The 72,089-nt window shown below is 43.5% G+C and overlaps 1 protein-coding gene, 2 long non-coding RNA genes and 1 other non-coding gene across 5 annotated transcripts; 3 read left to right on the top strand and 1 right to left on the bottom strand.

The window, feature by feature from the left end:
- Positions 1-9,180: 9,180 nt before the first annotated feature.
- LOC119368008 lies at positions 9,181-10,782 on the top strand. 2 transcript variants are annotated; one of them, XR_005176494.1, is made up of 5 exons: positions 9,181-9,292; positions 9,375-9,449; positions 9,634-9,708; positions 10,164-10,261; positions 10,443-10,782. It is a non-coding gene; the product is annotated as an uncharacterized LOC119368008 (long non-coding RNA). The 2 variants fall into 2 exon arrangements; XR_005176493.1 differs by having other exon boundaries at positions 9,634-10,261.
- Positions 10,783-23,878: 13,096 nt separating this feature from the next.
- On the bottom strand, positions 23,879-23,959 carry TRNAL-CAA. The gene has a single exon. It is a non-coding gene; the product is annotated as a tRNA-Leu (tRNA).
- An 11,455-nt stretch (positions 23,960-35,414) lies between these two features.
- LOC119361005 (ATP-dependent DNA helicase PIF1-like) lies at positions 35,415-36,692 on the top strand. The gene has a single exon (XM_037626411.1). The coding sequence runs from the start codon at positions 35,415-35,417 to the stop codon at positions 36,690-36,692; it is 1,278 nt and encodes a 425-aa protein (XP_037482308.1).
- Positions 36,693-38,379: 1,687 nt separating this feature from the next.
- Positions 38,380-39,379, top strand: LOC119368007. Its single transcript, XR_005176492.1, has 3 exons — positions 38,380-38,676; positions 38,945-39,027; positions 39,107-39,379. It is a non-coding gene; the product is annotated as an uncharacterized LOC119368007 (long non-coding RNA).
- The last annotated feature ends 32,710 nt before the right edge of the window (positions 39,380-72,089 follow it).

The raw sequence follows: 72,089 nt of genomic DNA, 5'->3' as shown, positions 1-72,089 counted from the left end.
TACGTATCCAACGTATCTATAATTTTTGATTGCTCCATGCTACTTTATCTACTGTTTTAGACTATATTGGGCTTTATTTTCCACTTTTATATTATTTTTGGGACTAACCTATTAACCGGAGGCCCAGCCCAGAATTGCTGTTTTTTGCCTATTTCAGTGTTCGAAGAAACGGAATATCAAACGGAGTCCAAACGGAATGAAACCTTAGGGAACGTGATTTTCTCACCGAACGTGATCCAGGAGACTTGGATCCTACTCCAAGAAGTAACCGAGGAGGTCACGAGGGTGGGGGGCGCGCCCCCCCTAGGGCGCGCCCCCTACCTCGTGGGCCCCCTGTTGCTCCACCGACGTACTCCTTCCTCCTATATATACCTACGTACCCCCAACAGATCAAATACGGAGCCAAAAACCTAATTCCACCGCCGCAACTTTCTGTATCCACGAGATCCCATCTTGGGGCCTGTTCCGGAGCTCCGCCGGAGGGGGCATCTACCACGGAGGGCTTCTACATCAACACCATAGCCTCTCCGATGAAGTGTGAGTAGTTTACTTCAGACCTTCGGGTCCATAACTAGTAGCTAGATGGCTTCCTCTCTCTTTTTGGATCTCAATACAATGTTCTCCCCCTCTCTTGTGGATATCTATTCGATGTAATCTTCTTTTTGCGGTGTGTTTGTTGAGAACGATGAATTGTGGGTTTATGATCCAGATTATCTATGAATAATATTTGAATCTTCTCTGAATTCTTTTTATGTATGATTGAGTTATCTTTGCAAGTCTCTTCGAATTATCCGTTTGGTTTGGCCAACTAGATTGGTAGTTCTTGCAATGGGAGAAGTGTTTAGCTTTGGGTTCAATCTTGCGGTGTCCTTTCCCAGTGACAACAGGGGCAGCAAGGCACATATTGTATTGTTGCCATCGAGGATAACAAGATGGTTTTTTTATCATATTGCATGAATTTATCCCTCTACATCATGTCATCTTGCTTAAGGCGTTACTCTGTTTTAACTTAATACTCTAGATGCATGCTGGATAGCAGTCGATGAGTGGAGTAATAGTAGTAGATGCAGAATCGTTTCGATCTACTTGTCTCGGACGTGATGCCTATATACATGATCATACCTAGATATACTCATAATTATGCTCAATTCTGTCAATTGCTCAATAGTAATTTGTTCACCCACCGTAGAATACTTATGCTCTTGAGAGAAGCCACTAGTGAAACCTATGCCCCCGGGTCTATTCTCATCATATCAATCTCTATCACTTTATTATTTGCTTTGTTTTTACTTTGCCTTTTACTTTTAACTTTGCATCTTTATATCAAAAATACCAAAAATATTATTTATCATCTCTATCAGATCTCACCCTCGTAAGTGACTGTGAAGGGATTGACAACCCCTAATCGCGTTGGTTGCGAGTAGCTATCGTTTTGTGTAGGTACGAGGGACTTGTGCATGGTCTCCTACTGGATTGATACCTTGGTTCTCAAAAACTGAGGGAAATACTTACGCTACTTTACTGCATCATCCTCTCCTCTTCGGGGAAACGCAGTGCTCAAGAGGTAGCAAGAAGAATTTCTGGCGCCATTGCCGGGGAGGCTCACGCAAGAGCAAGTCAACCATACCAAGTACCCATCACAATCCCTATCTCTCGCATTACATTATTTGACATTTGCCTCTCGTTTTCCTCCCCCCACTTCACCCTTGCCGTTTTATTCGCCCTCTCTTTTTCGTTTGCCTTCTTCCCCTATGCATCTTTGTTTGTGTTTTCCTGTGCCTTCTATATGCTCGCATCTTTGCTTGCTAAAAATCTATTGATATGGATCCACTTAAAGTATTCTACTTGGATCATCTTCGATCCTTATGCGCTTGTGCTGAAACCCCAACTAGCCTAGTTGATGGGAAATCTTTAGATGAGCATGCTCATTTTGTGCGTCATTGTTTATCTGAAAAAGGGATACTCTTACGGTATCATATAAATAGTTTGCTATGCTATGCTTGGAATCTTTGTGAAATGTGTGATTTTACTTGTTGATCTAAGAACCCTAAAAAACACCTTCCCTACCTATGTGAGTGCAATGATAATGAAATCTTATCTTCTTATGCAAAGGGTGTTTATAGTTACTATGATATCGAACAAATTGAAGAATTTGTCATTTTTTAGGGTGCTCGTGAAGTTGCTTCTTTGATTGAAAAGTATGATTTTACTCTCAACAAATCTGAAAATTCCGTCATACTTAAAAATTGCAATGAAAACCTTGCTCATAATGTCTATGTCCAAGAATTTATTGAAAGAATGACCGTTGCTTTGGAAGAAAATAATGATATGCATGAATCTATAGATAATGATGATTCCGATGATTTGATTGAAATACCCCTTGATGAACATGATGCTTGCTATTCCTGTGGCCATGAAGCCAATATTTATGAAGACGAATTTTCTATAGTTCCTTATGTTAAAAATGAGATCGTTGCTATTGCACCCATGCTTGATAGCTCCCTCAACGAAAAGCATGATTTAAATGATTTTACTATAAATTCTCTTGATGTCAATTGTGCTAATAATATGCAAAACCCTAAGCTTGGGGATGCTAGTTTTGCTATGTCTACTACTTGTTGCAATGATCATGATTGGGGTGATTCTTCTTATGATCTTGAAAATTTATTTAATCCCCATGATGAATATGAGATTGATAATATTGTTTGCAATAATATTGAAAGTGGGTTTGGAAGAGTGTCAACTCTAGATCCCACATATTTGGAGAATATTCAATCTTATGAAATTTTTGATAAAAGTGGGTTTGGAGAGGTCATGACTTTAGTTAATGTTAATCCCACTATTTCGGAAGAGTGTCAACTTTGCATGCATGTGGATCGTGTTGAAAATATTTTATGTGATAGCTATTTTGTTGAATTTTCTTATGATCCCACGTGTAATTATTATGAGAGAGGAAAATATGGTCGTAGAAATTTTCATGATAATAAATTACCTCTCGTTATGTTGAGATTGCTATTGTTTCTTTCCGCCTCCTTGCATATGCTAGTTTTTGCTTGCCTTGATAATTTGTTTGCCTATAAGATGCCTATGCATAGGAAGTATGTCAGATTTAGATGTGTTTATCACGTGTCTTATGATGCTCTCTTTGTGCTTCAATTCTTGTCTTTCTTGTGAGCATCATTGAAATACCAATGCCAAGCTAGGGGTGTTAAACGATAGCGCTTGTTGGGAGGCAACCCAATTTTATTTTTGTTTTTTGTTTTTGTTTCTGTTTAGGAATAAATAATCCATCTAGCCTCTGTTTGGATGTGGTTTTATGTTTTAATTAGTGTTTGTGCCAAGTAGAACCTATAGGATAACCTACGATGATAGTTGATTTGATTCTGCTGAAAAACAGAAACTTTGCGCGCATGAATATAATTTTGTTAAATGACAGGAACATGCTTTTGCGTTGATTTTTTTGCTGCTATTCAATAGACAAATTTTCCAGGACTTCCTATTTTGGTAGAATTTTTAGATTTCCAGAAGTTTGCGTTAGTTACAGATTACTACAGACTGTTCTGTTTTTGACAGATTCTGTTTTGCGTGTGTTGTTTGCTTATTTTGATGAATCTATGGCTAGTAAAATAGTTTATAATCCATAGAGAAGTTGGAATACAGTAGGTTTAACACCAATATAAATAAAGAATGAGTTCATTACAGTACCTTGAAGTAGTCTTTTGTTTTCTTTCACTAACGGAGCTCACGAGATTTCTACTGAGTTTTGTGTTGTGAAGTTTTCAAGTTTTGGGTGAATTCTTTTGATGGATTATGGAACAAGGAGTGGAAAGAGCCTAAGCTTGGGGATGCCCATGGCACCCCCAAGATAATCCAAGGACACCAAAAAGTCAAAGCTTGGGGATGCCCCAGAAGGCATCCCCTCTTTCTTCTACTTCCATCGGTAATTTACTTGGAGCTATATTTTTATTCACCACATGTTATGTGTTTTGCTTGGAGCGTCTTGTATCATTTGCGTCTTTTCTTGTTAGTTTACCACAATCATCCTTGATGTACACACCTTTTGAGAGAGCCATACATGAATTAGAATTTGCTACAATACTCTATGTGCTTCACTTATATCTTTTGAGCTTGATAGTTTTGCTCATAGTGCTTCACTTATATCTTTTGAGCGTGATAATTTTTGCTCTAGTACTTCACTTAGATCTTTTAGAGCACGGTGGTGGATTTGTTTTAAAGAAACTATTGATCTCTCATGCTTTACTTAGATTATTTTGAGAATCGTTATTAGCATGGTAATTTGCTTAATGATAATATACTTGGTATTCAAGATATGTGAAACTTTCTTTTGAGTGCGTTGAATACTAAGATAAGTTTGATGATTGATAATTGTTTTGAGATATGGAGATGATAATATCAAAGTAATGCTAGTTGGGTGATTATGAATTTAAAGAATGCTTGTGTTGAAGTTTGTGATTCTCGTAGCATGCACGTATGGTGAACCGCTTTGTGATGAAGTTGGAGCATAATTTTATTTATTGATTGTTTTCCTTATGAGTGGCGATCGGGGACGAGCGATGGTCTTTTCCTGCCAATCTATCCCCCTAGGAGCATGCGCGTAGTGATTTGGTTTTTGATGACTTCTAAATTTTTGCAACAAGTGCATGAGTTCTTATGATTAATGTTGAGTCCATGGATTATACGCACTCTCACCCTTCCTCCTTTGCTAGCCTCTCTAATACCGTGCACTTTTCGCCGGTATCATACACCCACCATATACCTTCCTCAAAACAGCCACCATACCTACCTATTATGGCATTTCCATAACCATTCTGAGATATATTTCCATGCAACTTTCCACCGTTCCGTTTATTATGACACGCTCCATCATTGTCATATTGCTTTTTGCATGGACATGTAGTTGACATTGTATTTGTGGCAAGGCCATCTTCATAATTTTCATACATGTCGCTCTTGATTCACTGCATATCCCGGTACACCGCCGGAGGCATTCACATAGAGTCATATTTTGTTCTAAGTACCGAGTTGTAATTGTTGAGTTGTAAGAAAAATAAAAGTGTGATGATCATCATTATTAGAGCATTGTCCCAGTGAGGAAAGGATGATGGAGACTATGATTCCCCCATAAGTCGGGATGAGACTCCGGACGAAAAAAAAAGAGGCCATAAAAAAGAGAAAAGGCCCATACAAAAAAAATAAAAAGATGAGAGAAAAAGAGAGAAAGGAGAATGCTGCTATCCTTTTACCACACTTGTGCTTCAAAGTAGCACCATGATCTTCATAATAAGAGAGTCTCATATGTTGTCACTTTCATATACTAGTGGGAATTTTTCATTATAGAACTTGGCTTGTATATTCCAATGATGGGCTTCCTCAAAAGTGCCCTAGGTCTTCGTGAGCAAGCAAGTTGGATGCACACCCACTTAGTTTCTTTTGTTGAGCTTTCATATACTTATAACTCTAGTGCATCCGTTGCATGGCAATCCCTACTCACTCACATTGATATCTATTGATGGGCATCTCCATAGCCCGTTGATATGCCTAGTTGATGTGAGACTATCTTCTCCTTTTTGTCTTTTCCACAACCACCATTCTATTCCACCTATAGTGCTATGTCCATGGCTCACGCTCATGTATTGCGTGAAAGTTGAAAGAGTTTGAGATTGCTAAAGTATGAAACAATTGCTTGGCTTGTCATCGGGGTTGTGCATGATTAAATACTTTGTGTGATGAAGATAGAGCAACAGCCAGACTATATGATTTTGTAGGGATAACTTTCTTTAGCCTTGTTATTTTGAGAAGACATGATTGCTTTGATTAGTATGCTTGAAGTATTATTACTTTTATGTCAATATGAACTTTTGTCTTGAATCTTTTGGATCTGAATATTCATGCCACAATTAAGAATATTTACATTGAAATTATGCCAAAGTATCAATCCGCATCAAAAATTCTTTTTTATCATTTACCTACTCGAGGACGAGCAGGAATTAAGCTTGGGGATGCTTGATACGTCTCCAACGTATCTATAATTTTTGATTGCTCCATGCTACTTTATCTACTGTTTTGGACTATATTGGGCTTTATTTTCCACTTTTATATCATTTTTGGGACTAACCTATTAACCGGAGGCCCAACCCAGAATTGCTGTTTTTTTTGCCTATTTCAGTGTTTCGAAGAAACAGAATATCAAACGGAGTCCAGATGGAATGAAACCTTCGGGAACGTGATTTTCTCACCGAACGTGATCCAGGAGACTTGGACCCTACTCCAAGAAGTAACCAAGGAGGTCACGAGGGTGGGGGGCGCCCCCCCCTAGGGCGCGCCCCCTACCTCGTGGGCCCCCTGTTGCTCCACCGACGTACTCCTTCCTCCTATATATACCTACGTACCCCCGACAGATCAAATACGGAGCCAAAAACCTAATTCCACTGCTGCAACTTTCTGTATCCACGAGATCCCATCTTGGGGCCTGTTCCGGAGCTCCGCCGGAGGGGGCATCTACCATGGAGGGCTTCTACATCAACACCATAGCCTCTCCGATGAAGTGTGAGTAGTTTACTTCAGACCTTTGGGTCCATAGCTAGTAGCTAGATGGCTTCTTCTCTCTTTTCGGATCTCAATACAATGTTCTCCCCCTCTCTTGTGGAGATCTATTCGATGTAATCTTCTTTTTGCGGTGTGTTTGTTGAGACCGATGAATTGTGGGTTTATGATCCAGATTATCTATGAATAATATTTGAATCTTCTCTGAATTCTTTTATGTATGATTGAGTTATCTTTGAAAGTCTCTTCGAATTATCCGTTTGGTTTGGCCAACTAGATTGGTAGTTCTTGCAATGGGAGAAGTGTTTAGCTTTGGGTTCAATCTTGCGGTGTCCTTTCCCAGTGACAGCAGGGGCAGCAAGGCACGTATTGTATTGTTGCCATCGAGGATAACAAGATGGTTTTTTTTATCATATTGCATGAATTTATCCCTCTACATCATGTCATCTTGCTTAAGGCGTTACTCTGTTTTAACTTAATACTCTAGACGCATGCTGGATAGCGGTCGATGAGTGGAGTAATAGTAGTAGATGCAGAATCATTTCGATCTACTTGTCTCGGACGTGATGCCTATATACATGATCATACCTAGATATACTCATAATTATGCTCAATTCTGTCAATTGCTCAACAGTAATTTGTTTACCCACCGTAGAATACTTATGCTCTTGAGAGAAGCCACTAGTGAAACCTATGGCCCCCGGGTCTATTCTCATCATATCAATCTCTATCACTTTATTATTTGCTTTGTTTTTACTTTCCCTTTACTTTTAACTTTGCATCTTTATATCAAAAATACCAAAAATATTATTTATCATCTCTATCAGATCTCACCCTCATAAGTGACCGTGAAGGGATTGACAACCCCTAATCGCGTTGGTTGCGAGTAGCTATCATTTTGTGTAGGTACGAGTGACTTGTGCGTGGTCTCCTATTGGATTGATACCTTGGTTCTCAAAAAATGAGGGAAATACTTACGCTACTTTACTGCATCATCCTCTCCTCTTCGGGGAAAACCAACACAGTGCTCAAGAGGTAGCACAACCTCAGAGTATCGGTTGTCCGAGGTTGACTCCTTGTTGGTCGGGGAGACCAGATCTGAATCCAACGTCGGTTTCGAGTTTGGATTTGACTCAAGCTAAAGATCCGGTGAGATAGTCGTCAAGCTTCCATTTAAAATCGTCTCTGACGTGATGATAGACAAATTCGTGCCTTGGTCTGGTTCTAGCAAGAGATCCATTCCATGGACTGGATCAGCAGGTGGCTCCGTGGTCAAAACCACGGTGCCCGAAGAGCTCGCCAGTCGATCCGGCAGTCAGCGGGGGTGGGCGAGTTTGCCGCGAGAATTGGCAGTATACTCCAAGCCTCAAAACATGATGACCCGTCGGGTAATTTTTTTGACGCGGCCAAGATGTCCAGACAAATCGGCGTGTAGCACGAGGCGAAGAGTTGGTCAGGGACGAACATGTCACCACAACCGGTGTCGTAGTTGATCTGCATGTGAGCCATCAATATTTTTTCAATCGCGCAGTGGGGCTCTCAATGAAAGCACCAATATCGGTACTAAAATCGTCAGACCTCAGGTTGGGGGCCCCGAGCTATGGATCTCAGATCGATGGGTAATAGGAGACAAAGGGGACAATACTTACCTAGGTTCATGCCCTCTCGAAGAGGTAAAACCCCACGTCATGCTTGGATTATTAAGGATAGTAAAACTGAGACTAAACCGAGCCCTCTCATGCATCCCTACTTATGAGCCGTCCGATTTCGTTTTTGGGACATCCATGGTCGTCGATCTAAGTTCTGGTCACGAACTGGGCTGACAGTCATATGGGATGCTACTCTGGAAGCATTTTTGAAGGCATGTGGTTAATTTGGGCCCGGGGTGTACATAGGACCTAACAAATTGGGCCTGATGAGCCTGTGGCAACCTCTTGTATGTGCATCCTGAAGAGGACTATCGATAGCTAGCTAGGGCGTCGTTTCGTTCGCAAGGCCACCCCCTTCGACCTAGAACGATGCGCCGCCGCAGTCTTCATTGGTCACCGGAGAGTGAGAGGCAATGGAAATGACGTGCCGTATCAGGTCACCAAGCACTGCCCAGATTTCTGGTGTTCTAGAGTCAGCCGGTTGTTCCTTTTCCACCCTTCCACTTCCGACCCATCTCTTAGGGGCGATGGTGATGACTGCGTTCTCACTCAGGGGCGATGGGCGTGACAACATGTGATAATCACCATATCAGCATCCGGTCCTTCCTCGCCCACCGCATCTTTAGCCAGCGCCACTAGGTTGATTTGTGAGTGTTCGTTCAAATTTCAGCACATATTTCTCTTTTGTTTTCGCAATAAAATGTTATCGATTTTCGGGAGAATTGATTTTAACCCCCCCCCCCCTATTTGCTCCACTTCAATCTTTTACCCCTCTGTTCTCTTGCCTTCCTCTGAGCCCCCCACCCCCGTTCCTGTGTAATTCTCGTCGGCTGCTCAATTAGCTAATAATGAAACAAAGCTGGACTTCTTATGTACTTATTTGACTAAAATGCCCTCGTACTATTTCGGGTCCTCAACATGTGATACATCGAGGTGGGCTGGCCCGTTCGTTTTTACTTCTCGCCTCCCTCCCCACCCGCGACCTAGCGAGGCGACCAGCCGCTGCGTGCCAGCGTCCGTTGACCCTGCTGCTCTGCCGCATCTCCTCCCCCATTTGTCGCCCTCCATTGCTGCCCAAGGTAAGGCAACTTCTCCCCTTCTGTTTTCCATGGATTTAGTGTGGTTTCTCTTGTACATTTGTCTAAAATCTAGAAACCCTAGGTGCTGAGAGTGATTTACATGAGGATTTGAGTGGGAGGGATTGGATCCACAAAGGGATATGATGGATCTGAAAAGGTAACATCATATTCCCTTGTTTTAGTTTGATGCATCAACAAATCCTGTCATTCTTCATTTTGAGAATTTCTTTTTGTGGCTGGGATAACCGGACGAGGTACAGGGATGCCTTTTAAATCATATGGTACTTCTGTCCATTCTTATTTCCATTTGATGTTTATACACTAACAAACTTGTTAAACAGGTAAAAGGGAGGGATCAGCAACCACTGGACAGAAGTGGGGAGGGGGTGCTCAGAGCGAGGCGAACGAACAAAGGGGTAAAAGATCAAAGTGGGGCGAAAGGGGGGTGTAAAATCAATTCTCCCATGATTTCCCCCAGTACTGTCCATATATTTTAGAATATTAGATAGAGATTTGTTTACCAATACAGTCTACGTTCCTCTCTTCATGTATCTCTGGCTTCTATGAGTCTATGGTCTGGTGGTAGTTATTCCATTAGATGCATCTATGCTGAACATACAGGGTGAAATCACTGTTGTTAGTGATATTCTTTTTGCAAGGAGCACTTGCCTTGATTAGATGAATTTCATTTCTCTTGTCTCAGTTTTGCTCGACTAATAATAATTTGAGGGCGATTTCAGTGCGTGGATTACTAACCAGGGAATGGGGCTGCTAAGCTAGCACGTCCCAGTTAGCCATTGTCTGGATCTACTGTAGGATTATTTGAAAATGAGTGACCAATACTGATCACTCTTTTTGATCTTGTTTCCAGAGCGCTATCAAAGGTTGGATGGTTTTGACTCTCTAAAGCAGATTCGGATCGCAAGAGCGTGCCCATAATTGTTAGACTTGCTACTGATTGATAGAAAGGTTGGTCCAATAATATGTATTTACTTCATAGTACAATATGATTGATGGCATGAGGAATGAAAATCATATGCTTTTCTTCAGAAGGTTACCATTTAATGCTTATTGATGAGTTTTTTTTAAAGTCTTACACATAGTTATGTTCCTCTGCATTGCTCATAAAACTACTAAAATTTAATGGCAGGTTTTTTGAGGATGTTATTGGCAAGAAATAGTTCTCTGTGTACGAGTGATCTTATTGTTGCTTGCATGCCTGAAAAATGACCACATCCCACTTATAGGTTAGTATTATTCAGTATCCTCGCATACATAATCTGACACCTTGTTAAAGAACCAAAGGTTTGGCTAGTCACATTGCCTCACTTGATTTCACCCTTTGGGTGTTAAATAGAAAATCCAAGCTCCAGAGCTATGCTCCGAAGTTTGTTAGTTATAAGGGAATTTGTATGGAGTTACTCAAAAGTGCATTGGTCTGTAGCTAAATGATTATCTAATCTATTAATTCATGGTTAACTGATTATATACCCTTGAAGGAAATATGCCCTAGAGGCAATAATAAAGTTATTATTTATTTCCTTAATTCATGATAAATGTTTATTATTCATGCTAGAATTGTATTAACCGGAAACTTAGTACATGTGTGAATACATAGACAAAACCTATAGTCCCTAGTATGCCTCTACTTGACTAGCTCGTTAATCAAAGATGGTTATGTTTCCTAACCATAGACATGTGTTGTCATTTGATGAAGGGGATCACATCATTAGGAGAATGATGTGATGGACATGACCCATTCGTTAGCTTAGCATTATGATCGTTATAGTTTCATTGCTACTGCTTTCTTCATGACTTATACAAGTTTCTCAGACTATGAGATTATGGAACTCCCGAATACTGGAGGAACACTTTGTGTGCTACCAAACGTCACAATGTAAATGGGTGATTATAAAGGTTCTCTACAGGTGTCTCCGAAGGTGTTTCCTGGGTTGGCATAGATCGAGATTAGGATTTGTCACTCCATGTTTCGGAGAGTTATCTCTGGGCCCTCTCGGTAATACTCATCACTATAAGCCTTGCAAGCATTGTGACTAATGAGTTAGTTGCGGGATGAAGTATTACGGAACGAGTAAAGAGACTTGCGGTAACGAGATTGAACTAGGTATTGAGATACCGACGATCAAATTTCGGACAAGTAACATACTGATGACAAATGGAACAACATATGTTGTTATGCGGTTTGACCGATAAAGATCTTCGTAGAATATGTAGGAACCAATATGAGCATCCAGGTTACGCTATTGGTTATTGATCGGAGACGTGTCTCGGTCATGTCTACATAGTTCTCGAACCCGTAGGGTCCGCACGCTTAACGTTCGATGACGATTGGTATTATGAGTTTATGTGTTTTGATGTACCGAAGATTGTTCGGAGTCCCGGATGTGATCGTGGACATACGAGGAGTATCGAAATGGTCGAGACATAAAGATTGATATATTGGATGACTATATTCGGACATCAAAAGTGTTCCGGAGAAGTTTTGGATAAAACCGGAGTGCCGGGGGTTACCGGAACCCCCCGAGGAGTGTATGGGCCTTATTGGGCCTTAGTGGGAGAGAGGAGGAGGCGTCCAGGTGGAGGGCGCTCCCCCCCAAGCCCAATCCGAATTGGGTGGGCTGGGGGGGGGGCGCCCCCCCTTTCCTTCCCTCTCTCCCCCCTTCCTTCCTCTCCTACTCCAACTAGGGAAAGGGGAATCCTACTCCCACTAGGAGTAGGACTCCCCCCTTGGGCGCGCCATGAGAGGGCCGACCCTCCCCCTCCTCCACTCCTTTATATACGGGGGAGGGGGGCACCCCATAGACACACAAGTTGATTGTTTAGCCGTGTGCGGTGCCCCCCTCCACAGTTACACACCTCGGTCATATCGTCGTAGTGCTTAGGCGAAGCCCTGCGCCAGTAACTGCATCATCACCGTCACCACGCCGTCGTGCTGACAAAACTCTCCCTCGACCTCAACTGGATCTAGAGTTCACGAGACGTCACTGAGCTGAACGTGTGCAGATCACGGAGGTGCCGTACCTTTGGTGCTAGGATCGGTCGGATCGTGAAGATGTACGACTACATTAACCGTGTTGTCATAACGCTTCCGCTCTCGGTCTACAAGGGTACGTAGACAACACTCTCCCCACTCGTTGCTATGCATCACCTAGTGATAGATCTTGCGTGATCGTAGGATTTTTTTTTTGAAATTATCGCGTTCCCCAACAGTGGCATCCGAGCCAGGTCTATGCGTAGATGTTATATGCACGAGTAGAACACAAAGAGTTGTGGGCGATAATAGTCATACTGCTTACCAGCATGTCATACTTTGATTCGTCGATATTGTTGGATGAAGTGGCTTAGACCGACGTTACGCGTATGCTTACGCGAGACTCTTTCTACCGACGTGCTTTGCACATAGGTGGCTGGTGAGTGTCTGTTTCTCCAACTTTAGTTGAATTGAGTGTGGCTATGCCCAGTCCTTGTTGAAGGTTAAAAGAACACAAGTGAGTTGTGGGCGATATAAGTCATACTGCTTACCAGCATGTCATACTTTGGTTTGGCGGTGTTGTTGGATGAAGCGCCCCGGACCGACATTACGCGTACGCTTACGCGAGACTGGTTCTACCAATGCGCTTTGCACACAGGTGGCTTGCGGGTGTCAGTTTCTCCAACTTTAGTTGAACCGAGTGTGGCTAAGCCCGGTCCTTGCGAAGGTTAAAACAGCACCAACTTGACAAACTATCGTTGTGGTTTTGATGCGTAGGTAAGAACGATTCTTGCTAAAAGCCCGTAGCAGCCACGTAAAACTTGCAACAACAAAGTAGAGGATGTCTAACTTGTTTTTGCAGAGCTTGTTGTGATGTGATATGGTCAAGGCATGATGTGATATAAATTGTTGTATGAGATGATCATGTTATGTAACAAATTTATCGGCAACTAGCAGGAGCCATATGGTTGTCGCTTTATTGTATGCAATGCAATCGCCATGTAATTGTTTTACTTTATCACTAAGCGGTAGCGATAGTCGTAGTAACAATAGTTGGCAAGACAACAATGATGCTACGATGGAGATCAAGGTGTCACACCGGTGACGTTGGAGATCATGACGATGCTTCGGTGATGGAGATCATGAGCACAAGATAATGATGGCCATATCATGTCACATATTTTGATTGCATGTGATGTTTATCCTTTATGCATCTTATTTTGCTTAGAACGTCGGTAGCATTATAAGATGATCCCTTACTAAATTTCAAGATACAAGTGTTCTTCCTGAGTATGCACCGTTGCTACAGTTCGTCGTGCGGAGACACCACATGATGATCGGGTGTGATAAGCTCTACGTTCACATACAACGGGTGCAAGCCAGTTTTGCACACGCAGAATACTCGGGTTAAACTTGACGAGCCTAGCATATGCATATATGGCCTCGGAACACTGATACCGAAGGTCGAGCGTGAATCATATAGTAGATATGATCAAAATAGTGATGTTCACCATTGAAAACCACTCCATCTCTTGTGATGATCGGACATGGTTTAGTTGATTTGGATCACGTGATCACTTAGATGATTAGAGCGATGTCTATCTAAGTGGGAGTTCTTAAGTAATATGATTAATTGAACTTTAATTTATTATGAACTTAGTATCTGATAGTATTTTGCATGTCTATGTTATTGTAGATCAATGGCCCGTGCTACCATTCCTTTGAATTTTAATGTGTTCCTAGAGAAAGCTAAGTTGAAAGATGATGGCAGCAACTACACAGACTAGGTTCGTAACTTGAGGATTATCCTCATTGCTGCACAGAAGAATTACATCCTGGAAGCACCGTTGGGTGCCAGGCCTGCTGCAGATGCTACTGATGATGATAAGAACGTCTACCAGAGCAAAGCTGATAACTACTCGATAGTTCAGTGTGCCATGCTTTACGGCTTAGAATCGGGACTTCAAAGACGTTTTGAATGTCATGGAGCATATGAGATGTTCCAGGAGTTGAAGTTAATATTTCAAGCAAATGCCCGAGTTGAGAGATATGAAGTCTCCAACAAGTTCTATAGCTGCAAAATGGAGGAGAATAGTTCTATCAGTGAACACATACTCAAAATGTGTGGGTATCATAATCACTTGACTCAACTGGGAGTTGATCTTCCAGTTGATTGTGTCATTGACAGAGTTCTTCAATCACTGCCACCAAGCTATAAAGTCTTCATGATGAACTATAATATGCAAGGGATGAACAAGACTATTCCCGGGCTCTTCGCGATGCTAAAGGCCGCAGAGGTAGAAATCAAAAAGGATCATCAAGTGTTGATGGTCAATAAGACCACTAGTTTCAAGAAAAAGGGCAAAGGGAAGAAAGGGAACTTCAAGAAGAACGGCAAAATGGTTGCTGCTCAAGAGAAGAAACCCAAGCCTGGACCTAAGCCTGAAAGTGAGTGCTTCTACTGCAAAGGGACTGGTCACTGGAAGCGGAACTGCCCCAAGTATTTGGCAGATAAGAAGGATGGCAAAGTGAAAGGTATATTTGATATACATGTTATTGATGTGTAATTAACTAATACTCGCAGTAGCACCTGAGTATTCGATACTGGTTCTGTTGCTCATATTTGCAACTCGAAACAAGGGCTATGGATTAAGCGAAGATTGGCTAAGGACGAGGTGACGATGCGCGTGGGAAATGGTTCTAAAGTCGATGTGATCGCGGTCGGCACGCTACCTCTATATCTACCATCGGGATTAGTTTTAGACCTGAATAATTGTTATTTGGTGCCAGCGTTGAGCATGAACACTATATCTGGATCTTGTTTAATGCGAGACGATTATTCATTTAAATCACAGAATAATGGTTGTTCTATTTACATGAGTAATATCTTTTATGGTCATGCACCCCTGCTGAGTGGTCTACTTTTGTTGAATCTCGATAGTAGTGATACACATATTCATAGTGTTGAAGCCAAAAGGTTGAAGATTAATAATGATAGTGCAACTTATTTGTGGCACTGCTGTTTGGGTCATATCGGTATAAAGCGCATGAAGAAACATTTACCACGAATGGAACCATTTCCCACAAATCTGAACAATGGCAAGATGACTATAATTCCGTTCTTCGTAACAATGGAACGAGCTACTAAGTTGTTGAAAATAATACATACCGATGTATGCGGTCCAATGAGTATTGATGCTCGTGGTGGGTATCATTATTTTCTTACCTTCATAGATGATTTAAGCAGATATGGTTATATCTACTTAATGAAGCATAAGTATGAAACAAAATTAAAAAAGTTCAAAGAATTTCAGAGTGAAGTGGAAAATCATCGTAACAAGAAAATAAAGTTTCTACATCTGATCGTGGAGGAGAATATTTGAGTTACGAGTTTGGTCTTCATTTGAAACAACATGGGATAGTTTCATAATTAATGCCACCTAGAACACCACAGCGAAATGGTGTGTCCGAACGTCGTAACCGTACTTTATTAGATATGGTGTGATCTATGATGTCTCTTACTAATTTACCGCTATCATTTTGGGGTTATGCTTTAGAGACGGTTGCATTCACTTTAAATAGGGCACCATCAAAATCCGTTGAGACGACGCCTTATGAACTGTGGTTTGGCAAGAAACCAAAGTTGTCATTTCTTAAAGTTTGGGGCTGCAATGCTTATGTGAAAAAGCTTCAACCTGATAAGCTCGAACCCAAATCGGAGAAGTACGTCTTCATAGGATTCCCAAAGGAAACTGTTGGGTACACCTTCTATCACAGATCCGAAGGCAAAAACTTTGTTGCTAAGAATGGATCCTTTCTAGAGAAGGAGTTTCTCTCGAAAGAAGTGAGTGGGAGGAAAGTAGAACTTGATGAGGTAAATGTACATTCTCCCTTATTGGAAAGTAGTTCATCATAGAAATCAGTTCCAGTGATTCCTACACCAATTAGTGAGGAAGCTAATGATGATGATCATGAAGCTTCAGATCAAGTTACTATCGAACCTCGTAGGTCTTCTAGAGTAAGATCCGCACAAGAGTGGTACGGTAATCCTGTTCTGGAAGTCATGTTACTAGACCATGATGAACCTACGAACTATGAGGAAGCGATGATGAGCCCAGATTCTGCGAAATGGCCTGAGGCCACGAAATCTGAGATGGGATCCATGTATGAGAACAAAGTGTGGACTTTGGGAGACTTGCCCGATGATAGGCAAGCCATAGAAAATAAATGATCTTTAAGAAGAAGATCGACGCGGACGATAATGTTACTGTTTATAAAGCTCGACTTGTTGCAAAAGGTTTTCGACAAGTTCAAGGAGTTGACTACGATGAGACTTTCTCACCCGTAGCGATGCTTAAGTCTGTCCGAATCATGTTAGCAATTGCTGCATTTTATGATTATGAAATTTGGCAAATGGATGTTAAAACTGCATTCCTGAATGGATTTTTGGAAAAAGAGTTATATATGATGCAACCGGAAGGTTTTGTCGATCCAAAGGGTGCGAACAAATTGTGCAAGCTCCAACGATCCATTTATGGACTGGTGCAAGCCTCTCGGAGTTGGAATAAACGCTTTGATAGTGTGATCAAAGCATATGGTTTTATATAGACTTTTGGAGAAGCATGTATTTACAAGAAAGTGAGTGGGAGCTCTATAGCATTTCTAATCTTATGTGTAGACGACATATTGTTGATTGGAAATGAGGTAGAATTTCTGGATAGCATAAAGGGATACCTGAATAAGAGTTTTTCTATGAAAGACCTCGGAGAAGCTTCTTACATATTGGGCATCAAGATCTGTGGAGATAGATCAAGATGCTTAATTGGACTTTCACAAAGCACATACCTTGATAAAGTTCTCAAGAAGTTCAAAATGGATCAGTCAAAGAAAGGGTTCTTGCCTGTATTACAAGATGTGAAATTGAGTCAGACTCAATGCCCGACCACTGCAGAAGATAGATAGAAAATGAAAATCATTCCCTATGCTTCAGCCATAGGTTCTATCATGTATGCAATGTTGTGTACCAGACCTGATGTATGTCTTGCTATAAGCATAGTAGGGAGGTACCAAAGTAATCCCGGAGTGGAGCACTGGACAGCGGTCAAGAACATCCTGAAATACCTGAAAAGTACTAAGGATATGTTTCTCATTTATGGAGGTGAAAAAGAGCTCATCGTAAACGGTTACGTCGATGCAAGCTTTAACGCTGATCCGGATGACTCTAAGTCAAAAACCGGATACGTATTTTTATTGAATGGAGGAGCTGTCAGTTGGTGCAGTTCCAAGCAGAGCGTCATGGCGGAATCTATGTGTTAAGTGAAGTACATTGCTGCTTCGGAAGCAGCAAATGAAGGAGTTTGGATGAAGGAGTTCATATCCCATCTAGGTGTCATACCTAGTGCATCGGGTCCAATGAAAATCTTTTGTGACAATACTGGTGCAATTGCCTTGGCAAAGGAATCCAGATTTCACAATAAAACCAAGCACATCAAGAGACGCTTCAATTCCATCCGTCAACAAGTGTCGGAAGGGGACATAGAGATTTGCAAGATACACACGGATCTGAATGTTGTAGGCCCGTTGACTAAGCCTCTTCCACGAGCAAAACATGATCAGCACCAAAGCTCCATGGGTGTTAGAATCATTACTATGTAATCTAGATTATTGACTCTAGTGCAAGTGGGAGACTGAAGGAAATATGTCCTAGAGGCAATAATAAAGTTATTATTTATTTCCTTAATTCATGATAAATGTTTATTATTCATGCTAGAATTGTATTAACCGGAAACTTAGTACATGTGTGAATACATAGACAAAACCTATAGTCCCTAGTATGCCTCTACTTGACTAGCTCGTTAATCAAAGATGGTTATGTTTCCTAACCATAGACATGTGTTGTCATTTGATGAAGGGGATCACATCATTAGGAGAATGATGTGATGGACATGACCCATCCGTTAGCTTAGCATTATGATCGTGTCAGTTTCATTGCTACTCCTTTCTTCATGACTTATACAAGTTTCTTAGACTATGAGATTATGCAACTCCCGAATACCGGAGGAACACTTTGTGTGATACCAAACGTCACAACGTAAATAGGTGATTATAAAGGTGATCTACATGTGTCTTCCAAGGTGTTTGTTGGGTTGGCATAGATCGAGATTAGGATTTGTCACTCCGTGTTTCGGAGAGGTATCTTTGGGCCCTCTCGGTAATACTCATCACTATAAGCCTTGCAAGCATTGTGACTAATGAGTTAGTTGTAGGATGAAGTATTACGGAATGAGTAAAGAGATTTGCCGGTAACGAGATTGAACTAGGTATTGAGATACCGACGATCGAATCTCGGACAAGTAACGTACCGATGGCAAAGGGAACAACGTATGTTGTTATGTGGTTTGACTAATAAATCTTTGTAGAATATGTAGGAACCAATATGAGCATCCAGGTTCCGCTATTGGTTATTGACCGGAGACGTGTCTCGGTCATGTCTACATAGTTCTCGAACCCGTAGGGTCCGCACGCTTAACGTTCGATGACGATTGGTATTATGAGTTTATGTGTTTTGATGTACTGAAGATTGTTTGGAGTCCTTGATGTGATCACGGACATGACGAGGAGTCTCGAAATGGTCGAGACATAAAGATTGATATATTGGACGACTATATTCGGACACCAGAAGTGTTCCGAAGAAGTTTCGGATAAAACCGGAGTACCGGGGGTTACCGGAACCCCCCGGGGAGTGTATGGGCCTTATTGGGCCTTAGTGGGAGAGAGGAGGAGGCGACCAGGTGGAGGGAGCGCCCCCCCCCCCCCAAGCCCAACTCGAATTGGGTGGGCCGCCCCTTTCCTTCCCTCTCTCTCCCCCTTCCTTCCTCTCCTACTCCAACTAGGGAAAGGGGAATGCTACTCCCACTGGGAGTAGGACTCCCCCCTTGGGTGCGCCATGAGAGGGCCGACCCTTCCCCTCCTCCACTCCTTTATATACGGGGGAGGGGGCACCCCATAGACACACAAGTTGATTGTTTAGCCGTGTGCGGTGCTCCCCTCCACAGTTACACACCTCGGTCATATCGCCGTAGTGCTTAGGTGAAGCCCTGCGCCGGTAACTTCATCACCGTACCACGCCGTCATGCTGACGAAACTCTCCCTCGACCTCAGCTCGATCTAGAGTTCGCGGGACGTCACCGAGTTGAACGTGTGCAGATCACGAAGGTGCCATACCTTCGGTGCTAAGATCGGTCGGATCGTGAAGACGTACGACTACATCAACCGCGTTGTCATAACACTTCCGCTTTCGATCTACGAGGGTACATAGACAACACCCTCCCCTCTCGTTGCTATGCATCACCTAGTGATAGATCTTGCGTGATCGTAGGATTTTTTTTTGAAATTACCGCGTTCCCCAACAACCCTTCCATTGCAGGTCCAGATTGCAACACTTTTATGTCCGCACATATCAGTCTAGGCTCTACAGATTCAGGAGGTGCTCTCGTGCGACTTTTAGGGTTTATGCCCCCATTAGCTTGTATCTCTGTCAAATAATCCTCATCTATGGTTATGTTATGACCGGCGTTCACTATAGCCAAAGGAGGCCCAATGGCGCGGCCAGTTAGGGGGCTTGTCCCAACTTATCGTCATTTTTATTAGCACATAGGAGGATTATATAAACACTTGTAAGGACTCGTTTTGGAATTAAGCAATAAGTCAACTTTTTTGCTCGGCTCCCTTCAGGAGCCGAGAACCCTAAACCCTAGCCGCCCCTGCGCCTCCCTCTCCCTTGCGCGATCACGGCGCCACAACGCCACCGCTCACGCCCCTCGCCTCGCCAACTCCCCTTCCATCCCTACAACCTAAGGGCATGCCCGGGTAGGAACCTGGTTCCTATCAATCTGGTATCAGCTGACTCCGGATCGACCATGTCCACCCCTCCGTCCACCGCCACCCTCCCGCTGTCGACCACCACCATGCCGTCGGCGACCACCACGGCTGGCGCGCCGTCCTTGTCGGGCCGATGTCCTCCGCCTCCTGGACGCCGCCGATCGCCACCCCCGTCATCTTCACCCCAGAGGAGATGACGGCGGCACTCCGGGATCTCAGCCAGGCAGTTGCGGGCATCCGCACCTTCCTCTCGGGGCCCTATGGACCGCCACCACTCGTTCCCTTTGCCACCACCATGGCGCCGCCGCAGTCGCCATGGCAGCCGCCACCCCCGGCGACCTCCTTGACTCCCTTCGCCCCAACTATGGCGCCAAAGCAGCAACAGCTGCAGCTGGCGACCTCGGCCCCGGGCATCCCGATGACGGCTCTGGGAGTGCCCATCCACCAGGTCCGGTTTCCCCGGTCCTTCTCTATGAGATCGGTTGATGTAAGCTTGGACCATGGACTATGGGCCACCTAGGTTGGTACCCCTACTCCCCTAGTCCAAGACACCGTCAGCACGTTACTGTAGCATCATATATTCTATGATGTTTGAATGAATCAGTGTTTAATTAGTAGGAACAGTGCAATGTATATGTAGTTTGTGTGTATTGGCGTGATACAAATGTTCGTGTCTAACATCTGAAATGGTACATAGGCAATGCATATTCGGTGTAATGAATTGATTCCCAAAGTTTATTATATGAATCCTCGGAAAATTTGATGTTTGAATAGCAACTGATATTTGATCTGTATTAAAACCATTAAGCTAAATTATGCTCCTTGACCATTGAATTGGATAATTATTGGGGTTCCAATTTTTTACTCACATACAAGTGTAAGGAGTTCAGTAATTCTTTTATGGTACATATAGTGATTGATCATTTTTTTTGCAAGTAATTAGGATGTTTACATAAGAAAGTAGAAATGAAAGAATATTTTATGAATAGTTCGCTATTTTGTTATTGTAGCATTAAAGTAGGTTTAAGTTGGTACTTATGTGGCAAGAGAGTTAAAGTCAGACAATGTGCCTAGGTTTAATTGGGTAATGAGAAAGTACCCGCAAAGAAGAATCTTCATAGCATCACTTGACTATATTACTCATGCATATCTGAGTGTTCTTGCACGGACACATTTACTAGTAAAGAGTAAATAAATAAATGATAAAAAGGAAAGAAATAACGTACCTGACATTGGGCCGCTCTAAATAAGGCCTATATCGGGCAACTTCAGGTGGATGGTGCTGCGTTGTTAAGAAAACAAGCAAAATCACTAACTGAGAAGTACTCCCTGTAAAGATTACTCCCACCTTCCCAGGTTATGACAAGTGACGCGCTGCATGTGCGTCACTTGTCGCAATCTGAAAGTTTTTTCTTTTTTTTGTAGATCCATTAATTCAAAATGTTTTATCTTTTAAATTGTGTGTCTAAATCTCAAACCGTTTTCATCATTGGATTCCTCGCGTCAAGATCTTCAAACTAGATCCCATGTTGATAGGTTTGACGAACTCTTTTTTCACAAAAAACGAAAATAAAACCAAACCAAGAGCATGGTTTTTTCCTTTCCGAAAGAGGCACGGCCGTGCCTTTCGCACGAGCAAAACCGTGCCTCTCGCGGAAGAGAAAAGAAGAAGAGAAAATGCATTTTTTTTTGTTTCTGAGAGGCACACCGTGCCTCTCGCGAAAGCACAACCGTGCCTCTAGCACAAGCAAAACCATGCCTCTTGTAAAAAAACAGAACACATTTTTTTCATTTCCGAGAGATACGGTCGTGCCTCTCGCGAAAGCACAACCGTTCCTCTTGTGAAAGCAAAACCGTGTCTCTCGCAAAAGAAAAAACAGAAACACAATTTTTTTATGTTTTCGAGAGGCTCGCGAAAGCACACCGTGCCTCTTGCTGAAGGAAAAAATAAATAGAAAACACGTTTTTTTCGTTCCCGGGCGAAAGTAAAACCGTGCCTCTCGAGGAAGAAAAAAACGCGCTTTTTTCGCGTGAATTTTTTTTTCGAAATCTTTTTTTTGGTCCAAAAGCTAAAGAGAGACTAGTGGAAAACCAAAAAGTCGAAAAACCCAGTTAAAAAGCAAAAAATGTGTGTGAAAAATAAAAAAAATTGGAGGAAGCGCCAAGAGCGCGACAAGTAGCGGCGGCAGAGAGCGTGGTGCGCTCTCAACCCACCGGCAAGTGATTTTTGCGATGCTCCCGAAGGAGCGCTCGTCAACTAGGTGCTTCCGAAAACTAGTCATCGAGCCTCTTGGGTGCGGCTGTCGGAAAAGTCGGGCACCCCTATTTCTCGCCTTAAGCGAGACGAGGGGGAGCTCTCGTGTCAGAGGGATCCCCAGTTGGGCCGACCCAGCCGCGCGGGAGGCCACGGCCTGTTTTATTCTGTTGTCGTTTATTTATTTATTTTTGTACTTATCAAAAACACATTTGAAAGATGTTGAGCAAGTATTTGAAAAACATTGAATAAGTATTAAAAAATGTTGAACCAGAATTTCAAAAATGTGGAACAAGTATTTAAAAATATTGAATAAGTATTAAAAATGTTGAAAAAGTATTTGAAAAATATTGAATAAGTATTACAAATGTGGAACGAGTATATGAAAAATATTGAACAAATATTTCAAAATATTGAATAAGTTTTAAAAATGTTGAACGAGTATTTGAGAAAATGTTGTCTAAGTATTGAAAAATGTTGAAAGAGTATTTGAAAATTGTTTAACAAGTATTTGAAAATGCTGAATAAGTATTAAAATGCCGAACAAATATTTGAAAAAAATTGAATAAGCATTCAGACAATGTCGATTGTGTACACAAAAAATGTTGATCATTTATTAAAAAATGTTTTTGGCATATACAAAAATATAGAGTGAAAATGAAAACAAACATAAGAAAAAAAAAGAAAAAATAAAACCAAACAAAAAAGTGAGAAGAAAAAATAAAACCGAACAAAAAATGGTGAAAAAAACAAAGAAAACCGAACAAAAATGAAGCAAAAAAAGAAAAAACTGATAAGCCGGAAAAACTATTGGAAATCCGGCTCATTTTACCTCAAGTAGTTCGTGCCCTAGTAGTTTGTAACAATTTGGACGCTAGTTCGTTGGCCAGCACAACAGCTTACTGTCAGGGAGACCGGGATCCGGTCCCGTGTGAGCTCCCCGTTTTCTTCACTTATTATTTTTTTAGCATTCACGAGTGGGCTGGCCTAGTTGCGGGCGCGTCGCATTTTCCCTGGGCGAGCGCAATAGCATAAAGCGAGAAATAGCTCCCGCGGGAATTAGTAACTGCATCCAATCTCCGAAATGTCCCGATTGTTTTGATTTTTAAAATGGGATATTTATTCATGTTTGGCATATGCCAGCTATGACCAAAATCTTTGGGGTACAATTTGGTAGAGGAATTTTAGGACATCCTTGGGTAAATGCACCTGGTGCAGCAGCTAATCGAATGGCTCTACAAGCCTGTGTACAAGCTCGTAACGAAGGGCACGATCTTGCTCGCAAAGGTAATGGATTTTTAGGATCGTTCAGGCTATATATTTAGTCTATTTTGACTTTTACTGTCTACTTTTCTCAGGGAGATGGTTAAGGACCTCAGAAGATAGAGGAGAGTGCTAGGCCCAGATTTTCGGAATACTTCTATGGGGAATGCTCATTGAATGAGCATTCTCCATATTATGCCTTGAAGAGGACTCGAACCTCCACGCTCTTAAGCACGAGATTTTGAGTCTCGCGTGTCTACCGTTTCACCATCAAGGCATCTTGAAAGTGAATCATATTCCATGAATATGATATCTATCTAATGTGATATAGGGAATATATGCCAAAGGTGGAATCTTGGAGTATTTTGATCGATTGGTCATATAGGCCCGAGTGAGACATCAAATAGCTTCGATTTGCATTATCCGTAGGACACCTTATATGTATCAAAATCGATATCAAAATCAAAAAGATGAAAGATGTACAATCCAATTTTTCGATTCAATAGAAGCCCAAAGAGGTGGCGATTCTTTTGAGTACTATGTCTAGAAATCCCCGTCGATTCCTCATTGGCACCTTTTCAAACACAACAGATGCATTCCAAAATAGCTATGATTCTAACATATTTTCCTTTGGCCATGAACCTCCTTTTCTTTTGGATTGACTTAATGGACGACTCACCAAAGCATGAAAGCCAGTTAAAAAATGGATTCCTATTTGAAGAGTGCCTAACCGCATGGATAAGCTCACATTAACTCGTCAATTTTGGATCCAATTTTGGATTTTTTTTGGGAAGTTTCGGGAAGAAATTAGAATGGAATAATATAGATTCATACAAAGGAAACGATTCTCTATTGATGCAAACGATGTACCTAGAGGATAGGGATAGAGGAAGAGGGAAAAATCTCAACCCAAGTCGCTTCTTCATCTCCAAAAATCCGGTAAGATACTTTTGAAACACCAACGGGCATATTAGATTAATATTATTAAATTTAAGTAAGAAAACCACACTTTAATATGGAAACGTAAGAATGGAACAGAAAGAAAGAATTTGCAGTTTATTGTCTTGATTTTTATTCTTATTCTATATGAATACTATAGATTCTGTTAATATGTAGAGCATGCCTCACAAATATTCTACAATAGTAGGTATTGAAGAATCCATACAAGAAATTGGAGCGTCTTTCTTTCTTCCTTTCCCTTATGTTGGTCATTAGAGACTTCTTGACTTTTCTCTTCCCTATAAAGGATTTCTTTTTTATGTGTAATATAGAAATTATCTTGTTGAGATCCTATGAATCAGTTCAATTAAAACCTTAGATTCATACTAGAGCCACGATGATTTAGTCTTAAGCTAAACAAAAGGCAAGGGTTCTTCGAATAAGAACCACTTGATAATCATTTATTGAATCAGTGTAATGACTCGGCAAAATCGAGAGAAAAAAAGATTGTCGTTTGGGCAAACAAAATTGGAAGGAAGATAATTTCTTTTTTATTTTTATTTCAGAACTACTTGAATTTTTCAGTAGTCAGGAAATAGCTCGCGGTCTTGGTCGTTACTGGGCCGGCCCATTTTCTCTCACTGTTAAATAAAAATAGAAGGAAAAGGGGAGCATGAGGGATCGATCCCTGGTCGTTGCAAAGACAGCCAGTGCTATTAGCCACCTTGCCCTCCTAAAGTTCATTTTAAGTACAAGGGCGCGCCCTACTTGAAGTGAATCGAGCCGTTTATTTTCCTTTTTTCCGTCTTTGTTTTCTTTGTTTTCTTTTTCTTCTCCATTTTCTGCACTCTTTTTGCATTTGTTTCTTTTTTCTTTGGTTTATTTTGTTTATTTTTCAGTTTTCATTTTTTGGTTTTTTTTTTCTGTTTGTTTTCATTCTACATTTTTTATATGTCATCTACATTTATATAATATACATTTAACACTTTTACATTATAATTTAAAACATATTTTAGTGTCAATATTTTTTATATAAACATTTTAACATTTGTCAAATGCTTGATCAATATTTTACAAATAATTGTTCAATTGTTTTTCAAATGCTTTATTACCATTTTTATATACATGATCAAAATATTTCATCATTTCATAAAACAGGGTCAACATTTTTTCTATACATATTTAACATTTTTCAAATGTTTGATCGCTATTTTAAAAATACTTATTCAACATTTTTTCAAATGCTTGATTAATATTTTTATCGTTATGATAAAAAATCATCCTTTTTTCATATACATGGTCAACATCTTTTATATACACATTTAACATTTCCAAACGCTTGATTAACATTTTTCAAACAGTTGTTCAACATTTTTTCAAAAGCTTTATTAACATTTTTATACACATGATGAAAAAAAATTATACACACATTTAACATTTATCAAATGCTTCATTAACATTTTTCAAATACTTGTACAACACATTTTCAAATGCCTGATTAACAGTTTTTGTATACATGTTCACCATTTTCTCAAATACTAGTTCAAGATTTTTTTAATATTTATTGAACATTTTTCAAATACTTGTTTAACATTTTTGAAATGTTTTTTGAAGTGTGTTTTTTGTAATATATATATTTAGAATATTTTAAAGGATAAAAAAAATACAAAAATGAAAACCAAAATCGTAAGACAGACAGGAAAAAATTCGCAAAAAAAAGAATAACAGGAAAAAGAGGTTGTGGCCTCCCGCACTCGCGGGCCGGCCCAGCTCGCTCGCCCCTTCAGCGAGTCGGGGGCCATATTCGCTGAAGGGGCGAGAGCGCTGCCCGCTAGGAACACCAAAGTGACATAGTACCATGTGGCCTATGTGAACATATTAATTCTCTGATTCAGAAATTTTGGTGGGGAAGCAAAGAAGTTGAAAGAAAGGCTTGCTAGGTGTCCTGGAGTGTGATGACGATACCTAAGTTTGCCGGTGGTCTCGGATTTCGCGATATTGAGCTCTTCAACCTCGCCCTCTTGGCGAGGAAAGCTTGGCGTATATTGACAGAACCCAGATTTGGAGGTCTATCCTTGAAGGACGGGATGTAACGGTGCAGGGTTTGATCCACCGCGTTGGTAATGGTATGACCACAAATATTTGGCGCGACCAATGGCTACCGAGGGTGCATAACATGCAGCCAATAAAATCGCTGGTACTTGATCCACCTAAGTTGGTCAATGAGCTTATTTTGCCATTGGTGGAGTGGGATGTGGCGAGGATCTCTCAAGTTTTCCTGCCTACATATGCTTAAGCAATTTTGTCCATCCCGCTTTGCACAAGACAACTCGATGATTTCTGGTCATGGGTACATGAGAGAAATAGTGTTTTTTCGTACGCTCGGCATACCGCATGCTGGTATCAACTAAACTTCGTTGGGAAGCCTGGTTGGAAGGTCGTGGTGACAACTCAAATTCTGAAGGAGAAATAAAAGCATGGACGAAAATGTGGAAGATTGATGTTCTCCATCAAAAATCAAAAAAATTCTATGAAGGCTAGCACAACAGTCCTTGCCAACTTCGGACTTGCTCAAACACCGCAAGACGACAATACAATCAGAGTGTGGACTTTGTGGTTCTGAAGATTTCTGGCGGCATTCTTTGATGGAGTGTAACATGACACGCTATGTTCGGGCATTAGAGGATGATGATCTGATGGAAGTTATGATGTAGTGTAAAGAACTCGATGGAAAACGCTTCATTTTCTCACTGATGGAATCTATACCGCATGAGGATTTCATCAAGAAACTTGTAACACAATGGGCGATTTGGCATGCTCGGAGAAAGGCTATCAATGAGCATGTATATCAGGGGCCGTTTGCTACTAATCATTTTGTCAAGAATTATTCTAAGGGAGCTTCAGATTTGCAAACCCTAGAAGCAACATGCAGATGTTCAAACACCTCGAGACAACATCACAGATGGATCCCGCCACCTGCAGGAACTGTAGAAATTTGTGTTGATGGTGTCGTGTCACGCGATGCAATGGAAGAGATTTACAGTGCAGTTTACAGGGATTCCACTGGGAAATATCTAGGCTCTTCGGTGATAAAATATCAAGGTGTGACTGACCAACATCATTGGAGGCTTTGGCTTGTCGAGAAGCGCTCTCACTTGCTCTTGACTTATCTCTTGAAGACATATAGATAGCTTTAGACTGTCAAGGTGTGATCAAAGATATCCATGAAAATATGGGTGGGCTACACTCTAGCATCTCTACTCCTAATGTCTCAGTCCGTACGTAGTTTCGTTCGCTCGTACCCTCCCCCTCCCATCGAACGAGAGGCCACCCCTCGACCCCATCCCACTTCCACCCTATTTTTTGATTTTTTTTATTAACCGAGACAATCCCCAAATAAACCCCACAATGGCCAAACAATATTAACCGATGGCATCCTTTCCAAACAATATTAATCTTTCCAAATAATACTTTCCATACACATCAGGAATCAAATATTACCCGATGGCATCCTTTCCAAACAATATTAACCTTTCCAAATAATACTTTCCATACACATCAGGAATCAAATATTACCCGATGGCTTCCTTTCCAAACAATATTATCCTTTCCAAATAATACTGTCCATACCCAACAGGAATCAAATCGCATCGCAATCGAAAACAGATATACAACGCCAATCAATCTTTTCGATCTTTCCATCTTACACCTCCACTGCCCAAAAATAAAGCGACCAATCATAGTTTGTCCATCTCACGCCTTCCATATACAACAACAAACCAATTTTCAAAACGTTTCTGAGCGGGACGGGCGAGGCCTGTTTCTCCATGCTTCCAGGTCTTGGTTTGGGATCCTACCAGTTTGCCATTGGAGCGGCTGGGCGAGGCCTGTTTCTTTCAAAGTTTGCCATCGGAGCAGGAGGCACCGGTGCCGCCGCGGCTGCGAGCAACAGGTTAGCACCTACTGATGTTCGACCGAGTTTAAACCACAGGGCAGTAAGCTGTGCACGCTTCACAATTTGCAACTTTACCTTTGTTCGTGAGTGCCGCAACTGTTCTTATGTACTCCCTCCATTCCGAAATAGATGACTCAACTTTGTACTAACTTTAGTATAAAGTTGGGTCATCTATTTTGGAACGGAGGGAGTAGTAGCCCCAACTGTTCATTATAGCTCCAGCAATGCGCACATGGCCTTCTTATGTACTCCCTCCGTTCGGAATTACTTGTCTCGGAAATGGATGTATCTAGAACTAAAATACATCTAGATACATTCATTTCTACGACAAGTAATTTCGAACGGAGGGAGTACGAGCGAGGCATCGAGCTGTTAGATTTAAGGAATAAAATGGTATTAGAATCACTGTAAAAGAGGTAAATCTCTCCGATTAGAATCTATACTCCCGTTCTTGATATGGAGAAATGCAAGCTTCCATTGTCACAATTTTTATAGGTGGCAGAGAGAGGGTGTAAAACACTTTTTAGTAAAACACCGGTTTTGTTCTACAATGCCATATGGAGATATACGGAAGTTCTCAATTGTTACTAAGAACTCTTTGAAAGCAGTAAGCAATAAATCAAATGCCAGCTTCCATTGTCACAATTTTTATAGAGGCAAATGGAGGCAACAAATAACCTCCTGCTCCGATGGCAAACCAATCTTCCAGGTCTCGCTTCTATTGTCACAATTTTTATAGGTGGCAGAGAGAGGGTGTAAATCACTTTTTAGTAAATCACCAGTTTTGTTCTATAATTTTTATACGGATGTTCTCAACTGTTACTACATACTCCCTCCGTCCAAAAATACTTGTCATCAAAATGGATAAAAAGAGATGTATCTAGAACTAAAATACATCTAGATACATTCTTTTTTATCCATTTTGATGACAAGTATTTCCGGATGGAGGGAGTACTATTTAAAAGCAGGAAGCAATAAATCAAATGCAAGCTTCCATTGTCACAATTTTTATAGATGGCAGACAGGGCTTAAATCACTTTTTAGTTACAGTGGTTCTCAAATTATGTAAATCACTTTTTAATAAATAACCTTTTTAGTTCTACAATGCCATATGGAGATATACAGTAGTTTTCAACTGTTTTCTGAAAACTCTTTCCTCAAATAGTATGCAAGAGGATGAAAAGATTACTGCCCTGTTTCGATGAGCCCACAGATTTTAATGTGGCCCATTAAAACTCCTTGAGCTTCTTGCTGTCGACTTCATCATTTCAAAAATATCTTCCAGACTTTGATGTTTGTCTCTTCAATGAACTAGGAACCCAGGTAGTGATGCCTCGCTGGAGTATTGGTGAGCATGCGATCGGTTTTCTGCATGTTTTATAACCTGATGAGTGCATTCAACAACATATATCACTTCAGTACCACAGGAAAATCAACAAAACTAAAAACTATTTAAAAGAAGGAAAGAATAAATCCAACATTTGTTGCATATATATGTTTAGTTATCACAAATATTAAGGGTTTAATCTCTGCCGCTTCCTTAGTGCTGAGTCATGGGCTTTCCAAATAGTTGATATTGTATGTTAAATATAGTAGACGATACTTGTTGATCTGTTTTTCCAACGACAGTTGTCTGTGACAGTGATGTCCTCGAATGACTTGACCCCGTTTGGTTCTCGGTGGGAAAGGGTGAATCTTTATAAGCAACACCGACAGCGACAAATGGAGGCAACAAATAACCTCCGAAGCCCTCTTGGTGATATCACCAATGTTGATATACTCCCGAGCGAGGGTCCAGGTATATGGAATTTGAACAATATTGGTTTTTAGTAAATTGATTTCAAGATTGGTTTCTACTAATTTGAAAAATCCATTTCGCAAGCCATGGGATGTGCCCCACAACCATCAAGCATCCTGTTTATTCGTGAAGCAACAATACCATCACCCTCAACCATTGAACTCCCCAAAGGGAGTCCAGGTATAACTCATCAGCAAGGTTTAAATGCCTTTGATATTGGTTTTTACTAATTTGAATAATATTTCAGATGCCATTGCATCTGACCCACATCCGTCGAGCGACCTGGTTATACATGAAGCTACAACCCCCTTTGCTGAAACCATAGAACTCCCCAAAGGGAGTCCAGGTATATCTCACGGTCCACTTGCTCGTAATCTGGTTTGTTTTATCATTGATATATTGTAGACCTCATGGTGCATGATTGTAGCGGTAAATACGATTAACCTGTAGTGAGATCATTTATCTTGAATGTTCTGGTTCAGATGCTAATGTGTATATATATGTGTACAATAACGGATCCAGCTACAAGGGCCCGGGATGCCAAGAACGCACGGAGAAGAGCAGCTTATAAAAAGAAAAAATAAGAGGAAGGGTATCAAGAATAGATCGATAAGTTGAACACACGCAGGCGGGAATCTTACCAGAAGAAGAAACAATAGGACACAAGAGAACAAAGAGAAAATATAAATGCACAGAGGCGAGCAGCTTATCAGAAGAAGACACAAGACGACACAAGCACTGGTCATGTCTTACCACAACATCAAAGGGATATTGTAAATGCAAAGAGGCGAGCCACTTACAAGGAGAAGAAGGAACAAATAAACATGCAAAGACGTGAGACAGATCAGAAACATCGAGATAGCTTGACACCAGAGCAGAAAGGGGAGATGAGTGCTCAGCACCGACAACGGGAGAAAGCTATGCGGAACACCCCGTGTGCTGAATCCGTTGCGATGCCTCGTCCTGATTTAGCAACCTCAGCTGCGGCAAGCACATGCGGTCACCCCTTCAAAACTTACGGTATTTCTTGCATGTGTACTCCACATCTTTTGTTCGTATGCATTAAACAAATATTTACTTGCTCCGTATCGGTGCAGCCATCTACACTTGCAGTACGATGGACGATAATATCGTCATGTTGGATCCTGCGCAACAATCCCATGGTGAACTGTCCTACCGTCACGTCATCCCCCACATACATTCGCAACACCGAAACCGATGGTAGTTATCCCATCAACAATCAGCTTTCATTTTTTAATCATTCAACAGTTATTTATGATAATTCAAAAATGTTACAGGTGCATACATAAGTAGAACCTTTGGTGATGGTGCTGTAGATCGCGACCTCATCGAAAACGATGATCACCTAAAAAGTGTCGACCAGCAAACCAGTGATCCGCTAACAATAGCGGATAGTGAAGCTGACGAGCAGATGCATGAGTCAAGAGCTCAGCTTAGGACGAGAGAGCGAGCTTGCAAGGGAGGTATGGTGGCGAAGAAGTGTCGGGAGAAAATTGGCAAGCAAAAATCATGTACGCAGGTGCCACGTGGTGAGAGGAAGGCTCTGCTAAATCGTCGTAATGCAAGCTTTGCAAGTAGGGTGAAGACCCCAACTGCCAGGACCATCTTCATACCGAAATTGAGCTCAACGGGACAACCAACCATACTTGAATCACATGGTGCCTCAACCTCATCTAGCACGCCGGAGTACACGACCAGGAGTGAAGGTAACACTCCCATCCTTACTCTCCTTGTGTCCCTTGACACTGAACACTCATTTATTGAATCGGCACCCGCGCAGACGGCATGGACGCTTACCTTAGTGGTCTCATGAATGATAATGCCAACCCTGACAACCTCTTCGACGATGAGTATTACCTGTTTGCTGGTGAAGGTATGTACACCAGCTTGAGCAAGATCCACATGTTGGGAGTATCGCATTAATTAGAAACATTGTTTGCAGGCTCGGTTGCTGATGACATGGAGCACGACGAATTGGAAGACTCAAGTCACAATACCTATGTCGACCATGATCCCTTGGACTATGTGCACTCAAACCTCCCCGACAGTACACACATCCTCAAGCACGCCGCGAACTGCGACCACTGCAAGGCCAAGAAGTTTGTGTCCGAGGCCCCGGGATTTTGCTGTCACAATGGGCAGATCGAGCTGAAGCAACCGGAGCCCATCCCGGAGCTAATGAGGCTCTGGTCTAGCCAGGATGCAGACTCTAGGCATTTTCGGGAGAACATATGGTTCTTCAACGGCCACTTCTCCTTCACAACACTCGGCGTCAGCCTGGATGAAAGCTACACAAACATGAAGTCTGGGGTGTACACCTTCCGGGCGCACGACACCATCTACCACAACGTTCATTCCTTCGGGACAACATCCCGTCCAGAGCATCTACAGTTGTACTTCTACGATGACGACCCAGGCCTAACCCATCGCCAACCTGCCACCAAGCAATTAGATCAGAATGTCGTCAGAAAGTTCGTGGACATAATCAAGGAAAACCCGTACTCCCAGCAATTTAGGAGTTTGGGTGCCCACAGGGACAACCTCGATGATTACAGGATAGACCTCAACACGGACCAAAGACTAGATCAACAGAAGTATAATAGACCTCTATCATCGGAGGTCACTGCAATTTGGGTGGATGGCACTGACCTAGCGAAGAGGTTCGATCGTAGGACTACACTTTGCGGGAATGACAACCAGAGGCACAATATACATGTGACGACTGGCTCGTATGACCCTCTCTCTTACCCACTCTTCTACCCAAGGGGGAGCTCGGTTGGCACCCGAAACTTCCTAAACGTGATGTCCCTTGGCCGGTTGTGCAACAACCAAGAGGTATAGGTGATAATGATGATGAGGATGCAGGTAAGCCTTATGCGTATTTTGTCGTTGAGATGGATTGTATACTCATATGAATCCTAATGTCCTCGATACTCATCCATGTGTAGAGGGGAATAGCAGGTTATGCGTCTCGGTGAGAGACTACTACTGTTACATGCTCCAGACACGACCTGGGATATTCAATCCCATACTCTGTGGAGCACGATTGCTCCAGCAATGGGGGGTGGACATGTACATGAAGATTGAGAGTTGTAGGTTGAAATGGTACAGGAAGAACCAGACAAAGATCCGTGCCGACATGTATAAAGGAGTTGTTGATGCAATTACATTCGGGGAGACCCGGGCAAGCGCTGTTGGAGTAAGGATAGTGCTCCCTGGAATTTACCAGGTGGCGACCGCGACATGAAGCGGAGGCATATGGATGCCATGGCAATTGTCCATACCTATGGGAAGCCTGACATCTTCTTGACCATGACCTGCAACCCTAACTGGGAAGAGATAACAAATGAGTTGTTTCCTGGTCAGACAGCGCAAGACCGGCCTGATCTTGTGGCTCGTGTGTTCCATGGAAAGCTAGAAGCTATGAAACACATGTTGTTCAAGAAGAATATCCTCGGTGTTGTTGTCGCACATGTATATGTAGTCGAGTTCCAAAAGAGGGGCCTCCCCCACACACACTTTTTGTTGATCATGGATTCTGCCTATAAGCTTGTCGTTCCGGAGTAGTACGACCGACCCATTTCTGCCGAGCTCCCAGACAAGCAAAAGTATCCTGAACTCCACGCCTTGGTGGTGAAACATATGATGCACGGACCATGCGGTGCTCTCAACCCCAAAAATGGTTGCATGCAACAAAACGAGTGCAAGTGCAGATACCCGCGGCCGTTCAATGAAAACACGGCACGGGGCAAGGACTCATACCCTGTTTATCGTCATCGAGATAATGGTCGGCAGGCTAAGGTCCAGGGTAAAATGTTGGACAACAGATGGGTTGTGCCGTATAACCCCTACCTTCTGCGTATGTTCAATTGCCACATCAACGTTGAGGTTTGCTCCAACATAAAGTCCGTCAAATACCTTTACAAGTACATATACAAGGGCCATGATAGGGCTTCTTTCAGCATCGACCAGCCAGACGCCGATGGTAACATTGATGAGATCAAAGGATACGTAGACGCGAGGTGGGTTACTCCTCCGGAGGCGATGTGGAGGATATTTGGCTTTCCCTTGTGTGCCAATGACCCGCCTGTCCTATAGTTGCCTCTTCATCTCGCGAATATGCACAGGGTGGCATTCAATGAGCAAGCTCACTTAACCGATGTAGTCGCCTATGATAAAGCTTCCAAATCCATGTTGACGGAGTATTTCAAAGCTAACCAAAACCATCCGCGGGCTAGGAATATATTGTACAAGGATTTTCCTGGAAGGTTTCCATGGCAGAAGGGTAAGAAGTATTGGAAAGAGCGGGTGGAGCGTTATTAGATAGGTCGAATTGTGTCTGCCAATCCTGCCGAGGGGGAGCGATACTATCTACGTGTGCTGCTAAACCATGTTGCTGGTAAGACATCCTATGATGACCTACTCACTGTGGACGGTAGGCTATGCGGGAGCTTTAGAGAGGCTGCCGAAAGGTTGGGACTCATTGAGGCAGATAACACGCTTGACGATTGTCTTACCAAGGCAGAGCAGTGGGCGATGCCATGTTCGCTCAGGAGGCTCTTCGCAACAATTTTGGTGCACTGTGAGCCAGACGACGTGCGTGGTTTATGGGATAGGCACTTCGAGCCTATGTCTGATGACTATCGACGATCACACACGTGCCCGATTGAGGTGGAACAGATGGTGTTGCTTGACATTAGGGGTATGTTGCAGTCCATGGGCAAAGACATAGCTGATTTCGCTCTTCCATGCATTGATGATGCGTTCGACCCAAATGAGGGTGAGGCCAGAGAAGTGATCGAGGAATCCAACATCGATTTTGACATCAACGACACTAAATTGGCATTGTCGCTAAACTTGGAGCGGAGGGTTGCATATGACAAGATACTAGCTGCTGTTGAACGCAGTGATGGGGGTGTGTTCTTTGTTGATGGCCCGGGAGGTACAGGGAAGACCTTCCTGTACAGGGCGCTGCTCGCCAAGGTTTGAAGCGAGGGAAACATCGCTATCGCTACCGCGATGTCAGGCGTCGCCGCTTCTATCATGCCTAGAGGCAGGACTGCCCACTCGAGGTTTAAGATCCCATTGAGCTGCGACGATGGCGCCTCATGCACCTTCACGAAGCAGAGTGGTACTGCCAAGCTACTAAGGATGGCCTCATTGATACTATGGGACGAGGCCACCATGACTAAGCGACAGGCGGTCGAGGCACTCAACAACAGCATGCGCGACATCATGGGAAGACGGGACCGACCCTTTGGAGGAAAAACTGTTGTGTTTGGCGGGGACTTCAGGCAGGTGCTTCTAGTCGTCAGGAGGGGGTCCCGGGGTCAGATAATCGATGCAACCCTCCGAAGTTCACATCTCTGGAAAGGTATGCGCCAGCTAAGGCTCGTCACCAACATGAGGGCTCATAATGACACCTGGTTTGCGGATTACTTGCTAAGGGTAGGCAATGGTACCGAGGAAGTTGACGATCAAGGAAACATACGACTCCCTGAAGATTTTTGTGTGCCGTCTACAGGCGAGGGTGACGACCTGGAGAAGCTGATTGACCATGTGTTTCCGAGACTAGATGACAACATGTCTGATCCGAATTACATGACTTCACGCGCAATCCTCTCCAGCACGAACGACAACGTCGACAAGATAAACATACGCATGGTAGAGCGTTTTCGGGGAGAAGAAGTAATCTACCATAGCTTTGACAGTGCAGAAGACGACCCATATGGTTACTACGCTCCCGAGTTCCTAAATGGATTGACTCCCAACGGTCTGCCTCCGCATGCACTCAAACTGAAGCTCAACTGCCCTGTCATACTTTTAAGGAACATTGATCCGGCTAATGGTCTGTGTAACGGGACGAGGCTTGTGGTGCGAGGTTTCGAGAGGAACGCCATCGACGCAGAAATCGTGATCGGACAACACGCAGGTAGGAGGGTATTCCTTCCTCGAATACCACTATGCCCGTCTGACAACGACATGTTTCCATTCAAGTTTAAGAGGAAGCAATTTCCTGTAAGGCTTAGCTTTGCTATGACGATTAACAAGGCACAAGGACAGACGATTCCGATTGTTGGCGTGTACCTACCTAATCCGGTGTTTTCTCATGGTCAACTCTATGTCGCATTGTCTCGAGCCACCGCGAAGAGAAATATAAAGATCCTCATTGAGAAGGAGAAGGACAAGGAGAATGGCAAGAAGCAAAGCAGTAAATCAAAGAAGCGAAAAAGACCTACCTTGTCCTTACAAACCTCGATGAAGAACATCATCTATAAGGAAGTCCTTACAGGCTGAAGTCCGCTCTTAAATATGACAGAGGATTTACTCTTATGCTACAAATAAGTTGGTGCTCTTCGGTGTTCTTGTACAGATATCTTATCTTTCGATGTTAGCAATCGAACCTTATTATGTTTATACAACAAGTCAAATATTAATAATTTTACGAGATAGGGCCCATGATCAATTTGCCTCTGGGTTGGCCCATGATCATCTACGAGATAGGACGGGTGAAAATGTACATATTATTAGCACGTTTGTTTCTGCCAGATGTAAGAAGATGGAGAAAGAGACATAGAAGCATCAAAATTTGTTAAGTGCATCAAGTATATCTCAATAATTTTTAGTAGATTTTTAGTTGGATCATCCCTTATATGTATACATTGTTAATGTGTTGTTTTGTTATCACTTTACATTACAAAGTTAAGTGGACTTAAATTATTATGTAACTGGAACCGTGTTATAGTGTCTCTATCTGTGACGATTTTAGACATCCGTGGCAACGCACGGGCATTCTACTAGTTATTAAGGAGATCAATCTTAAGCAATTCTTTCGCTGTTCTTTCATCTTAAAAGGAAAAGAAACTAATCTTGAGGTACATAGCCTTACTAAACATTGTATTCCTTAATCCGCCAGATCTTTATTGTATTCCTATGAACTTTTATAATAAAAAAAGTCAAGTGTGTTTATAGTCGAAAAAAGAAAAAGAAAAAACAAAGCGACACAGTACCACTAAAAAAAGACTAAAAAAAACCCCAGAGCGACACGGTTTCCTCGGAAAAAACCCAGAGCGACACGGTTTGGTACTAGCGGACAGTGCTGTAGCCGGACACGAAAAACCCTAGCACTTCGGTAGTTCTACCTGTTTGCCGTAATATAAAACGTTTTTTAAGTTCGAATTTGATCGACTCCAACAGACCCGGCGGCCAGAATAGGACTAGAGAGATCTGCGAATTGAATTATCGATGGCGGCGGCCCTTCGATTTGCTGCGAGAAAGATATGCGACCGTGCCCTTCAGCGGCCACCGCAGCCGTATCTTACGGCGGTCGCCGAAGCTGCGATCAAGGAGGAACAGCGTGCGCCATGGGGGGAGCACTCTCAGGGCCGGCCCTGGGCCAGGGCAGGAAGTGCGACGGCCTAGGGCCCAGACTGATAAGGGGCCCATACCCAGGTATGGCTTTTAGGTAAAACGTTCCACCGGCAAATAATCTACGAGTCTTCTTCTCAAAAAAAAAAATCTACGAGTCCTAAGGCCCAACTAGCCAGTCTAAGAAGCAATTAAAGGACCGACCAGCCAGCCATCCCTCGCACTGCTTCCCTCTTTTACCTTGGTAACAGCGCACACGGCGGCGGCTGCCGATTCCTCTTCAGCGATTACATCACCCAAAAACCAATGGATCTTTGCGAGAGGATGATTTCTTACATTTTCTCTCGATTTCTCCATCTCCCGGCGTGAAGCGGCAGTGACTCAGTTTGCAACAATCAAAACACAGCTACAGGCTGCTAGTTAAGGGATCAAATTCACGCAATTTCTTGAATCATTTACCTTTGAGGCTTTGATGTTAATCTTTCTAGTTTCTACGTTTTGTCCGTTTGTGGATTTATCATCTCTCTTCTGTACAGATTGCTGTTTTGAAGTAGATGAGGAACCGAGGACCGAGTGACTGAGTGAGAACCATAGCCAGATCGTAGATGATCGGATAGTTGAATTTATGCCACTTCAGGTGCTCCCAATCCTTTCTCACAAAAATATTTCCTAAATGGCATTTGCCTAAATATCACCGTTGGAAATTTTGTTCATGCATTTCCATGGTGATTTCTTTAGAGAACCGTGGTGAAATTTTGTCATATGTATATATACAGGGTTTTTCTTTTACTCTACGGTAGTTTTGGGGGCCCGCTTTTTCAGTTCGCCCGGGGCCTCTCAAAAGTCAGGGCCGGCCCTGAGCACTCTTCGCGGGTTCTCCACCGAATCTCAAAATCTTGTGAAGAATAACAAGGTATGCACTCGTTCCTGGCCTTGTGGAATTTGCAAAACCAGATCTGCTTTTCTTTTCACATATATACGCGCTGATTTTAACAGCACACCATGTTAGAGAAGGCCGGATTTGCTAGTTAGGGTAGAATTCCTGTTATATTAGGCGGCAAATGTGCCAGAAATCATAAGACAGCATACCTTGTTATTGCTCAAGCACAGTATATTTCTTACGTTCTATTATGTGTTGTCACTAATAGACAAGAATCATCTAATAGTATATTTCTTTGCAGCCTGGAGCCATGTCCGGGGCAAATCCTGCGGCGGCTTCTCCACCAATCAATAATGCACAAGCCACATCTCCTCCACCAATATGGTAATTATGCACTACTTAATTGTGTAGATGTTTTCCTGTCAAACTTATAAATTTGTCTTAACTCGTTTATTATTTGTAGGTCGCCTAGGAACAAAATGTTCTTACCCCTTGCTGCTGGGTACGTAACGGCCTTATTTGCAGGAATCTCTGGAATACTTTACTGGCGTTCCCATGAAGAGCGGGGCCCTTTTTTCGAACCCAGGAAGAAGCAGAGTGATTAACGATCAGATTTATCAACCTTTTCGATGCTTCGGAGAAAGCAGAATGATTGGACTTGTGGATGTATATGGTTTAGTAGTACTTAGCTTCATCGTCTGCTTTTTTTTATTTCTCTGACTGTTGAACAATGGTTATAATGATGATTTAGTAGTACTCGAGCTTCTTCTGCCTTTCTTTTTTCTTATGTATGTCGCCGTCTCAGAGCATCCCAACAGATGATGCAAAATATCAAAATATGACACCCCAAAACAGTCTGGTTGCTCGTCGGATCTGAGATAGTCCTCGCGTGGGATAAGAATGGCCGTCGAGGGTGTGGCAATTGTCCCTCGCCCCTGTTCCCTCGCTGGGACGTAAACCCCATTCTGGTCTTCTAGTTCCATTCCCCTGATCAAACATGATTTGTAATTAATAATGTATTGTTCTTTTCTCATGATGCAACTGTTCACGTCTCGAGTTAGGCAATCTATAATAATAGAGAAAATTGTTGTTTAAAACAAATAGGGGAAATAATAGCAGAGGAGCATAATATAATAGCAGCAGAATCACAATTATTCTTCTCTCATTTTTCTTCAAAACCGAAGCTCATCCCAAATCAGGAGAGTATCATATAGGACTTCATCCATCAGGACTATTCACAAATTATTAAGATTGCTCTGAGCTCCGATACACAAAGAAAATACTGCAGAACTGTGTTTGCATAGCAGGTGTTGCCAGATTCAGAATTCCAGCAAGTATTGTATTTGGTGGCCTCGAACTTCCACAGAGCGATATCAATGGTGATACACCTCTCACGCTCAGCCTTGAGCTTGTCGAGCACCCAGGCGTACTCGAATGACCTCTTGTTCATCTCAGTGGCTTCCTTCTCGAACCTCTTGATCACACACTTGTCAATGCCTCCAAGCTTGTAGATGAGGTGGCCAGTCGTGGTTGACTTGCCAGAGTCAACATGACCGATGACCAAAATACTAATGTAGATGGTAATAATTTGGCCATGGCTGCTTAACTACCTGCATAGATCAAATTAGGGGTGGTGAAACGGGTTCAAATACTTCAATACTACAGTTTAAACTTCAAATAGCAAATGAATGAATGATAGTAATAAGTTGGAACTATACAGAGTAACAAAATTAAACCATAAAAAACTAGACTTGAAACTACATAACAGCTAAAAATGGACTAAGCCATGTACAATAATTCTTAACAGTAACCTTTTTTTGCGGGTAAACAGTAACATTTCTTTCTTTCTTTCTGTTTGGCCCTCCGAAACCTTTTGTTGGTCATCTGATATGACATCATCAATGTCTTTCCATGCAACAGTAAGAGTAGTAAAATCTAAATTACAAATGTGTTAATCGTCTTGCTCAAATCATATATGCCTGGAAATCATCATTCTGCCCTTCATGCTTAAAAGAAGTGTTACATATTTTCTATGATGGTCATAAAGTTTTCCACTTCATTAGGAATTTCGTTATTATGGCTAACTCTGTGGTCCAACTGCTCATCCATCTTACCATCCTCTGGTGCCTTCTCTCCATTCTTTGACATGTTAAACTGTAACAAAATCTGATACGTTATTCTCTCCCAAGCCAGTTGTTAAAAGGATGTCCAGCTTATCAGTGACGGGACCTTGCCAATTGAGATGTACTGGCATGTCTTCTATGTAAACCATGGAGAGCATGGCTTCGTCCTGTGAAACACACGGATATCTTCGATAATTTCAAACCATTCTTAACTTCTGGTCCAAAATATTCACCACTGGAACCCTCTGGCTCATGCATTGCCATCTGTCCTCTTTTCATGTTTGCCCATTTGTGTAGGGTTACGCCTAGCTTTACGGCTGATGCCCTATCACTACGATCAACCCAATCATTGGCTTCATCAACAAGTTCTCGGCCGACCGTGATGCCACTTAAAAAATTGTTGACCTTCCAGACTCGGGCATATGCAGGATAACTGCATTGTCGGCTTCTATTACTCGTTACTATGAGGTACAGGCTGTATGTCCTCTGTACTTATGCATAGAAAAAAGGCATTAACCAACACCATGTAACCGCCATGTTCAAGAATTCATCCGATTAACCAGGTAACTTGCCGATTAATCCCTACTCGTAGGGTCACCGAGTAGCCTATAAACCGATAAATCGTCCGATTAATTGATTAAATGGCCAATTAACTTGCCGATTAGCCAATTAATCCCCTACTCACCAGCCAACCGAGCAGCTACCAGTTAACGATTTCCTCAACAATAACCGAGATGACATCCAGAAGCGCTTACGTAAGAACCAACCCAAGGAACTTCGCGAGCATCTTCATACTTTGGCACCTTGGCCGTTATAAAATTCTCTTGCATTTTGATATCCTTAGCGACGCTTCTTGTAATATACCCAACAAGATACCCAGTACAACCATCTATCATAGTCACAACACATATCCATCTTTTCTTGAAATGCATATATACCAAGAAATGTCCATGCTCTGCTAGCATACAACTTCGCCTCCTCACATCATCAAAGCATTAACGCTCCGAACTCATGTTGAAACACCACAACCAAAACTGAAGAATAATTGACTGACAACTCTATCTTGCCACTTTTGGTTCATTCAGGTTTAGGAGAGAATAGTTCTGTTGATAGAACACAACACAATTAGCATCATAATTTTTTGAAATATCTTTCTATTTCAAAAGAGAATGTAATATATATTAAATTATCACCAAGTCAAAAATTAGAGAAGAGTAATAGTTAATCAAACAACCTAAATACATGAGGGATTCCTTTATGCACATCCCCAGAAAGTACCATGTAGGCATATAATCTATCTATGCACACCCAATCAATCAAACCCAACAGTAGAATAATTCGAACATGAGCTATTGAGTAGATCACCACAACGGTCGTGGTTACCTCTTCCAGAAGCCGCATATGTGCCCCTTTACCGGGTTTTGAACCTCAGACTTTTGGTTGCAAGTGTATGCAACTAACCTGTTCACCCATCAGCCCAAATCAATGGAAATGTCTAGATAATCCAGATATTCACTTCAATGCCCCCTCTCACATGTGATGCAAACAGCAACACGTGAATAGACTCATGTATGGGTCAAGAGGCCTATACTTAGACATAGAGGGGGTAGGATCAATTTTTAGATAAATTGCTAAAGGCAGAACTTGAACTCAAGACCTTAAACTCTGATACCATGTTAAGCTCCATGCACTAGCCAACACAACCACAAGTCCGAATTAATGGAAAGGGCTAGTTATCCACATATACACTTCAACACCATCCTCACGAGTACTCTTTCTCGGTGCCCCCAAGGCCGATGTCGTTGTGGTCGCCTCCCTCACCTCTCTAGCTCCCCTTACCACCTAAACGGACAATGACGAGGAAAGAGAATTGAGATGGAATCTATTCAACCTATTGTAAACCCACTATATAAAAGTATAAAAGAACAAACACCTTGACTGGGAATTAAGACTTATAATTATCAAAAGAAATTTTCACATACATAAACAAATCATATAACAGGCACTCATTTTTAGTGAACAAAACACTCTCATTAAGCCATTAACAGTTTCCCATTATGTCTATGATATAACAGAATAAACAAACCAAAGAAAAGCTATATATTATTACTGAAAATGATGGTCTAAATGTAAATCAAACGGAGCTAAATTCTGGACATGCTTCTTGCGGCTACCTCATCTAACAGTGGAATATGAGTAGCACTGATTTGTATGCACAACCTTATTGCAGTAGCTAAAGGGACATGTCCCCCTCATCCCATCTCCCTCCTGTCACCAGCTATCAATAATCATTACCTAGTTATCCTTTTATAGAACTGGGTAAATACAGAGAGAAGAGATGGATTAATTCCTGATGTGTGATATGTATGTTCTTAGCATTACTTAAAAAATAGGATACCTGATCGATGAGATGTATGCTCTAATAATTACTCAAAATCAAGTTCACATTCAAATGCCCCAAGATCTGAGTTAGAACTTTATACCCATAATTATCCTCTACTCAAAAAGCATTTCAATTACTTGCAAAACCTACCAACACCAAGACATCAACACTTGCAGCAATAGAGCATTGAAATAGCATGTGCCCCCATGTGAGGTTTTGGTAATTCATGACATTCTCTATGGACTAATGGTTGCCTTGAGTTATATTCGTAGGATTTGTCCATAGACACTTCGTGAAGTCCATGTGTTGGTTTCAAGGAGTTTATGTGGTGACCATGGTGCTATTCAAGGAATTATCCAAGGATTGGTCATAGAGAAGACATCTTACAAGGTTGATCATGACTAAGTCAAAGAATGAACCAAGTTGGTCAACACACAAAGCGTACAAGATTACCGAGAGGGATCAAGTGATCCCATGGTATCGTAAGAATTGTCCATTATGCTTTGTGTATTAACCCATGGTCTACGTGAGAGTTCTATGTGGGGTTAGGTATATTTTCATGGGCTTGCGTCAAGAGGAAGATCGCATACAACCCATGGAAGATGACATCTAGTGGTGGTCGTCATCAAGATTGCGGTATGCAAGTTCAAGTGGTGCATCACAAAGAGATCAAGTGCTTGAAGCTTGTCGTCCATTGTGGTGGCAATGGACTTGTGAAGATATGCCAAAGAGTGACTCACCCATAGTGGAGTATGGGGGAACAATCAACTAGTCTTCATCGAGATAACGCAATTAAGAGAGGTGGTCCAACTTGAGGAAGTCAAGATCGTCATCATCTAGCTCAAGTGGACTATGTGCAAGGCAAAGGTTTGCCCTTGATAGGTTTTCTATTTTACCGGTCTCATGGTGGTAGTTGGGAGACCGGGTTATAGGATCGATTTTCATACTATGAAGGGGGGCTCTCAAGTTAGTAGCTTGATCATATCGTTCGTAGAGAGCTCAAACCATTGCATCCTTGCATCATCTTCTTGGTTCCTGTTTGGTGTTTCTCTATGTGAGTTTTAGAGCTTATGGTCATCTTCATGACAAGCTCGAGTGCATCGAAAATGGAGTTCATATATGCATCTTCTATGATGTTTTCGATGTTGGAGTTTTTGTCGGTTCTTCATTCATAGAGGTTTCACATCTCTATATCTTAGGCATACTCTTGCTGTTGGGTAGTATTTTTTGTCATCTATCCAACAAGCTTGAGTTTGCTCAATTCAGAGCTCATTTGCAAAAGTTGTGCCAGTTCAGGCTTTATTGTATCCCTTGTTTTCTCTTCTTGTGTCCTGAAGGCCTTGAGCGGCTGTCTCGCTCTGGGTGAGGGAGTCCTGGATTAGGGGGTCCTCGGACAGCCGGACTATATGCTTATGCCGGACTGTTCGACTATGAAGATACAAGATTGAAGACTTCGTCCCATGTCCAGGTGGGACTCTCCTTTGCGTGGAAGGCAAGCTTGGCGATTCGGATATGTGGATTTCCTTCTCTGTAACCGACTTTGTGTAACCCTAGCCCCCTCCGGTGTCTATATAAACCGGAGGGTTTAGTCCGTAGGACAACAACAATCATAATCATAGGCTAGCTTCTAGGGTTTAGCCTCTACGATCTCGTGGTAGATCAACTCTTGTAATACTCATATCATCAAGATCAATCAAGCAGGAAGTAGGGTATTACCTCCATAGAGAGGGCCCAAACCTGGGTAAACATTGTGTCCCCCGCCTCCTGTTACCATTAGCCTTAGACGCACAGTTCGTGACCCCCTACCCGAGATCCGCCAGTTTTGACACCGACATTGGTGCTTTCATTGAGAGTTACACTGTGTCGTCACCATAAGGCTTGATGGCCCCTTCGATCATCTACAACGATGTGGTCCAGCGTGAGGTTTTCCTCCCCGGACATATCTTCGTATTCGGCGGCTTCGCATTGCGGGCCAACTCGCTTGGCCATCTGGAGCAGATCGATAGCTACGCCCCTGGCCATCAGGTCAGGTTTGGAAGCCTGAATTACACTGCTGACATTCGTGGAGACTTGATCTTCGACGGATTCGAGCCCGCGACAGGTGCACCCTACAGTCGCGACGAGCATGACTTAGATCTGCCATCGGACGGTGTTCAGGAGATCACACCTGCAACTGCCCTGGCTTTAAATCCAGTGGAGATCGCGCCGTCCAAGGACGGGAGGATGGACCCCGCCATGGAGGCCGCACACTCAACGGCGATAGAGCCGAACACAGATTCCACTTCCAATGAGGCCTATGTCATCGGACCCTCGGACTCGTCTCCGACCATAGGCTCTGAACCGCGTGCATCTGTGCCCATCGGATCTAACCGGGCACCAATCATGGAGTTTAGCTCCGCAGATATCTTTCAGCACTCACCCTTGGGCGATGTGCTAAATTCGTTAAAATCTCTCTCCCTGTCAGGAGACTCCTGGCCGAACTGTGTCCGGCTCGAGTGGGAAGCGGACGACGAAGGAATTCATTGCGCACCCACCACCCACTTAATAGCCACTGTTAATGACTTAACCAACATGCTTGATTTCGACTCCGAAGACATCGACGGTATGAACGGTGATGCCGGAGAAGAACAGGAACCACCGCCCATAGGGCGCTGGACAGCCACCTCATCATATGACATATATATGGTGGACACACCCAAAGAAAACAATGGCGAGGGTAAAAAGGATGCAACGGAGGATAATCCTCTTGAGAATCAACCAAAGCGCCAACGTCAGCGGCGCCGCTCTAAACCCCATCATAGCAAAAACAACGATAACAACATAAGAAAGAATAACACCCCGGATGATGCTTAGAGATAACGACGACCCTGTGGTGTTGGGGAACGTTGCAGAAAATAAAAAATTTCTACGCTTCACCAAGATCAATCTATGGAGTCATCTAGGAACGAGAGAGAGGAGTGCATCTACATACCCTTGTAGATCGCGAGCGGAAGCGTTCAAGAGAACGGGGTTGAAGGAGTAGTACTCGTCGTGATCCAAATCACCGAAGATCCTAGTGCTGAACGGACAACACCTCCGCGTTCAACACACGTACGGTTGGGAAGACGTCTCCTCCTTCTTGATCCAGGAAGGGGGAAGGAGAGGTTGATGGAGATCCAGCAGTACGACGGCGTGGTGGTGGAAGCAACGGCGATCTCGGCAGGGCTTCGCCAAACTCAGCGAGAGGGAGAGGTGGTACGGGGGGAGAGGGAGGCATCAGGGACTAGGGTGCGGCTTCCCTCCCTCCCCCCTCTTTATATAGGGGGCCTAGGGGGTGCGCCGGCCCCCTAGATATCCCATCTTAAGGGGGGCGGTGGCCTAGGGGGGGACTTGCCCCCCAAGTCAAGTGGGGCGCCCCCACCCCTAGGGTTTCCAACCCTAGGCGCAGGGGAGGCCCAAGGGGGGCCCACCAGCCCACCAGGGGCTGGTTCCCCTACCACTTCAGCCCATGTGGCCCTCCGGGATAGGTGGCCCCACCCGGTGGACCCCCGGGACCCTTCCAGTGGTCCCGGTACAATACCGGTGAACCCCGAAACTTTCCCGGTGACCGAAACTTGACTTCGTATATACAATTCTTCACCTCCGGACCATTCCAGAACTCCTCGTGACGTCCGGGATCTCCCTGGGACTCCTAACAACTTTCGGGTTTCTGCATACTAATATCTCTACAACCCTAGCGTCACCGAACCTTAAGTGTGTAGACCCTACGGGTTCGGGAATCATGCAGACATGACCGAGACAGCTCTCCGGCCAATAACCAACAGCGGGATCTGGATACCCATGTTGGCTACCACATATTCCACGATGATCTCATCGAATGAACCACGATGTCGAGGATTCAAGTAATCCCGTATACAATTCCCTTTGTCAATCGGTACGTTACTTGCCCGAGATTCGATCGTTGGTATCCCAATACCTCGTTCAATCTCGTTACCGGCAAGTCACTTTACTCGTACCGTAATGCATGATCCCATGACCAACCACTTGATCACACTGAGCTCATTATGATGATGCATTACCGAGTGTGCCCAGAGATACCTCTCTGTCATACGGAGTGACAAATCCCAGTCTCGATCCGTGTCAACCCAACAAATACTTTTGGGGATACCCGTAGTATACCTTTATAGTCACCCAGTTACGTTGTGACATTTGGTATACCCAAAGCACTCCTACGGTATCCGGGAGTTACACGATCTCATGGTCTAAGGAAATGATACTTGACATCAGAAAAGCTCTAGCAAATGAACTACACGATCCTGTGCTATGCTTAGGATTGGGTCTTGTCCATCACATCATTCTCCTAATGATGTGATCCCGTTATCAATGACATCCAATGTCCATAGTCAGGAAACCATGACTATCTATTGATCAACGAGCTAGTCAACTAGAGGCTTACTAGGGACATGTTGTGGTCTATGTATTCACACATGTATTACGATTTCTGGATAACACAATTATAGCATGAATAATAGAAAATTATCATGAACAAGGAAATATAATAATAATCATCTTATTATTGCCTCTAGGGCATATTTCCAACAGTCTCCCACTCGCACTAGAGTCAATAATCTAGTTACATTGTGATGAATTGAACACCCATAGAGTTCTGGTTGTTATCATGTTTTTGCTCGTGGAAGAGGTTTAGTCAACGGATCTGCGACATTCAGATCCATATGCACTTTGCAAATATCTATGTCTCCATCTTGAACATTTTCACGAATGGAGTTGAAGCGACGCTTGATGTGCCTGGTCTTCTTGTGAAACCTGGGCTCCTTGGCAAGGGCAATAGCTCCAGTGTTGTCACAGAAGAGAGAGATCGGCCCCGACGCATTGGGTATGACTCCTAGGTCGGTGATGAACTCCTTCATCCGTATTGCTTCATGCGCTGCCTCCGAGGCTGCCATGTACTCCGCTTCACATGTAGATCCCACCACGACGCTTTGCTTGCAACTGCACCAGCTTACTGCCCCTCCATTCAAAATATACACGTATCCGGTTTGTGACTTAGAGTCATCCAGATCTGTGTCGAAGCTAGCGTCGACGTAACCCTTTACGACGAGCTCTTCGTCACCTCCATAAATGAGAAACATATCCTTAGTCCTTTTCAGGTACTTCAGAATATTCTTGACCGCTGTCCAGTGTTCCATGCCGGGATTACTTTGGTACCTTCCTATCAAACTTACGGCAAGGTTTACATCAGGTCTGGTACACAGCATGGCATACATAATAGACCCTATAGCCGAGGCATAGGGGATGACACTCATCTTTTCTCTATCTTCTGCCGTGGTCGGGCATTGAGCCGAGCTCAATTTCACAGCTTGCAACACAGGCAAGAACCCCTTCTTGGACTGATCCATATTGAACTTCTTCAATATCTTATCAAGGTATGTGCTTTGTGAAAGACCTATGAGGCGTCTCAATCTATCCCTATAGATCTTGATGCCTAATATGTAAGCAGCTTCTCCAAGGTCCTTCATTGAAAAACACTTATTCAAGCAGGCCTTAATGCTGTCCAAAAGTTCTATATCATTTCCATCAAAAGTATGTCATCTACATATAATATGAGAAATGCTACAGAGCTCCTACTCACTTTCTTGTAAACGCAAGCTTCTCCATAAGTCTGCATAAACCCAAACTCTTTGATCATCTCATCAAAGCAAATGTTTCAACTCCGAGATGCTTGCACCAGCCCATAAATGGATCGCTGGAGTTTGCATACCTTGTTAGCATTCTCAGGATCGACAAAACCTTCCGGCTGCATCATATACAGTTCTTCCTTAAGATAGCCATTAAGGAATGCTGTTTTGATGTCCATTTGCCATATCTCATAATCATAGTATGCAGCAATTGCTAACATGATTCGGATGGACTTCAGCTTCGCTACGGGAGAGAAAGTCTCATCGTAGTCAACCACTTGAACTTGTCGATAACCCTTAGCAACAAGTCAAGCTTTACAGATGGTAACATTACCATCCGCGTCCGTCTTCTTCTTAAAGATCCATTTGTTTTCTATCGCTCGCCGATCATCGGGCAAGTCTGTCAAAGTCCATACTTTGTTTTCATACATGGATCCTATCTCGGATTGCATGGCTTCAAGCCATTTGTTGGAATTTGGGCCCGCCATTGCTTCTTCATAGTTTGAAGGTTCACCGTTGTCTAACAACATGATTTCCAGGACAGGGTTGCCATACCACTCTGGTGTGGAACGTGTCCTCGTGGACCTACGAAGTTCAGTAGTAACTTGATCCGAAGTACCTTGATCATCATCATTAGTTTCCTCTCTAGTCGGTGCAGGCACCACATGAACATCTTCCCGAGCTGCGCTACTTTCCGGTTCAAGAGGTAGTACTTCATCAAGTTCCACTTTCGTCCCACTTACTTCTTTTGAGAGAAACTCTTTCTCCAGAAAGGACCCGTTCTTGGCAACAAAGATCTTGCCTTCGAATCTGAGGTGGAAGGTATACCCAATGGTTTCCTTAGGGTATCCTATGAAGACGCATTTTTCCGACTTGGGTTCGAGATTTTCAGGTTGAAGTTTCTTGACATAAGCATCGCATCCCCAAACTTTAAGAAACGACAACTTAGGTTTCTTCCCAAACCATAATTCATACGGTGTCGTCTCAAGGGATTTAGACGGTGCCCTATTTAAAGTGAATGTAGTTGTCTCTAAAGGTATCCCCAAAATGATAGCGGTAAATCGGTAAGAGACATCATAGACCGCACCATATCCAATAAAGTGCGATTACGACGTTCGGACACACTATTACGCTGAGGTGTTCCAGGCGACGTGAGTTGTGAAACAATTCCACATTTCCTTAAGTGCCCACCAAATTTGTGACTTAAATATTCTCCTCCACGATCTGATCGTAAGAACTTTATTTTTTGGTCACATTGATTCTCTACCTCGTTCTGAAATTCCTTGAACTTTTCAAAGATCTTAGACTTGTGTTTCATCAAGTAAACATACCCATATCTACTTAAGTCATCAGTGAGGGTGAGAACATAACGATAGCCACCGCGAGCCTCAACGCTTATTGGACCGCACACATCAGTATGTATAATTTCCAATAAGTTGGTTGCTCGCTCCATTGTTCCGGAGAACGGAGTCTTGGTCATTTTACCCATGAGGCATGGTTCGCACGTGTCAAATGATTCCAAATCAAGAGACTCCAAAAGTCCATCTGTATGGAGCTTCTTCATGCGTTTAACACCAATGTGACCAAGGCGGCAGTGCCACAGATATGTGGGACTATCATTATCAATCTTACATTTTTGGTATTCACACTATGAATATGTGTAACATCACGTTCGAGATTCATTAAGAATAAACCATTGACCAGCGGGGCATGACCATAAAATATATCTCTCATATAAATAGAACAACCATTATTCTCGGATTTAGATGAGTAGCCATCTCGTATTAAACGAGATCCAGATACAATGTTCATGCTCAAAGCTGGCACTAAATAACAATTATTGAGGTTTAAAACTAATCCCGTAGGTAAATGTAGAGGTAGCGTGCCGACGGCGATCACATCGACCTTGGAACCATTCCCGACGCGCATCGTCACCTCGTCCTTCGCCAGTCTCCGCTTATTCCGCAGCTCCTGTTTGAGTTACAAATATGAGCAACCGCACCGATATCAAATACCCAGGAGCTAGTACGAGTTCTGGTAAGGTACACATCAATTACATGTATATCACATATACCTTTAGTGTTGCCGGCCTTCTTGTCCGCTAAGTATTTGGGGCAGTTCCGCTTCCAGTGACCCTTCTCTTTGTAATAAAAGCACTCAGTCTCAGGCTTGGGTCCATTCTTTGGCTTCTTCCTGGCAACAGGCTTACCGGGCGCGGCAACTTCCTTGCCGTCCTTCTTGAAGTTCTTCTTACCCTTGCCTTTCTTGAACTTAGTGGTTTTATTGACCATCAACACTTGATGTTCCTTTTTGATTCCCACCTCCACTGATTTCAGCATTCAAAATACTTCAGGAATAGTTTTCACCATCCCCTGCATATTGTAGTTCATCACAAAGCTCTTGTAGCTAGGTGGGAGCGACTGAAGGATTCTGTCAATGACCGCCTCGTCCGGGAGGTTAATGTCCAGCTGGGACAAGCGGTTGTGCAACCCAGACATTTTGAGTATGTGCTCACTGACAGAACTATTTTCCTCCATCTTACAACTGTAGAACTTGTCGGAGACTTCATATCTCTCGACCCGGGCATGAGCTTGAAAAACCACTTTCAGCTCTTCGAACATCTCATATGCTCCGTGTTTCTCAAAACGCTTTTGGAGCCCCGGTTCTAAGCTGTAAATCATGCCGCACTGAACGAGGGAGTAATCATCAGCACGTGACTGCCAAGCGTTCATAACGCCTAGGTTCTATGGGATGGGTGCTTCACCTAGCAGTGCTTCTAGGACATATGCTTTCTTGGCAGCTATGAGGATGATCCTCAGGTTCCGGACCCAGTCCGTATAGTTGCTGCCATCATCTTTCAGCTTGGTTTTCTCTAGGAACGCGTTGAAGTTGAGGTTGACATGAGCGTTGGCCATTTGATCTACAAGACATTTTGCAAAGGTTTTTGGACTAAGTTCATGATAATTAAGTTCATCTAATCAAATTATTTAATGAACTCCTACTCAGATTAGACATCCCTCTAGTCATCTAAGTGATACATGATCCGAGTCAACTAGGCCGTGTCCGATCATCACGTGAGACAGACTAGTCATCATCGGTGAACATCTGCATGTTGATTGTATCTTCCATACGACTCATGTTCGACCTTTCGGTCTCTTGTGTTCCGAGGCCATGTCTATACATGCTAGGCTCGTCAAGTTAACCTAAGTGTTTTGCATGTGTAAATCTGTCTTACACCCGTTGTATGTGGACGTTGGAATCTATCACACCCGATCATCACGTGGTGCTTCGGAACAACGGACTTCCGCAACAGCGCACAGTTAGGGGGAACACTTTCTTGAAATTATTATGAGGGATCATCTTATTTACTACCGTCATTCTAAGCAAATAAGATGCAAAAACATGATAAACATCACATGCAATCAAATAGTGACATGATATGGCCAATATCATATAGCTCCTTTGATCTCCATCTTCGGGGTGCCATGATCATCTTCGTCACCGGCATGACACCATGATCTCCATCATCGTGTCTCCATGAAGTTGCTCGCCAACTATTACGTCTACTACTATGGCTAACGGTTTAGCAATAAAGTAAAGTAGTTACATGGCGTTTAATCATTGACACGCAGGTCATACAATAATTAAGACAACTCATATGGCTCCTGCCGGTTGTCATACTCATCGACATGCAAGTCGTGATTCCTGTTACAAGAACATGATCTCATACATCACATATATATATATCATTCATCACAACCTTTTGGCCATATCACATCACAAGGCATATGCTGCAAAAACAAGTTAGATGTCTTCTAATTGTTGTTGCATGTTTTACATGGCTGCAATAGGGTTCTAACAAGAACGTTTCTTACCTACGTAAAAGCCACAACGTGATATGCCAATTTCTATTTATCCTTCATAAGGACCCTTTTCATCGAATCCGATCCGACTAAAGTGGGAGAGACAGACATCCGCTAGCCACCTTATGCAACTAGTGCATGTCAGTGGTGGAACCTGTCTCACGTAAGCGTACGTGTAAGGTCGGTCCGGACCGCTTCATCCCATGATGCCGCCGAAACAAGATAAGACTAGTAGTGGCAAGAAAATTGACAACATCTATGCCCACAACAAATTTGTGTTCTACTCGTGCAAAGAAAACTACACATAGACCTGGCTCATGATGCCACTGTTGGGGAACGTTGCAGAAAATAAAAAATTTCTACGCTTCACCAAGATCAATCTATGGAGTCATCTAGCAACGAGAGAGAGGAGTGCATCTACATACCCTTGTAGATCGCGAGCGGAAGCGTTCAAGAGAATGGGGTTGAGGGAGTCGTACTCGTCGTGATCCAAATCACCAAAGATCCTAGTGCTGAACGGACAGCACCTCCGCGTTCAACACATGTACGGGTGGGAAGACGTATCCTCCTTCTTGATACAACAAGGGGGAAGGAGAGGTTGATGGACATCCAGCAGCACGACGGCGTGGTGGTGGAAGCAGCGGCGATCTCGGCAGGGCTTCGCCAAGCTCAGCGAGAGGGAGAGGTGGTACGGGGGGAGAGGGAGGCGCCAGGGACTAGGGTGCGACTGCCCTCCCTCCCCCCTCTTTATATAGGGGGCCTAGGGGGTGCACCGGCCCCCTAGAGATCCCATCTCAAGGGGGGCGGCGGCCTAGGGGGGGGGACTTGGCCCCCAAGTCAAGTGGGGCGCCCCCACCCCTAGGGTTTCCAACCCTTGGCGCAGGGGAGGCCCAAGGGGAGCGCACCAGCCCACCAGGGGCTGGTTCCCCTCCCACTTCAGACCATGTGGTCCTCCAGGATAGGTGGCCCCACCCGGTGGACCCCCGGGACCCTTCCGGTGGTCCCGGTACCATACCGGTGAACCCCGAAACTTTCCCGGTGACCAAAACTGGACTTCCTATATACAATTATTCACCTTCGGACCATTCCGGAACTCCTTGTGACGTCCGGGATCTCATCCGGGACTCCGAACAACGTTCGGGTTTCCGCATACTAATATCTCTACAACCCTAGCGTCACCGAACCTTAAGTGTGTAGACCCTACGGGTTCGGGAATCATGCAGACATGACCGAGAGAGCTCTCCGGCCAATAACCAACATCGGGATCTGGATACCCATGTTGGCTCCCACATATTCCATGATGATCTCATCGAATGAACCACGATGTCGAGGATTCAAGTAATCCCGTATACAATTCCCTTTGTCAATCAGCACGTTACTTGCCCGAGATTCGATCATTGGTATCCCAATACCTCGTTCAATCTCGTTACCGGCAAGTCACTTTACTCGTACCATAATGCATGATCCCATGACCAACCACTTGATCACATTGAGATCATTATGATGATGCATTACCGAGTGGGCCCAGAGATACCTCTCCGTCATACGGAGTGACAAATCCCAGTCTTGATTCGTGTCAACCCAACAGATACTTTCGGGGATACCCATAGTATACCTTTATAGTCACCCAGTTACGTTGTGACGTTTGGTATACCCAAAGCACTCCTACGGTATCCGGGAGTTACACGATCTCATGGTCTAAGGAAATGATACTTGACACTGGAAAAGCTCTAGCAAACGAACTACACGATCTTGTGCTATGCTTAGGATTGGGTCTTGTCCATCACATCATTCTCCTAATGATGTGATCCCGTTATCAATGACATCAAATGTCCATAGTCGGGAAACCATGACTATCTATTGATCAACGAGCTAGTCAACTAGAGGCTTACTAGGGACATGTTGTGGTCTATGTATTCACACATGTATTACGATTTCTGGATAACACAACTATAGCATGAATAATAGACAATTATCATGAACAAGGAAATATAATAATAATCATTTTATTATTGCCTCTAGGGCATATTTCCAACACGTGGACCCAGCGATGGAGCAGGCTAAGCAAGGGGACAGCAAACACAATCCGGGGCCGCTGCTCGATCACAATGATGCCGAAGACAAATCTTATAAACCTCTCTCCGGAGAGGAGAACAGTTTGGATGATGGTGCACACATCATCCCGGAAAAGTATTTGGAACAATAGCACTTCCACAAAAGGCTTATTGCCACCGCGAGGAGCTTGAAGAAGCAGAAGCAACAGCTTAAAGCTACGCAGGATACGCTCAACCACAGATGGAACAAAGTGCTCAACACTGACGAAATATATGGCGGTGATCGCCACACAAAGAGCTATCCAAAACGCAAGCTGCTGCCCGAATTTGACAACAAGGCTATGGCTCCCATTCCGCCAAAAAACAATACGGCAGATCTGCCGGACTGACCACCCCGTGGCCGAGACAGAGCGGCTAATGACGCCGCACACAAGTCAGCACACGACCTACGTGAGCACCTGGACAAAAGAGCTAGTATGGCCAGGTCCATCTATGGATCTAGGAAACGTGTTCCTACGTAGGATCACGGCCACCAAACCAACTATACTGATTGACTACCAGCTCGGAATCAAGACCGAACACTACAACCGTCGGACGCACGCCACGACACATCCAAGTACAGGGGTGCCGCACACCCCCTGTGCTTCACCGATGAGGTGCTGGATCATGAATTTGCAGAGGGGTTTAAACCCATAAACATCGAGGCATACGACGGAATGACAGACCCTGCAGTCTGGATTGAGGACTTTATTCTTCACCATTCATATGGCTCGCGGAGACGATCTCCACGCCATCAAATACCTGCCCCTCAAGTTGAAAGGACCAGCTCGGCACTGGTTGAAAAGCCTCCCCAAAAGTTCAATTGGAAGTTGGGAGGAACTCGAGGACGCTTTCAGGGCTAATTTTCAAGGGACCTATGTCCGACCTCTGGATGCAGACGATTTATGTCACATAATCCAACAACCCGGAGAGTCAGCCCGTAAGCTTTGGAATAGATTTCTAACCAAGAAGAACCAAATCGTTGACTGCCCGAATGTTGAAGCCCTAGCAGCTTTCAAACACAGTGTCCGGGAGGAATGGCTTGCCAGACACCTCGGCCAGGAAAAGCCGAGGACAATGGCAGCCCTAACAACTCTTATGACCCGCTTTTGCGCGGGTGAGGATAGCTGGTTGGCCCGCAGCGGCACCAGCAACCTAGGCACATCCGAAATCAGGGATGGTAATGGAAAGCCACGACGCAATAAAAACAAGCATCGAAATAATGAAGACAAGCCAGACAACACAGCGGTAAACGCCGGTTCAGGGGCTCTAGACCCGGTCAACGGAAAAAGCCATTTAAAGGCAGCAGAGATGGACCGTCCAGCCTAAATAAAATTCTTGACAGGTCCTGTCAGATTCATCGCACCCCCGAGAAACCTCTGAATCACACCAACAGAGAATGCTGGGTCTTCAAGTAGGCCGGCAAACTAAACGCCGAACACAAGGGGAGGGAGCCACCAAGTGAAGACGAGGACGAACCTCACCAGCCGAACACTGGGGGACAGGAAAAATTTCCACCGGAGGTCAAAACAGTGAATATGATTTACGCCACCCACATACCAAAGAGGAAGCGCAAACGCGCACTCCGAGATGTATATGCTATAGAACCAGTCGCCCCCAAATTCAATCCATGGTCGGCCTGCCCGATCACTTTCGATCGCAGGGATCATCCGACTAGTATCCGGCATGGAGGTTCGGCCGCCTGGTGCTCGACCCAATAATTGACGGATACCATCTCACCCGAGTCCTCATGGACGACGGCAGTAGTCTTAACCTGATATATTAGGACACTGTCTGCAAGATGGGGATAGACCCGTCAAGAATCAACCAAAGCAGTACTACCTTTAAAGGAGTAATACCAGGCGTAGAGGCCCGCTGTACGGGCTCTTTGACGTTAGAGGTTGTATTCAGTTCTCCTGACAACTTTGGAAGCGAAGAACTAATCTTTGACATTGCTCCGTTCCGAAGCGGCTATCATGCACTACTCGTAAGAACGGCCTTTGCTCGCGTCAATGTAGTACCGCATTATGCTTATCACAAACTTAAGATGCCCGGTCCACGTGGTGTCATCACAATCAGCGAAAAAAACAGAGCATTCTCTTCATGCGGAAGATTACGTGGCGGCTTTAGCAGCCGAACCACTGAACGGCCCCTCCAATCCGAGTAAATCATCGGTCTTCAAGACCACATACACGACTAGACGTGTTCGGCGCACACCTAGTTATAGCAGCCCAAATAAACCTGAGCTCGATTAACGACTATGCCCCCATATGTGGTGCTGGGGGCTGCCCGAATGTAAAGGGTCCATAGTTCGGCTTGATCCTATTTACACTCAAGAAATTGAATTTTCACGGTTCATTAAGTTCAACCGACATTACGCACAGTCACACCAGAATCTTTCACCTGGGTTTTTCCTTTTTTTTAACAGGTGACCATCGTGCTACACCGTTCAAAGATATGGCACAACAGAGAAAAAGGTGCAGACGTACAGGAGGGCCCCGTCCAAAGGTTTCTTTTTAGATTAAGACCCTGTGTAAACCTTTTTTATTGTCTCTTGTTGTCTCTCCCCCTCTTGGCACTTAAAATAACCACGAGGAATACTGACGTATCCGGTGAGCTTATGGTTCACCGTTCTAAAATAGACGTTACAGAAACAACAACCAGTGTGTTTTTGAGATCTATGCTCTTGATATGTCTCCAATGTATCCATGATTTTTGATTGTTCCGTGCTATTATATTACTTGTTTTGGATGTTTATAGGCTTTACTTTACACTTTTATATAAATTTTGGGACTAACCTACTAATCGGAGGCCCAACCCGTATTGCTGTTTTTTTGGCCTATTTCAGTGTTTCGAAGAAAAGGAATATCAAACGCCAAACGGAATGAAACCTTCGGGAGCGTGATTTTTGGAACGAACATGATCCAGAGGACTTGGAGTGCAAGTCAATAAGTTGGTGAGGCGGCCACGAGGGTGGAGGGCGCGCCCTCCTATCTCGTGGGCCCCTCGGGCATCCACCGACGTACTTATTCCTCCTATATATACCCACGTACCCTGAAAACATCAAGGGCGATCACGAAAAGCTATTTCCACCACCGCAACCTTCTGTATCCGCGATATCCCATCTTGGAGCCTTCGGCGGCGCTCCGCCAGAGGGGGAATCGACCACGGAGGGCTTCTACATCAACACCATAGCCTCTCCGATGAGTTGTGAGTAGTTTACCACAGACCTTCGGGTCCATAATTATTAGCTAGATGGCTTCTTCTCTCTCTTTGATTCTCAATACAAAGTTCTCCTTCCTCTTCTTGGAGATCTATTCGATGTAACTCTTTTTGCAGTGTGTTTGTCGAGATCCGATGAATTGTGGGTTTATGATCAAGTTTATCTATGAGAAATATTTGAATCTCCTCTGAATTCTTTTATGTGTGATTAAGTTATCTTTGCAAGTCTCTTCGAATTATCAGTTGGTTTGGCCTACTAGATTGATCTTTCTTGCAATGGGAGAAGTGCTTAGCTTTGGGTTCAATCTTGCGGTGTCCTTTCCTAGTGAGAGCAGGGGCAGCAAGGCACGTATTGTATTTTTGCCATCGAGGATAAAAAGATGGGGTTTATATCATATTGGATGAGTTTATCCCTCTACATCATGTCATCTTTCTTAATGCATCACTCTGTTCTTATGAACTTAATACTCTAGATGCATGCTAGATAGCGGTCAATGTGTGGAGTAATAGTAGTAGATGCATTCAGGAGTCGGTCTACTTGTCACGGACGTGATGCCTATATACATGATCATGCCTAGATAATCTCATAATTATTCGCTTTTCTATCAATTTCTCAACAGTAATTTGTTCACCCACCGTAATACTTATGCTATCTTGAGAGAAGCCACTAGTGAAACCTATGGCCCCCGGGTCTATCTTTTATCATCTAAGCTTTAAACCTACTTTTATTTGCATCTTTACTTTTCCAATCTATATTATAAAATACCAAAAATATATTTATCTTATTCTTATCATACTATCTCTATCAGATCTCACTTTTGCAAGTGGTCGTGAAGGGATTGACAACCCCTTTATTGCGTTGGTTGCGAGTTTTTTGTTTGTTTGTGTAGGTGTGTGGGACTTTTGAGGAGCCTCCTACTGGATTGATACCTTGGTTCTAAAAACTGAGGGATATACTTACGCTACTATTGCTGCATCACCCTTTCCTCTTCAAGGAAAACCAACGCAAGCTCAAGATGTAGCAGCTCTCACCACATGCACTCTTTCGTCATGCTGGATTGATGCACGTACCTTGAAATTCTGGGTTCATTATCAAGGGTGTTACTCAGCCCAGTATATGTTGTAAAGTCCGAATACCTTCGGGAGTGTTCGGCATCGCGAGTTCAGCTCCGAATCATGTCTTTGGTCAATAGTTGGGTTTGCCCGACTCCCATGTTTTGCTACCTTACGTTCCGCTATATCGGCTAAGGTGGCACAAGGAGAACTACTGCGATTGTGCCCTGGTTCATCTTGGTGAGCACCTTAGTAGAGAAAGCCGAAAATTGACTGTCATGATAAAGCGAGAGACTGGTCAACCACTCGATGACTCAGCGGAATCTTCGTGTTTCCTCCGCATTAACGAAGGACCTGTTTCCCGGTCACGTATGTAAACGCACCGTATTCGGATAAATGCGGACATACCAGGGGCTATATAGTAGTCCCACCGTCAAACTCCTATGGCTAAGTGAAAGTGTTAAAGCTATATAGTCCGATTGCCTCGTTCGGTGCGCTACCACCTCCTTAATGGACCAAGACGCTGGATCAAGTGTGATTACGCGCTTTGTCGAACACCCCCGCATTATATGCGAGGGGGCTGAAGCCGACGACTGCAAACTTTCAAGTTATATACATATATACATAAGCGGTCACACAGGAGGCACTACAATACTCTACGGGCAAAAGTATAAATATGGCCTTTATTATCAAAAGCATTGTTTTTACAATCAAGATACATGTCACTCGAACATGGTATTCTTTGAGCACTGAGCCTCTATTAAACGGGCACCTTCTAAGACTTCTTCAAAATAGTGCTCAAGCGAGTCCTGGCCCCTGGGCGGACCTCTGGTTGCAATATCGGTGGCCTCCATCTTCGCCCAATATGTCTTAACACGGGCAAGGGCCATCCGCGCACCCTCTATCCACGCCGACCTCTTGATAGCGTGGATATGCGGCACAACACGAATAAATTGTTGCACCAAACCAAAATAACTATCCGGACTTGGTTCCTTCGGCCACAGGTGATCCACGACGGCCTTCATGGCAAGCCCGGATAACCTATGGAGCTCGGCCCATTCGGCCATTTGCTCATTCAATAGCAGCGAACGCCTTGGAGTACTGAACTACGACCAGAACAATCTTTCCACTTCACGATCTTCTCGATCTTTGAAATATTGTGTCGCATCTGTAGCAGTCTTTGCCAAATCTAAGTATGCATCTGAAGAACTCCACAATTGATCAAGAGGGGCATACTTCAGCTCACCGAATTTCATTCGCAATAAAAAGGGCTTCCCAGCCGAGATATCACCGGCTTGCCGAAGCTCCTCCCGCACCGCTTTGATCTCAGAGCGAGTTTCCTTTGCTGCTTGTAAGGCCTTCTTTAGGTCAGCCGTTTTCATTTGGTTTTCCCTTTAGAGGAGCTCATATCGGCAGGCGACATTTTGTAGCTCAAGAGCCATGTTGGCTATTTTATTCTCACTCTAGCGATGAGCAGCCTGTTCGGCTTTTAATACATCAGCTGCCTTCATGGCGGCCGCATTGCTTCTCCTAGCTTGCTCCTTGGCCTAGGCAAGCTCTGCCCGAAGTGTCTCCATAGTGGCAGCACCATCTGCAGTCAAAGCATCTTATAAATCCTAGCGTCATGCTCCTATTAATATTTGCTGACCACCCAAATATACATACCATGTGCCTCGTCAAGCCGCTTGTTCACAAGCTGATGTCCGCATCCGCCACGTCAATTTGCCGCCTCAGCTCGGCAAATTCGGTAGTCCGGTCAGCCGCCGGATCTGCAACCGCCTGCGTACAAAATAAACGCTATCATTACCTGAGACTATGATCCTCCGTTTGCCTCGTCCAGATGGCAACCAGAGTCTCAGGGGCTACTATCTATACAAAGTACACCTTGCGTGCACGGTACAATCAAATATATATATATATATATATATATATATATATATATATATATATCACTTTGCGTACCTCAAAGCCTCTTAGCAGGCTCGTAAAATCTTCATTCAACCCGCTTTTTGCGGATGAAATCCTCTCCACCACCGTACCCATTAAGGGACGATGTGCCTCTGAAATAGCTGCTTGCTGCAGAAGACCCATCAATGTGTCCGGTTGTACATCGGACAATCCGGGGCTTTCTCTATTGCTCTCTCTAGGAGCTGAAAACCCCGGACTTCAGGCGGCCGAAGAGTTACCTTCTGGTCCTTGCGGACCAAGAGAGATCCTCCGGGACGACACCTCAGGGTCGTCCGCCTCATGAGGCGGAGAAATAGGAGGAGGCATTTCGCTCTCCATCATCTCCGGAAGAAGATCTCCCGAAGACGAAAATTGTTGAGGGAGGCTATAAGCCGAACTGCAAAACACATGTCTCACTCATTATTTTCAGGAAAAGAACAGGGTAGGTTTACTAAGCGCCTTTGATCACTTACGGCTCGGTTAACGGCTGCCCCCCCTGAGGGTGTTGTGTAGCAATGTTGCCCTCCAGGGCGCGGCCCCCTGATGAAGATTTCTTCCCTTGTTTGGAGACCTCTGCTCCCAAATCTTCAGGGGCAGCCCTTTTCTCCCCGTTGGGAGAGGGGATGCTAGATTCTCCTCCCCGTTCATCCTCTGACACGGGGGTACGAATTTCCCCGGTTAGGATGCATAATGTACGTCCAGCATGAAGTTCGCTTCTGGCTTCCCCTTTCTCCTCCTTGTCCTCCCCTGATGGCACTTGATAAGGTGCACGAGCCAGCATCCTGGTTAGTACAGGATCCTGCGAATCTTCGAGAAGAGGGGCCGAACACCTGATCCTCTCCGCCTTTCTTATCCAGTCCTGGCCAAGGGTGGGTTTTCAGAATAATGTTGTGACAAATATAATGACATCATGTTCGGTCGCGGAATTACTTACCTGGGTATCTGGACGGTTGCAGTCGAGGCCCGCATCCTCTATGGTGACCGGACACTTTAATTGATACATTCCTTCGAGCGTAGTGTTGAACAGTTCGCGGTCCTTCCGGGTTGAAATCCCACATACCGAGAGGTCGACGTTGGCACGGCAAGACCCAACGAACTAGCATTACTTGAATTACTATGACAAGACTGATATAATTCTTGAGGAGATCCTGAATGCGGCTTTGCAATGTCTGCACGTCATTAACCGATCCCCAGTCCAGCCCCTTGTTGACCCATGATGCAAGCTGTGGCGAAGGGGCAGAGCGGAAGGCCGGGGCGGCCGCCCACTTCCTCCCTCGAGGCGCGGTGATGTAAAACCACTCCCGTTGCCATAGATCAGAAACTTCCAGGAAAGAGCCCTTTGGCCATAAAGCATCGACACCTTTGCTTATTATAGCGCCTCCGCACTCCGCGTGTCGCCCGTTGATCATCTTCGGCTTCACATTGAAGGTCTTGAGCCATAAGCCAAAGTGTGGGGTAATGCGGAGGAAGACCTCTGAAAGGATCGAGAAGAGGTGTCTAGAGGGGGGTGAATTGACACTAAGCAAGAAAAGTTACAGTTTTTAATTTCTTTAAGTTGAAGTGGAGTTTTGGCACAAGTTTAACATTCACAATACATATCAAGGAAGCATGTAAAGAGTATGTGAGCAGCGGAAAGTAATGCATGCAAATTGCAAGAATGTAAAGGGATGGGATTGGAATGTGCACACGCAATTTGGAGACACGGAGATTTTTGAGCCGTGGTTCCAATAGGTGGTGCTATCGTACATCCACGTTGATGGAGACTTCAACCCACGAAGGGTAACGGTTGCATGAGTCCACGGAGGGCTCCACCCATGAAGGGTCCACGAAGAAGCAACCTTGTCTATCCCACCATGGCCATCGCCCACGAAGGACTTGCCTCACGAGGGGTAGATCTTCATGAAGTAGGCGATCTCCTTGCCCTTACAAACTCTTTGGTTCAACTCCACAATCTTGACGGAGGCTCCCAAGTGACACCTAGCCAATCTAGGAGACACCACTCTCCAAGAAGTAACAAATGGTGTGTTGATGATGAACTCCTTGCTCTTGTGATTCAAATGTGTCTCCCCAACACACAACTCTCTCTCACAGGATTTGGATTTGGTGGAAAGAAGATTTGAGTGGAAAGCAACTTGGGGAAGGCTAGAGATCAAGATTTATGTGGTAGGAATGGAAGATCTTGACCTCAACACAAGTGTAGGTGGTTCTCTCTTAGAAAATGTATGCTGGAAGTGTAGGCACGTTCTGAAGGCTCTCTCCACGAATGAAGAGTCAATGGAGGGGTATATATAGCCTCCACACAAAATCTAACCATTACACACAACTTACCAAACTCGGTGGGACCAAATTGTGAAACTCGGTCGGACCGATTTAGGAAATAATGTGACCGTAGGATTTTCGGTGGGACCGACATGTCAACTTGGTGGGACCGATATGGTTGGGGTTAGGGCATAACGTAATCTTAGTGAGACCGATTACACAAACTCGGTGAGACCAATTTTGGTAATGGACACACAGAGGGTTGGTCAGGCAAACTCGGTGGGACCGATTCGCTCATCTTGGTTAGACCAAAATGTTACGAAGAGGAACACAAAGTTTGCATTGTAATCTCGGTAGGACCGATTACACAAACTTGGTTGGACCTATTTTGGTAATTGACATACGCAGAGAGATTACAATCCCATCTCGGTGAGACCGAGATCTCTATCGGTGAGACCGAAAAGACTAGAGTTTTGTGGTAGTGGCTATGTCATGAGAACTCGGTGGCGCCGGATAGAAAGATTCGGTAGGGTCGAGTTTGACTTTTGGTTTGGGACATATGTGGATGTGAGAAATTGGTTGAGGGCTTTGGAGCATATCACTAAGCACTTTGATCAAGCAAGCCATTAAGCAACACCTCATCCCCTCTTGATAGTATTGGCTTTTCCTATAGACTCAATGTGATCTTGGATCACTAAAAGTAAAATGTAGAGTCTTGTGCTTTGAGTTTGAGCCAATCCTTTTGTCCTTAGCATCTTGAAGGGGTTCCACATCCTCTAGTCCATGCCACTCCATTGTTGAACTTATCTGAAACATACTAGGTAAAACTATTAGTCCAACAAGAGATATGTTGACATTAATTACCAAAATCACCCAGGGAGCACTTGTGCTTTAAATCTCCTGCTTTTTGGTAATTAATGACAACATACATCAAAGATTTAGATAAAGATATAGAGAATAACAAGTAAAGCTTTGTAAAGACATATAACATGCATAGGCTCCCCCTACATGTATGCCATCATGTAAATATTGAATATAGGAGCATGTGAATGCATAAGCGTGAGAGAGTAGGCAATGTGTTACATGTATCTTGGCTATATGCATTAGAGCAAATGATGTGAATATGGAAATGTACCTTCATGCTCATGAGTCCTTCTTGCAAACAGTATGTACATCAGAAAGAAATCCTCATACACATGACTGTGATGCATATACTTACCTTGTGGTCTTGAGTTGGCTTAGTAAGAAATGAACCTGCGCAAACAAGGTTAGATAACACAAATACACTTACTAGTCAGAGCAAACAAAAGAAACCACAAGAGTACCAAGACTGGGATGACATGTAGAGAGTGAGTACTAAGTACTCCATTGGATATAGACATGTCCCCGAAGGTAAAGATGTGCAATGAATTCAAGGATTTCCTTCCCTTAAATGTCTTGCTCCCCCTGAATCTAGCATGGGATATTGGGAGAAGATAGGGAACAAAAAATCAGAACAAAGAAAAAGAGCTGAAACAATCAAATATAAACATGTATTTCCCCTCTTAAAGACATGTGACTTCTCTCCTCTTGAACACCAGGCATCTGGGGTCTCTCTCTCTTCCTGTGTATTCCCCCCCTTTAGAAATGATTAATCTTTGATGTGATCTCTCTCTCTCCCCCTTTGACATCAATTTCCAAGAAGGGTTCTTCTGGATTTTTGTTACAAATGGGTTTGGTCCTTGAGTCACAGAAAAAAGCAGCAAGTCGAATGTGATGCTGGTAGAGGACAAGAATCATTGAGTGGAGCTAGATCAAGAACAATGCAGAAACAAGTGGCAAATTGTCTTTCCTGTAGTGAAATCGGTGGCACCGAGTTGTATGCTTTGGTTGCACCGAAAGGTTTCGGTTGGACCAAAGGCAACATACCGGTGTGACCGAGTTCATCGCAGAGAAGACACTTGTCACCTCAGCTCACTAGAGAAGTAAGATTTCACAAGGATTTACAAGGAATTAACTGAAAGATTTGCAATGAATTGGATGCAGGGAATGCAGAACAGAAAATAAAATAAAATAAATCTAGATGAAGTTTTTTTTGAAAGGGGAAACAAGTATGCATGAGACAAATGCAAGAGCACAGAAAAGAACACAAGAAAAACTTCATCTAGAATTGGTCGGCGACAAAGTCACCTATGTTAGAGTATATTGACTTAGGAGTCAAGTGAGATCACTTGATCATAGGTCATACTCATTGTTTAAGCTCAAAATGGGGTTACCATTTTTCGTTTAAGCAACTTGATGTATTCACATCTTGTCGAGTTGCTTTGACTCATGAGTTGGAGTAAAGCTTCTCTAAGATGGAATAACATACCTTGGGTGGTGGTGTTGATAGTGATCATGTAGTTGAACTTGTGTGGGATGCTCAAAGTTGATGTAGCTCATCAAGAGTCAGGAGCACCACTTGGAATTTGAGTTCATCTACCTACATGGGTTAGTTTTTGCAAGAAAGAGCACTTGTGTATCCAAAATGACAAACATGAAACTCAACATAGAATTTGTCAAAGGATATGTTTAAATGGTTTCATGCTTCCTTGTCTTCAACCACCATTGTGTAGAGACTTGGTGATGTAGAGATTGCTCAATATGTGAGTGAGTTGCAATCTCATAGATTTAGATTCATTCAAGTACCTACACGGGTTAGATAACATGCAAGGTGCAAATATATCCAAGACAAAAGATTATTATCATAAGAGAAATATCAAGGATTAGTCATAGGCTCATGTCTTGCATGTATTAAATGGAGTTCCTACTCCAAGTTTGAAGCATCAATGATGTTCAATTCACCTCTCAACCTGCAAAACACTTTCTCATCAAGTGGTTTAGTGAATATATCCGCCAATTGCTTGTCGGTACGAACATGCTTAAGATTAATACCCCCTTTGGCAACATGATCTCGAATGAAATGCTGACGAACTTCAATATGCTTAGTTCGAGAGTATTGCACGGGATTGTGAGCAATCTTGATAGCACTTTCATTGTCACAAAGCAATGGAACATGTTTCACATATATCCCATAATCTTTAAGAGTTTGGGTCATCCAAAGTAATTGAGCACAACATGAACCAGCGGCAATGTATTCCGCTTCGGCGGTGGATAAGGATACCGAGTTTTGTTTCTTGGAGGACCAAGACACAAGAGATCTACCAAGAAATTGACAAGTACCCTAAGTGGACTTTCTATCAATCTCGTCACCGGCATAGTACGAGTCGGAGTAGCCAACAAGATTGAAAGAGGCCCTCTTTGGATACCAAATACCAGAATTTGGTGTGTGGATTAAGTATCTCACTATCCTTTTCACAACCTTAAGATGAAATTATTTAGGGGCGGCTTGATATCGTGCACACATGCACACACTTAGCATAATATCGGGAGTGAAGCACATAGATATAACAATGAACCAATCATGGAGCGGTAAACCTTTTGATCAACCGGTTCACCATCTTTGGTCAAATCAAGATGTCCATTAGTAGGCATGGGTGTAGTCATACCTTTGCATTATTGCATATTGAACTTTTTGAATAAGTACTTGGTGTACTTCGTTTGAGAGACAAAGGTACCTTCCTTAGTTTGCTTGATTTGCAAACCGAGAAAGAATTCGAGCTCACTCATCATTGACATCTCAAACTTCTGCGACATTAGCTTGGAGGGTTAGTCGAACAAAATATAATATCATCAACATAGATTTGGCACACAAATAGTTCTCCATTAACCCTTTTAGTAAAAGGAGTAGAATCAATTTTTCCAATTTCAAAGCCTTTTTCAATAATGAACTTGGTCAAGCATTTATACCACGCTCTAGGAGCTTGTTTAATACCATAAAGAGCTTTGTGAAGTTTGTAAACATGATTAGGTTTCTTAGGATTAACAAAACTGGGAGGTTGCTTAACATAAACTTCCTCCTCTATTTCACCATTTAGAAAAGCACTTTTAATGTCCATTTGGTAGAAGGTGATATCATGGTGATTAGCATAGGCAAGTAAGATGCGAATGGACTCAAGTCTAGCAATGGGGGAATATGTCTCACCATAGAACATACCTTCGACTTGAGTGTAGCCTTGGGGGACGAGACGTGCTTTGTTGTGAACTACTTGTCCATCTTCATCTTGCTTGTTGCGAAACACCCATTTGGTACCAATGATGTTGTGGTTGTTGTCGGGCTTCTCAACCAATGTCCAAACTTGATTTGTCTCAAAGTTGTGTAGCTCTTCGTGCATGGCGTTTATCCAATCCGGATCTTCCAATGCTTCTTCAACCTTCATAGGTTCAATGCTAGAGATGAATGAATAATGTTCATAAAAGTTAGCTAAATGAGTTCTAGAGCGAGTGATTCTCCCGGTTTGGATATCATTGTAGATTTGCTCGACGGGATGGTCTTTAGCAACTCTTGCTCGAACTCGTGAAAGATTTTGCTTGGATCTAGGTGGAACATCTTCTTCATCTTGTTCTTCTTCTTGGCCTTCTTCATTGTTGACGTTGTCATTCTCTTGTCGTGATGGAGAAGGAGGTTGCTGACGTTCATCTTGGTGTACTTCCTCGTTTTCTTCATCTTGGTGTGTCCCACTTGTGGATGCTTCCATATCAACTCTTGGTTCACCTTGTCGTGAGGTAAAATCTTCCACTTGGACGGACGAGGTACTCTCCTTCACCTCCGTTGGACGAATCTTGCCAATAGACAAGTCTTGGATTGCTTCCGAAGGGTCTTTGTCTCCTACATCAATTGGCAACTGCTCTATTTGCGAGCCGTTAGATCCATCAAACTTCACATCTACCATCTCTTCAACCTTTGGGTGAAATTATTGTAGACACGGTAAGTGTGGGAGTTTGAGCCATAACCAAGTAGGAAACCCTCATGAGACTTAGGAGAAAATTTAGAGCGAGGATGCTTATCAAGAATGTAGCACTTCGAGCCGAATACTCGAAAGTATCCAACTTGGGGTTTGTTACCGGTGAGGAGCTCGTATGCCGTCTTGCCGAGTAGCTTGTGAAGATACAAGCGATTTGTCGCATGACAAGCTGTCTCAACCGCTTCCGCCCAAAAGTGCTTCGGTGTCTTGTACTCATCAAGCATCATTCTCGCCATTTCGATGAGCGTCCCATTCTTCCTCTCAACAACTCCATTTTGTTGAGGTGTGTATGTAGCCGAAAACTCATGTGAAATCCCTTCCTTGTCAAGAAAGGTGTCCACATTTGCGTTCTTGAACTCCGTTCTGTTGTTGCTGCGAACCTTCTTGATCTTCACTTCAAATTGATTTTGGGCCTTCCTAGCGAAGTTTTTGAAGATCTTTTGGACCTGCGATTTATCATCGAGAAACAACACCCATGTAAATCTTGAAAAATCATCAACTATAACTAGACCAAAAGAGTTTCCACGAGACTTTTGTAGGCGTTGGGACCGAAAAGATCCATATGAAGTAGCTCGAGTGGCCTCCTTGTGGTCATGATGTTCTTCACAGGATGCCTTCCACCAACCTGTTTACCTGCTTGACAAGTGCTGCAAAGTCTATCCTTATCAAATATGACATCGTTAACGCCAAGGATATGATTTCCTTTAATAAGCTTGTCAAGGTTTTGCATGCCCACATGACCTAATCGTCTATGCCAGAACCAGCCTTTAGAGGATTTAGCAATTAAGAAAGTTCTAGGTTGAGCCTTTTTAGTGAAATCAACAATGTAAAGATCACCTCTACGTATACCGGTAAAGACCATTTTATGATTATCTCTACGAAACACTTGACAATCTACTTCAGTAAATAGGACATTGAAACCGAAATCAGCAAGTCTAGATACTGAAAGTAAATTGTATCCAGGAGATTCAACGAGCATGACATTTTGTATGGAGCTATCATGTGAGATGGCCACCTTACCGAGGCCAACCACCTTACCCTTTGAGTTATCACCAAAAGTGACATACTTTCAAGGGCCGTCGTTTTCAGCAAGCTCATGAAACATATCTTTATCTCCGGTCATGTGATCGGTACATCCACTATCAAGAACCCATTCCTTTCCTCCTGCCATGTATCTCCGAAGATTTTCCATAAGACCAAAGTGTTTCATTGCATCATCAAGATCAAAGTCACTATCATCATCCTCATCATAGTATCCATGTTCAACATCGTCATGTGATGGATCAATTCCTAGAGAGGGTGATTCATTAGAATGAGTTTGACAATGATCTTCTTTATGAATTTTAATAGCTTCGGAAATAATATAACTAATAATTCCAACATCTCCTTTGGCATGCATAAGATTTGTAAGCTCAAATAGACAATCACCAAACTTAGGATCATTGGAATTCATCTTACTCAAGGCAATAGACTTATGGAGAATTTCATCTACATTTTTCAAGGAATAGTTTGGAAAACGTTCCTCAAGAAATTTCCATATAGTGTAGGCACACTCAAGAGTAGGCAAACATCCAATTAAATTTCTAGGCAAGCCTCTAGTGATAAGATTAATAGTTCTAAGATTGCGAATCATGTCAATTGACTCATCAAGGGTGGGATGCATAGGATCAACATGAGGTGCACAAGGGCTAGTAATGTACTTGTACAAATGATATTCATTGAAAATCACAAGCATATCATTTTTCCACTCATGAAAATACTCTTCATCAAGTATAGGCACTCTATGTCTAAGACTCCCCAAAGTAGACTCATCCATCTATTGGGTTATGTAGTAATTTCAAAAAATTTCCTATGCACACGGAAGATCATGGTGATGCATAGCAACGAGAGGGGAGAGTATTGTCCACGTACCCTCGTAGACCAAAAGCGGAAGCGTTATGACAACGCGGTTGATGTAGTCATACGTCTTCATGATCCGACGATCCAAGTACCGAATGTACGACACCTCCGAGTTCAGCACACGTTCAGCTCGATGACGATCCCCGGACTTCGATCCAGCAGGGTGTCGGGGATGAGTTTCGTCAGCACGACGGCGTGGTGACGATGATGATGTTCTATCGATGCAGGGCTTCGCCTAAGCACCGCAGTGATATGACCGAGGTGGAATATGGTGGAGGGGGGCACCGCACACGGCTAAGGAACGATCACGAAGATCAACTTGTGTGTCATGGGGTGCCCCCTGCCCCCGTATATAAAGGAGGGAGGGGGAGGTGCGGCCGGCCCCCTAGGGGTGCGCCTGGAGGAGTCCTACTCCCACCAGGAGTAGGACTCCCCCCTCTTGCCTTGTAGGAGAAGGAAAGGGGGGAGGGGAAAGAGGAAAGGGGGGCGCCGCCCCCAACTTCCTTGTACTATTCGGACTAGGGGGGGAGGGAGAGCGCGGCCTGCCCTGGCCGGCCCTCTTCTCCCTTAGGGCCCATGTAGGCCCATTAACCCCCCCCCCCGGGGGGGGGGGGGGTTCCGGTAACCCCCCGGTACTCCGGTAAAATCCCGATTTCACCTGGAACGATTCCAATATCCAAATATAGGCTTCCAATATATCAATATTTATGTCTCGACCATTTCGAGACTCCTCGTCATGTCCGTGCTCATATCTGGGACTCTGAACAACCTTCGGTACATCAAAACTTATAAACTCATAATAAAACTGTCATCATAACGTTAAGCATGCGGACCCTACGGGTTCGAGAACTATGTAGACATGACCTAGAACTGTTTCCGGTCAATAACCAATAGCGGAACCTGGATGCTCATATTGGCTCCCACATATTCTACGAAGATCTTTATCGGTCAGACCGCATAACAACATACGTTGTTCCCTTTGTCATCGGTATGTTACTTGCCCGAGATTCGATCGTCGGTATCTCAGTACCTAGTTCAATCTCGTTACCGGCAAGTCTCTTTACTCGTTCTGTAATACACCATCTCACAACTAACTCATTAGTTGCAATGCTTGCAAGGCTTAAGTGATGTGCATTACCGAGAGGGCCCAGAGATACCTCTCCGAAATCGGAGTGACAAATCCTAATCTCGAAATACGCCAACCCAACAAGTACCTTTGGAGACACCTGTAGGGCACCTTTATAATCACCCAGTTACGTTGTGACATTTGGTAGCACACAAAGTGTTCCTCCGGTAAACGGGAGTTGCATAATCTCATAGTCATAGGAACATGTATAAGTCATGAAGAAAGCAACATCAACATACTAAATGATCAAGTGCTAAGCTAACGGAATGGGTCAAGTCAATCACATCATTCTCCTAATGATGTGATCCCGTTAATCAAATGACAACTCTTTGTCCATGGCTAGGAAACATAACCATCTTTGATTAATGAGCTAGTCAAGTAGAGGCATACTAGTGACACTCTGTTTGTCTATGTATTCACACATGTATTATGTTTCCGGTTAATACAATTCTAGCATGAATAATAAACATTTATCATGATATAAGGAAATAAATATTAACTTTATTATTGCCTCTAGGGCATATTTCCTTCAGTCTCCCACTTGCACTAGAGTCAATAATCTAGTTCACATCACCATGTGATTCAACACAAATATTCACATCTGTATGTGATTAACACCGATAGTTCACATCGTCATGTGACCAACACCCAAAAGGTTTACTAGAGTCAATAATCTAGTTCACATCGCTATGTGATTAACACCTAAAGAGTACTAAGGTATGATCATGTTTTGCTCATGAGAGAAGTTTAGTCAACAGGTCTGTCACATTCAGAGCCGTATGTATTTTGCAAATATTCTATGTCTACAATGCTCTGCACGGAGCTACTCTAGCTAATTGCTCCCACTTTCAATATGTATCCATATTGAGACTTAGAGTCATCTGGATTGGTGTAAAAGCTTGCACCGATGTAACTCTTTA

This window comes from Triticum dicoccoides, chromosome 2B, assembly GCF_002162155.2.
Source record: "Triticum dicoccoides isolate Atlit2015 ecotype Zavitan chromosome 2B, WEW_v2.0, whole genome shotgun sequence".
NCBI lineage: Eukaryota > Viridiplantae > Streptophyta > Magnoliopsida > Poales > Poaceae > Triticum > Triticum dicoccoides.
The sequence above is the reverse complement of the archived record's forward strand: the minus strand, read 5'-3'. Positions and strand labels throughout refer to the sequence as shown.

Coding starts and splice junctions, on each gene's coding strand:
- LOC119361005 (XM_037626411.1), top strand. CDS start 35,415: ATGTCAGGCGTCGCCGCTTCTATCATGCCTAGAGGCAGGACTGCCCAC.